The following is a 72,089-nucleotide window of genomic DNA, read 5'->3' as shown; positions in this document are numbered from 1 at the left end:
TCCCTATCCTTCTTGTACTTTACGGCACTCATATAGTTAAACTCTGCAGCTGCAGACGCTGACAGCCGTTGCTTGTCTCCCTCCCCCCCTTGTGTCTTGGTTAAGGGAGGGGAATGGGTGGAATGGGTGATACGCTTGTGAGACTCAGTGAGGAATGTGGCAAGTGAAGAGTCGCGGTTGCTCAGCTATGTAATATTTATTTGTCGTCGAGCGGGCGGCTATAGTCAGAGCTGCTGCTAAAATTAAAAAAAAAGTGGGATCTTTGCTGGACAATTTGCTGGACAATTCCTAGTTTAGAACATCTGTGTAATATTGTGTATACTGTAATATTGAAATAAGCTGATAGTGATTATGGAGTGATGGATTGTACAGAGGTTATTGACATTGGAGTAGGGGAAGTGTAAAGGCAGGTGAGATTTGTTGGAATTATAAGCAATGTGGAATAAAAATGTTAATCAGTAGGAGTAGTTGGTTGAATTTTGTGTGACAATTTTGCGTAATGTTATTTTAAACTACATGTTTCTATGGACAGTTTTATGAGCTGTTAAATACATAATGTTCTCAACTGTCTTATTTAATTTGTCAGTTTTACTTTCCAAAGTTGTATACTTAAGTGTATTTTAGACACTGTTAACGTTGTGTTACTGCATTTAATTTGGATTTTTGTTTGGTAATTTATTTAATTAGTATAGGTATAGGTTTAGTATCTTATTTTTGCAAAGGATAATGCTTCTTTGATTCATTTTATCATCTATGGTATATGTAATTTTTAAGACACTCACAGCTTAAATGGATGAAACCACCGTTTAGCCTATATTCCCTCTTTCCAGAGACACAAGCTCTATACAGCAGACCGCCAAACTCCCGAATGGAGTGCAAGGGAATGCGGTAAATCCACGGACACAAAATCAGCCAAACTCCTTCCATGGCTAAAACAGGCGAAATAAATCCTTCCAAGTAGCAATCCCCCCCAAACACGAGACCAAGCTCCGTCTTGGGGGTAAAACAGGAATCTGTTTAATGAGGGCTACCTTCCCGGTATTTATGCAGGTCTCCCACCTGGTGGACACTCCCCTAGGGGACCAGATGGAAGACTGAGACATATATTGCACAGAAGCCAATCACAGTGGCCCAGGTGTAAACACTCCCCTTTACACAAGTAAATCCCTCCCCTCTATCCTGGAGATAATTGGGAAGAAATCCAATTGTAACGGACCGTTTCAGCATAAAAGGGAATAAAATCCGTTTAGGCGATAATCCCCTTTTCTCAGAAAGGCACAGCTACTGCAGAACATCAAAACTCCCGAATTGGATATAGGTGAATACATCAAACTCCCGAACTGCATACCAGGGAATAAGATAGCACTCCAAACTGGAACCTCACGAATAGCTGCTAGCAGACGAATAGGAAAAGCATACATCAGCTTACACTCCTAGCAACAGCATACAGTGAATCCCCCCAAGGACGAGACAAGGCTCCGTGTTGAGGGTCAAGCAGTGGTCTCTTTATTCAGGGCTACCTGCCCCTGTATTTATGCAGGTCTCCCACCTGGTGGACACTCCCCTAGGGGACCAGATGGAAGACTGTAACAAAAGACAGACATTTAGCATTTCAGGACAAACAGAGGAAAAAACATCCCCACAATGCATTCTGGTTTCCTGGAGATAATTGGTGAAGTAATCCAATTATCTCCTAGGACAAAGACAAACCTCCATTACACATGTGGGGACCTAAATACAGAATATGCTTTAAAATATATACAGTCACTTGTTACACATTAAATATGGACATGTTACATATCCCCAGATAGCTCAGGTCTGGGTGCACATTATTAGGTGAATGGCACCCAGACTACACGAATACAGTTTAATCGCCATGGAGCCAAAGTCTTTAATCACACGAATAGGCTCCATGGCAAGCTATCTGGGTTACCACAGTTCACATAAGAATACCGAATGAACGGCTGTTCGGCTACATCCCCACGAACAGGAACCAGGAGACGGACGGCTCAGCGGTGTTCGTGCAAATAAGTGTCCGTTTATAGTTCCATAAGTTAGGTGCCGATAACCGCTGGCCGTACGGTACTTGTAAAATGGCCGCCGCCACGTGTTCGGTCGACAAACAAAGACCACCCTGGATTAGTCAATTAAGCTGCGGTTAACCGCAGCTTCACGGAGGTAAATTGAGGGCACACTCCAGCTCCCGGGTGGCCTGGCAATCGGTAGTTTGTTCGGTAGATAAAATCTACCGAACACCCCGGCAGAAAAGGCACGAATAAGCCTTTCTGCAGGGCAAATAAGTATTTTACAGTCTGGCCCATAGTCCAAAGGCAGCAGGCGGGCAACCAGGCTCCTCCAACACAATGTGGCGAGATTGGTTTCGTCACATCTCTCCCCCTTTCCAAAAAGACTAACAGGGTACCTGACCTCCTGCCGGTCAGTGCCCTTGTTAGTCCAGCAACCCACCCACAAAGCAGAAAAAACAGTACAGCCCACCCACAATAAATGGTTACTACACCTGGGTAGAGGAGAATCTTGTCCATGTCCAGGTGCCTCACCACGGCTGTGTGGGGGACCGGTAAGCTGCCTTGGTGGGTAGCTGAGTGGGCAGAGACCAGCGGTACTCTGTCCTGGTGCCAGCACTACCACCGGAGTAGTCTGGTTGGAGCCTGGTTGCTGGAGACGGACTGTCTCCCCCTTGGATACACAGCTCTGTCGTGGGGGGGTAGGACCGACCGTCCCTACCACCTGTGTGGTGAGTGCAGAGACCACGGTCCCATCTGCACCGGTGGGGGGTTTACAGTCTCCCCCTGGTACATTAAACTGCCGCTGAGGAGAGGGGGTAACAAGCTCCTCTCCCGATAGAACACTCTGCCCATTGATGATCCGCCGCTGGGGAGAGGTGGTAACAATCTCCTCTCCCATACCTACTTCTAGTCTTGGCGGAGGGAGACCGACTGTCTCTCCTCCCAATACAGAGTCCTGCTGCTGGGGAAAGGAGACTGGGCTCTCTATTCCCTGCTGGATACTCTGCCGCTGGGGACTGGAGACTGGGCTCCCAATTCCCGGCAAATAACACTGCCGCTGGAGAATGGAGACTGGGCTCCCAATTCCCGGCACGTCACACTGCCGCTGGGGAATGGAGACTGGGCTCCCAATTCCCGAAAAATCACGCTGCCACTGGGGAGGGAGGACGCTGCTCTCCTCTCCCTGCACTTCACATTGCCCTCCTGGCATATCACTCTGCTGCTGGGGGGCAGGAACAACTACCTCTGCCCCCTGTAACACAGCCTGCCGCTGGGGAGGGAGGAGGCTGCTCTCCTCTCCCTGCACTTCACATTGCCCTCCTGGCATATCACTCTGCTGCTGGGGGGCAGGAACAACTACCTCTGCCCCCTGTAACTCAGCCTGCCGCTGGGGAGGGAGGACGCTGCTCTCCTCTCCCTGCACTTCACACTGCCTTCCCGGCATATCACTCTGCTGCTGGGGGGCAGGAACAACTACCTCTGCCCCCTGTAACTCAGCCTGCCGCTGGGGAGGGAGGACGCTGCTTTCCTCTCCCTGCACTTCACACTGCCTTCCCGGCATATCACTCTGCTGCTGGGGGGCAGGAACAACTACCTCTGCCCCCTGTAACTCAGCCTGCCACTGGGGAATGGAGACTGGGCTCCCAATTCCCTGCAATTCACGCTGCCGCTGGGGACTGGAGATTGAGCTCTCTCTGTCCCGTAACTGTAATTTCCGGTGGAGGTCCACCCAACGTGGCAGCTGACCATCACCCTCTGCCCGGTATAGCAGAGTCTTGAACACTAGACCCCTCACGAACTTCACAGATTTCTCAGCTGGATTAGGTCCGTAGAAGTTCAGCCGCAACCACATCATACGGTCAAATTCCTCTACAGAGTATCTGTACTCTACTGCTGGTTCCATGCTGGTGCTGTCAGGGTCGCTGTACTCAGACATGCGTTGCCCTCAAATTGTAAAATCCAGAGCAATGGTGTCTTCTGTAGCTGTCCTTCTGGCTGTAGGAACGATCCCGCCGCTTGCCACCAATTGTAACGGACCGTTTCAGCATAAAAGGGGAAAAATCCGTTTAGGCGATAATCCCCTTTTCACAAAAAGGCACAGCTACTGTAAAAGCACCAAAACTCACGAATTCGGATATAGGTGAATACATCAAACTCCCGAACTGCATACCAGGGAATAAGATAGCACTCCAAACTGGAACCTCACGAATAGCTGCTAGCAGACGAATAGGAAAAGCATACATCAGCTTACACTCCTAGCAGTCAATCCCCAACAGCATACAGTGAATCCCCCCAAGGACGAGACAAGGCTCCGTGTTGAGGGTCAAGCCGTGGTCTCTTTATTCAGGGCTACCTGCCCCTGTATTTATGCAGGTCTCCCACCTGGTGGACACTACCCTAGGGGACCAGATGGAAGACTGTAACAAAAGACAGACATTTAGCATTTCAGGACAAACAGAGGAAAAAACATCCCCACAATGCATTCTGGTTTCCTGGAGATAATTGGTGAAGTAATCCAATTATCTCCTAGGACAAAGACTATGCTTTAAAATATATACAGTCACTTGTTACACATTAAATATGGACATGTTACATATCCCCAGATAGCTCAGATCTGGGTGCTCATTATTAGGTGAATGGCACCCAGACTACACGAATACAGTTTAATCACCATGGAGCCAAAGTCTTTAATCACACGAATAGGCTCCATGGCAAGCAATCTGGGTTACCACAGTTCACATAAGAATACCGAATGAACGGCTGTTCGGCTACATCCCCACGAACAGGAACCAGGAGACGGACGGCTCAGCGGTGTTCGTGCAAATAAGTGTCCGTTTATAGTTCCATAAGTTAGGTGCCGAACACCGCTGGCCGTACGGTACTTGTAAAATGGCCGCCACCACGTGTTCGGTCGACGAACAAAGACCACCCTGGATTAGTCAATTAAGCTGCGGTTAACCGCAGCTTCACGGAGGTAAATTGAGGGCACACTCCAGCTCCCGGGTGGCCTGGCAATCGGTAGTTTGTTCGGTATATAAAATCTACCAAACACCCCGGCAGAAAAGGCACGAATAAGCCTTTCTGCAGGGCAAATAAGTATTTTACAGTCTGGCCCATAGTCCAAAGGCAGCAGGCGGGCAACCAGGCTCCTCCAACACAATGTGGCGAGATTGGTTTCAATTATCTCCAGGGATAGAGGCAAACCGCCATTTTACACGATTCAGTAAAAACACATAAACAATATAACTATACAAATACCGAATACATTGGATTTGTGCAACGTATGCCCAGATAGCCTGGATCTGAGTGCATATTACTACCGAATAGCGCTCAGATCCAATGCGCACAGTTCAAACGCCATGGAGTCAAAGTCTTTCACATGCCTTTCGGTATATGATTGACTCCATGGGATGGCTATCTGGGTTAAGTCCATTCATATCATCCAAATTCCCAAACAAGCCGGTGTTCGTATGCCTCGACGAAAAAGAAGGGCGATCGGTAGTTTCAGCGGTGTTCGGTAGGTAAAGTGTCCGTTTATAGTTCCATGAGATCTTCGTCGAACACCGCTGGTCTTTCACGTGTTTAAAATGGCCACCGCCTCGTGGTCGGCATACGAACGTCGACCACCCTGCATACGGTTAGAATGAAGAGGTGTCTGTGGTTAACCACAACGGTCTAATTGGGGCCAAGAGGTTAACCAGCAGCACACTTCTCTCCTGGGAGGCCGTCCGTTCGGCAGTTTTGTTCGGTATAATTCTGTAACAAACGAACAGGGGCATACGGACAGGCAATTCCACAAAGGGAGGCAAAACAGACGAAGCAGCAATACCAGTTTACACAGATGGATCTGTCACAGTAATGTTGAAAGTACGTTCCAGCCACCACCCTAAAATGGTGCCTGGCATGAAGGGAAGGAGGTTGGGCCAGCCCCTGTGACCTCCACCCAATTACCTTTATCTACAGCCACGCCTACACCTTACATAACGTCACTTCCGCCCTTACTATGCCCTCACCTCCTGTCTCTTCCTTTCCCACACATGTCATGGCCATCACTTCCTCTTCCACCCCTGCCATCACTTCCTTTCCCACCCCCTGTCATGGCTGCCTCCATCATGAGGGAAGGTCTGTGCCTCTACGCAACAAAAAGGGGCATTTAAGTACAACATGTCCTTGCCTGCAGGGAAACGCCAGCACCTAAGACCAGAGGAGGGGTTGTCTTGGATGTTATGGAATTATCCCCTCACAACAACTATTCTAGACCGCTTCTAGCAGTTACCCTCACATTCAACGGTGAGACCGTACATACCAAGGCTCTACTAGACTCAGGTACAGCTGGCAACTTGCAAGCAGGTGCAGCTGGCAACTTTATAGACCAGTCCTTCGCTGAGTCCCACGCCATGTCCTTGGTAAGCAAGGCCTAACCAATAGCACTTAATGGCAGGCCACTCACAAACCCTAAGGTGACTCATGAAACTCAGGAGGTGCAACTCACCGCAGGAGCCCTACATCGGGAGAGCATTTCCTTTTACGTGTTGAGTTCCCCTTCATGTCCCATAGTCCTTGGGTTTCTGTGGTTGAGAAAGCACAACCCCGTTATAGATTGGGTCACTTTGGACATATTGTCTTGGGGTTCTACCTGACTATTACAGTGTCTTATACCTATGCACCTAGTTTGTTCACTTTACCTGCCCTCGGCACCTCCTCTCTCTACCTCAGTGCCTCCACATTACATTGATTTGCTAAGATGGACTATGCCACCTAAAGATCGGGTATATCCCCTCTCTGAGCATGAGAATAAGGTCATGGAAGAATATATTGAGGAGTCCCTAAAGAAAGGGTTTATCAGGCGATACTCATCTCTGGCAGTTACTGACTTTTTCTTTGTATCGAAGAAAGAGGGTGATCACAGACCCTGAATAGACTATAGGAGTCTGAGCAAGATAACGGTGTGGAATGTTTATCCAATTTCGCTTATCACTGAACTGTTGACCGCTTAAAAGGTTCCAAGTGGTTTACTTAACTGGATCTCAAAGGGGGAGGGAGGGTATAACCTGGTCAGGATAAGAGAACAAGATGTGTGGAAAACCGCTTTCAACACTCGCAGTGGCCACTATCAATATTTAGTTATGCCCTTCGGCCTGTGTAACGCCCCTGCTGTCTTCCAGGATTTTATCAACTATGTCCTCCGAGATTACATGCAAGTATGTGCTGTAGTATATCTGGATGACATATTGGTATACTCACCTGATTTGGAAACCCAACATAAGCATGTCAGATCAGTACTAAAGAAACTGCTAGAAAATGGTCTGTATTGTAAACTACAGAAGTGCCTTTTTGATCAGACCTCTGTGCAGTTCTTGGGGTACATCATATCTGAGAAGGGTTTCCGTATTGACCCTAAGAAAATGGAAGCCATCAAGAATTGTCTGCTGCCACAGGAGCTTAAGGCCATACAAAGATTTGTGGGTTTTATTAACTACTACAGAAAATTCATAAAGAATTTCTACTCTGTAGTAGCCCCAATAACCAGGATGACCAAACAAGGAGTTAATCCCTGTGTTTGGAGTTCTGAAGCCCTTGAGGCTTTTGAAACACTTAAAGAAGCATTTTCGTCAGCTCCTTTAGAATATGTGTGCTCCTGGCACAAGTAGCTATTTTTGTTTTCCAATTTATATCAGGAAGATTAAAGTCACCCATGATGATAACTTCCCCCTTCATTGTCATTTTAGCTATTTCTTCAACTAGTAGATTATCTAACTCTTCAATTTGTCCTGGGGGCCTATAAATCACACCTACACGAGTTACTGTGTGATTACCAAATTCTAACGTAACCCAAACTGACTCTATGTTCGCCTCACTAACCTTTATTAGGCTAGATTTTATGCTATTCTTTACATACAGGGCCACCCCTCCCCCTTTCTTGCCTTCCCTGTCTTTTCTATATAAAGAGTACCCTGGTATTGCTATGTCCCAGTCATTTTTCTCATTATACCATGTCTCAGTAACAGCGACTAAATCTACACTATCAGTTGCCATTATTGCCACAAGTTCATGGATCTTATTCCCTAAACTGCGAGCATTTGTAGACATGACTCTAAGCTTATCATTTTTTAACACACTTGCTACAGGCACCTTCTGTCCTTGTTTTGGGGGACAATTGGATTGATGTTTTATCACCCTTTTGCCCCCCCCCCCTCCTAGTTTAAATACATCCTAGCAAAACCTCTGAACTGCTCACTGAGAACATTTGTTCCCTTTTGAGAAAGATGCAAACCATCTTTTTTGTACAGTTTATTTCCATTCCAAACAGAGCTACCATGAGCAATAAAGCCAAATCCTTGCTCCCGACACCATTCACCAAGCCACAAGTTAAAGTCCCTAATACGCATCCGCCTGTCATTCTGAGTGTTATGCACAGGCAGAACTTCAGAGAATGACAGTGTGGAAGCAACCTGCCGTATATCATTGGCAAAAACACTAAAAACGTCCTTAACCCCTGAAACCTCATTGCAAGCCAAGTCATTTGGCCCTAAATGGACAAGTACATCCAATTCCCCTTCCTGCTTTGCTTGCTTAACAATATTACCGATACGTCTCCTGTCTCTTTGAGCAGTAGCTCCGGGAAGACACCTCACAAGACCACCATTGTCCATCTCCACACCTCTTATGATGGAATCCCCCACCAACAACTGCTTTCTATTAGGCCTCACCAAGCCTCTCTGCACAACACCACTAGCCTCAGTGCCTCTCTGCACAACACCACTAGCCTCAATGCCTCTCTTCACAACACCACTAGCCTCAGTGCCTCTCTTCACAACACCACTAGCCTCAGTGCCTCTCTTCACAACACCACTAGCCTCAGTGCCTCTCTGCACAACACCACTAGCCTCAGTGCCTCTCTGCACAACACCACTAGCCTCAGTGCCTCTCTGCACAACACCACTAGCCTCAGTGCCTCTCTGCACAACACCACTAGCCTCAGTGCCTCTCTGCACAACACCACTAGCCTCAGTGCCTCTCTGCACAACACCACTAGCCTCAGTGCCTCTCTGCACAACACCACTAGCCTCAGTGCCTCTCTGCACAACACCACTAGCCTCAGTGCCTCTCTGCACAACACCACTAGCCTCAGTGCCTCTCTGCACAACACCACTAGCCTCAGTGCCTCTCTGCACAACACCACTAGCCTCAGTGCCTCTCTGCACAACACCACTAGCCTCAGTGCCTCTCTGCACAACACCACTAGCCTCAGTGCCTCTCTGCACAACACCACTAGCCTCAGTGCCTCTCTGCATGACACCACTAGCCTCAGTGCCTCTCTGCACAACACCACTAGCCTCAGTGCCTCTCTCCACGACACCACTACACTCTGAAAGTGCAGAAAATGAATTATGTAGAGCAACAGACTGTGCAATATGCCTTTTATCCACAACTCCAAGTCTACCAGATCCTACAGTAATCCATCTGCCATTCCTAGTATGTCTCTGCGGCAGTGGCTTTGCACATATTCTAAACTCCCTACTGGGATTGTCTCTAAAACAAGTCGTTGAGGAGCCAAATCGTAAAGAGGCCATACTAGATTTAGTGTTAACAAATGGAGATTTGGTATCAGATATTACTGTAGGAGAAAGTTTAGGATCCAGTGATCATCAGTCAGTGTGGTTTAATATAAGAACAGTGACTGAGTCACACCACACAAAAACAAAAGTTTTAGACTTTAGAAAAACAGACTTTTCCAAAATTAGAATATGTGTAAAAGAGTCATTATCAGACTGGAGCAATTTAAATGGAGTCCAAAAGAAATGGGATTATTTAAAAGTTGCACTACTGAAGGCAACAGAAAATTGCATTAGGCTTGTCAGTAAAAGCAAAAAATTCAAGAAACCACTGTGGTACTCCACAGATGTAGCCAAAATAGTAAAAAACTAAAAGTTAGCATTTAGTAATTATAAAAAAACCCAGAGTGAGGAAGACAGAATGACCTATAAGATTAGGCAGAAAGAGGCTAAGCAAGTTATAAGAGCTTCCAAATCACACACAGAAGAGAAAATAGCACAGTCAGTAAAAAAGGGGGACAAAACCTTTTTTAGATACATAAATGAGAAAAGAAAAGTAAAACAAGGATTAGTTAGATTAAAAACAAAAGAAGGAAGGTATGTAGATGAGGATAAAGGTCTAGCTGACTGCCTCAATGAATATTTTTGTTCGGTATTTACAGATGAAAATGAAGGAAAGGGACCTCAGTTAAGAAAAAGGATAAATGAGTCATTTATTACACGTGAGTTTACAGAGGAAGAGGTTCTATTTCAACTGTCAAAAGTAAAGACAAATAAGTCAATGGGACCTGATGGAATACACCCAAAGCTATTAAAAGAGCTTAGTGGTGTACTAGCAAAACCATTAACAGATTTATTTAACCAATCATTGATAACAGGAGTAGTCCCAGAAGATTGGAAGTTAGCGAATGTTGCCCATTCACAAGAAAGGTAATAGGGAGGAGTCGGGCAACTATAGGCCAGTAAGCCTAACTTCAGTAGTGGGGAAAGTGATGGAAACCAGGTTAAAGGATAGGATTGTTGAACATCTAAAAACACACGGATTTCAAGATCAGAGACAACATGGGTTTACTTCAGGGAGATCATGCCAAACTAATCTTATTGATTTTTTTGATTGGGTAACTAAAATTATAGATCAGGGTGGTGCAGTAGACATTGCTTACCTCGATTTCAGTAAGGCTTTTGACACTGTTGCACATAGAAGGCTTATCAACAAACTACAATCTTTGAGTTTGGATTCCAATATTGTTGAATGGGTAAGGCAGTGGCTGAGTGACAGGCAACAGAGGGTTGTAGTCAATGGAGTATATTCGAAGCTTGGGCTTGTCACCAGTGGGGTACCTCAGGGATCTGTACTTGGACCCATTCTCTTTAATATTTTTATTAGTGATATTGCAGAAGGTCTTGATGGTAAGGTGTGTCTTTTTGCGGATGATACTAAGATATGTAACAGGGTTGATGTTCCAGGAGGGATAAGCCAAATGGAAAATGATTTAGGTAGACTAGAAAAATGGTCAGAGTTGTGGCAACTGACATTTAATGTGGACAAGTGCAAGATAATGCATCTTGGACGTAAAAACCCAAGGGCAGAGTACAGAATATTTGATAGAGTCCTAACCTCAACATCTGAGGAAAGGGATTTAGGGGTGATTATTTCTGATGACTTAAAGGTAGGCAGACAATGTAATAGAGCAGCAGGAAATGCTAGCAGAATGCTTGGTTGTATAGGGAGAGGTATTAGCAGTAGAAAGAGGGAAGTGCTCATGCCATTGTACAGAACACTGGTGAGACCTCACTTGGAGTACTGTACACAGTACTGGAGACCCTATCTTCAGAAGGATATTGATACCTTAGAGAGAGTTCAAAGAAGGGCTACTAAACTGGTTCATGGATTGCAGGATAAAACTTACCAGGAAAGGTTAAAGGATCTTAACATGTATAGCATGGAGGAAAGACGAGACAGGGGGGATATGATAGAAACATTTAAATACATAAAGGGAATCAACACAGTAAAGGAGGAGACTATATTTAAAAGAAGAAAAACTACCACAACAAGAGGACATAGTCTTAAATTAGAGGGACAAAGGTTTAAAAATAATATCAGGAAGTATTACTTTACTGAGAGGGTAGTGGATGCATGGAATAGCCTTCCAGCTGAAGTGGTAGAGGTTAACACAGTAAAGGAGTTTAAGCATGCGTGGGATAGGCATAAGGCTATCCTAACTATAAGATAAGGCCAGGGACTAATGAAAGTATTTAGAAAACTGGGCAGACTAGATGGGCCGAATGGTTCTTATCTGCCGTCACATTCTATGTTTCTATGTTTCTATGTTTCCTGTTCTGCACCACCCTGACCCTTCGCTGCCCTTTATTGTCGAGGTTGATTCGTCTGAGTCAGGTGTTGGTGCAATAATTTCTCAGAGAAAAACCCACAACGATCCTCTTCACCCATGTTGTTTTTTTCTCTAAGAAACTGTCTGATGCAGAGAAAAACTATGTGGGGAACAGGGAATTGCTGGCAATAGTTTTGGCATTTAAAGAGTGGAGACACCTACTGGAGGGCTCCAAACAAACTATACTGGTGATTATAGACCATAAGAATCTCTCCTACATAGCCAAGTCCAGACGTCTGTCTTCTCGCCAGGCTAGGTGGTCCTTATTTCTGTCTCGCTTTCAGTATACCATAACATACAGACCTGGTGTAACTGCACCCCCAGGCATAAAAGGGTTTAAAAGCCATTTAACCCCTTAAGGACCAACCTTCTGGAATAAAAGGGAATCATTACATGTCACACATGTCATGTGTCCTTAAGGGGTTAAAGGATATTACCTTCCAGAGACACAGGCAGCTACTGTAGTAACCCAGACAGCCTGCCATGGAGCCTGTTCGTATAATTAAAGACTTTGGCTCCATGGCAATTAAACTGTATTTGTGTGATCTGGGTGCCATTCACCTAATAATGTGCACCCAGACCTGAGCTATCTGGGGATATGTTACATGTCTGTGTTTTATGTATAAAATGTGTCTGTATGTATTTTAAAGTGATAGTCTGTTTCTGTGTCACCATGTGCATAATGGAGTCTGGCCTTTGTCTTAGGAGATAATTGAATTACTTCATTAATTATCTCCAGGGCAGGGAGGAGGAAACCAAGATGCATGGTGGGAAAGTATTGTGGCTGTGTGTACGAAAGTGATACATGTCTGTCTGCTGTTTCAGTCTTCCATCTGGTCCCCTAGGGGAGTGTCCACCAGGTGGGAGACCTGCATAAATACAGGGGCAGGTAGCCCTGAATAAACAGACCACTGCATGACCCTCAACACGGAGCCTTGTCTCGTTCTTGGGGGGATTCACTGTATGCTGATAGGGACTGACTGCCAGGAGTGTAAGCCGCTTGGGAGCTTTTCCTGTTCGTCTGCTAGCAGCTATTGGTGAGGTTCCAGCTGGAGTGCTACCTTATTCCCTTGTATGCAGTTCGGGAGTTTGGTGCATTCATTTATATCCGAATTTGTGAGTTTTGGTGCTTTTACAGTAGCTGTGCCTTTTTGTGAAAAGGGGATTATCGCCTAAACGGATTTTTTCCCCTTTTATGCTGAAACGGTCCGTAACACTGTTCTCTGCAAATCAATCTGCCGCTGGGGATCTGGGCCGACCGCCACCTGGAGTTTTTCCCAGCACAACTCTATAATATCGTCCCAGCTAAAGGGTTCTGGATCTGGGTCTGTTGCTCTGCTTTCCTGCCGTGCCTTCTCAATGGAGTGGAACAGATGTTGGTAGTCCTGTTCCAACTCCATCTCTCGGGTCACTGGGTGGGCCAGGTCTTGCTCCACTTCGTGAGGGTCATCCCAGTTATACATACTCTCTCTCCACTCAAAAAGTTCATGGAACCGGGTCTGTGTAGGGCTCCCAAAATCAGACTCCGAAAAAGACTCCCATAGCAAGCCAGGTGTAACGGACCGTTTCAGCATATGAGGGAATAAATTCCGTTTAGGTGATAATCCCCTTTTTACAGAAAGGCACAGCTACTGCAGAACATCAAAACTCATGAATTGGATATAGGCGAATACATCAAACTCCCGAACTGTATACCAGGGAATAAGATAGCACTCTCAGCTGGAACCTCACGAATAGCTGCTAGCAGATGAATAGGAAAAGCAGACATCAGCTTACACTCCTAGCAACCAATCTCCAACAGCATACAGTGAATCCCCCCAAGAACGAGACAAGGCTCCGTGTTGAAGGTCAAGCAGTGGTCTGAGGTGCTGGGGCACCCAGCCTGGTTTTTATTACATGAGTACACATACAGGCCACACCCCGGGGGAGGCATAAAATACCCAATGACATAGATGTTACCTCCCACACATCCCCTCCCCTTAGTGTGACACATAATCCCATTATGCATACAGTTTAAAATATACTTTTACACAACTTTCATAACTTTAAAACCATACATCGCATCCACATACAAATCACATATTCAGACTCCGCATACTTTAAACATAAACACTCTCAAAAATCATACCAATCCCTTCAGTAAATAAAAAGTTACACGGAAGTCCTTTTATGACCGACCGCAAGCACCTTTCCTTGCCCAAAACAGTTCCATGGATTTGGGCTGTGCGGTCGGTCACTTTCTAGCATAAAAACGGCTAAGTCCCATTCGAAGTGTGGCTGGTATTCGAAGTGTCGAAGTGGAGTTGATGTTAAGGGTTGGCGGTGTTCGAAGTTAAAATGGCCGCCGCCACGTGGTCCTTTGTCCGATGCCGACCACTTCGACAGCTTCGACAGCTTCGACAACTTCGACAGCTTCGACAACTTCGACAGCTTCGACAGCTTCGACAGCTTCGACTGTGTCCGAAGTGTCATATACAAAAGTACCAATCCTTCCCCAAAGTATTTAAAGAGCTAGGGACAGTATAATACAATCCACCTGCCCAAAAGTAGTTCTTAAAGGGTCAGTACATTATGGTAGAAGTCCATAAGCCCCAATTCAGTCCCTTAAAGGGCAATATCTCCCAGGGACCATAATCACTGGGCAGGAGGCTAGCAACCAGGCTTCTCCAGTTCTCAGTGGCGAGGTTGGTTTCGTCACACCAGGGCCATCAAACTCCTCTCTTTCTGGCTTGTCATGCTCGGCTGTCCAGGGTATGTACTGAGCTGCATACCACCAGAGCGCCTGGTAGGCATCCTCCAGTCACAGCTCCTGCCCTACCCGGAGCTCCAGTTCTTTTACACACTCTTCCAGGGGCTGCTCTCCCAGGAAGGGCATCCGCAGGGCTAGTCGCGTCTACCATCACTGCTCCTCACTGGGGAGGCTCTCGCCCCGCTGAGACTCCACATTACCCAGTACCTGGTACCATATGTCCTTACGGGCTGCATCTCGGTCATCCATGACACCCTCATCGTACGACACTGCTGGTTCCATCCTGGTGCTGGCAGGGTCGTTGTACTCAGACATGCATTGCCCTCAATTTGTAAATCCCAGGGAATGGTGTCTCCTTGTAGCCGTCCTCCTGGGATGTGGGTATGATCCCGCCGCTTGCCACCAATTGTAACGGTACCCCCAGGCATAAAAGGGGTTAAAAGCCGTTTAAAGGGAATGTACGAGGACAGGAGGGCGGGATGACGGAAGGCACATGAAGACGTGCACGCTCACGCCGTGAGGGGAGGAAGCGGCCTCATGGAGGGGAAAAAGCCGATCGCCTAACGGGATCCTGAGAGTGAGGGAGAGCGGAGAGAACGGCGGACACAACACAGCACCGTAGGATTATCAGCTCCGTCTGTATTGTATGCTGGCTCTGCATGTGTACCATAAGCTGGCTCGGCTTGGGCACGGAATACGGAGCGGCAGAGGCGGACGCGGGTCAGTCTAACACCCTGAAGCTCGCCCAAGAAGAAAGTGGGAGCTAGAAACGCTGAAAAATCGTTATTGGTGGGGCAACAGCCGATAGCTGAATGAAGGTCTGATTGCGAATTCGATGCAGTCTTTTTCGTGCAGGACACCAAGCAACCATAACGGTCAGTAACTTTATTCATATAAGTACTCTGATTTATATTTCATGGTGACCAAAAGTAAAATAGGCAAAGAAAGTTACATATTACAAAAAAAAAAAAGTAAATGAAATCTGAGGTGGACAAGTGAGCGGGAAGAGGAGAGAGGGAACACAGAGGAAGGAGGAAAGAAAGGGGTAAGAGGAAAACATGGCGTAAAAAAAACGCAAGAAAATAAAATGATATTAAAATCTGACAAAAAAGGACAAAAAAATGGAAAAAGACTATCTAACAGTCAAGAAAGCACAGATAACTCTGTTTTAGAGCTTTCTCTCTCAGCAGCCACGGTCCCAATCAAAATATCATCAGAAAACTAAAGGCTTCAGAACTAAAGGCTTGCTTGGAAGAGGTTTCAAATGATATAAAGAAGGAGCTTAAGGAGAAATTCGCAGATATTAAGACAGACCTTGCTATGCTGGATAATAGAATTCAAAAAATGGAAAATATAGAAGAATCGAGAGAATTTCAAATGAAAGAGCTGAAAGACTCACACAATAAAACATTAATAAAACTCAAAGAAATGGAAGATAAGGTCTGTGTAATAGAAGACAGATCAAGAAGAGCTAACTTGAGAGTTAGAAATATCCCTGAAGAAATTGCGGACAATCAACTAAGGGATTTTTTAGGAGAGTTCCTAGAACATCTAGGAATACAGAAGACACAACAAGATTCACAGATCATCAGAGCTCATAGATTGTCCCAAAAGAAACAGGGTCAGAAATACCCTAGAGATGTGATTATAGCGTTCCAGTCATATGAACTAAGAACTCAGATATTTTTCACTGCAAAAAACACATCTATAGCGGAAGAAAAATTTAAATCTCTGAAAGTCCTAAACGATCTGTCAGCTACCACAAGGACAAGAAGACTAGCGTTTGGCCCTATCTTTCCTGCTCTGAGAAAACATAACTTGAAGTTTAGATGGAACCCACAATCAACCTTGTTTATTCTCTTTAACCCCTTAAGGACCAAACTTCTGGAATAAAAGGGAATCATGACGTGTCAGACACGTCATGTGTCCTTAAGGGGTTAAGGACACATGGACACCTTTTGGCACATTTGAACAAGCAGCAGAATGGTTAAACACTAACGATCTAGCATAGAGACTTTTTTTTTTCCCCTCCCTATGGGAAATAGGTTTTTTACAAACTTAACTGCACTCATGCTTAAAGTAGAGGTTAAAATATACTTTTGTAAAAGGTTAAAAAAAAAAAAAGGTTTCTGTGCGCAGATAGATTGTCACTAAGCTCAAACACGGGGAAAATTTTTTCGTTAAAACAAGGATTAGAAAACCACAACAGTTGGAAAGAGGGGGAAAAGGAGATGACAATAGAAGTAATCTATAGGGATAATGGGATTCTTTATATTATGTTTTATTTTTATTTTTTTATTTTTTCTTAACACTACACAGTATCAGAGATGAAGGGTAGCAACCAGAAAACAATGGAGTGTAAAAAATGGATATGGAAGTAATTACGCTATAGTAAGTCACTAAAGGAACAAGGAGACACTGCACATGGTTTAAGAATTTATAAGGTCTCAAATTAAAGATGAGAAATAATATAGAATTTCAACAGGGAAATGCACTCTCACTAGATATGAGAGCCTGAAGATAATTTTTATTTTATTTTATTTATTTTATTTTTTTGTACACTTTACATAGTGATATGAAATATATGAAATATGAAATAGAGGGAATTAAATGTAAAGGAAAGGGAAATGAGGGAAAGCTCAAATGCACAATTGACACTCAAGTATACAAAGGGGCTATACACTAATGGACGGTTATATATATATGCAAACAAGGTGTAATTTTTTTTTTTTTTTTTCCTTTTTCCCTTACGAATAACAGGATTCTCACAAACTAAACTTTAAAAGATAAGAGCCAGCTCACTTCTAAATCAGAGGATAAAATATATTAGAGCAAAAGGTTAAAAACATTTTTTTTCTCTGTGCACAAGTATATTGTCACAAAGCTGGAACATGGGTAACTCCATGTTAAAAAAAATAGAGAGAGAAAAAAAAAAAGGAAAATCATAAAGTTGGGAAAGAGGGGAAACAAGATAATAGTGGTAGTAAAATAGAGGAAAAGAAAATGTGATCCTTTAAATTCTGTCTTCTGAATGTATAAAAATGGTGTTTATAGAAATGTGAGATGTAAGGGAAAATCTAATATATAAAAATGATCAAATACTAATAAGCATGAAACAGTTAAGACTGGTGATATGGAAAGTTAAAAAAAAAAGAAACACAAAATAGGGGATATATTTATAAGTAATGAGTATGTACATAATGTTTTTTTTTTTTTTTCTGTTTTCTCCTCTCACCCTCTCTCTCGTTCTCCACAAAGAGAGATTATGAAGAAAATAATTGAGGCGATTTGGAGCAGTCCCCACTAAGGGAAGCTGCGTTCCCCCCTTAGGGTCCCTGAAAGGTACCCAGACCTTGGATTACAAGAGGTTATCCAAGAGTAGGTTTTAGGATGAAAGATTATGTTGTGAGTGTATGTCTGAAGTATGTAACACGGAAATGGGTTTTGCTCTCAGTAGGGTTAACAAGAAGAAAGGGATATGGTTAGATTGATCTCTATTAACGCGCAAGGTTTAAACTCTCATGTGAAAAGAGGGTTTTTATATGATACTTTGATTAGAGAGAACATCAAGGTGGGATTCGTCCAAGAAACTCACTGGCTACTCAATGACAAACGGCTATGGCACTACAAAAAGTTCCCTCTTCTTTACGTGGCCTCCCTATTGGGGAAGAAAAAATGTGGTGTAGCAATTATTTTTTCCGAAAGAGGTGAACTTTGAGTGCCAATATCAGTTTTTAGACCCTGAGGGAAGATTCATTATTCTGGTCGGGCTGTTAAATGGGACAATATACACATTGGCAAATGTGTATTTGCCAAATGTACGTCCAACTAAGTTGCTGACAAAGATTTTAAGGATAATAGAACAGGTGAAAAAAGGGAAACTGATAATAGCAGGAGATTTTAATTGCATACTGGATCCTATAATGGATAAGCAGCTGGGCCCCAATCAAATAATGGATAAAAAGTTAATAAAACAAGCTGCAGAAATGAATAGAGTGCTCAAAAAATATGAGGTATATGATTGCTGGAGGCTAGTCCACCCAAATGACAAAGAGGTAACTCATCGATCTATTCCTCATAAATCAGCAGCAAGAATCGATATGATTATGGGAGATATTAACATCTCTAAGGCCATACATTCAATAACAATTAAAAAAAATACCTGGTCTGATCATGATTTAGTAATCGCTGATGTACTAGATGTGATTAATAAGTGTCCACCAATATGGAGACTGGATGATATGCTATTAGAAAAAAAGACGAATATAGAACATATAGCTAAACTTATGGACTTATTTTTTAGAGAAAACTCAATGGAGGAAATATCTAAAGAATGCTTATGGTGCTCATAAGAGGCTACTGGATAAAGCTAGCCAGCCAGCAAAAAAATAGCAATCCTAAATTATCAGACCTTTACATCGAGTTCTATAACCTATCTAGTTTAAACAAGAATAGCATTTCTATGGAAAGAACAGAAAAAATTAAGATTTGTCAAAATAAAATAAATAAACAGATTGAGGATAGAATACAACGGAATTTAAAGAAACTACAAATTAAATTTTACTATAAGAACAATAAAGTAGACACCATGTTAACAAATAGATTGAAAAAACAAAACATGGAAAGGAAAATCTCTAAACTAATTGAGAATGGTAAAAATATTATAAATCCTGAAGATATTGCAGAGACGTTTAAAGGTTTCTATGAAAAACTATATAACCTAAAATTAAACCCACCATCAAAAGCTCTGGAAAGATACTTTTCAAATATAAAGCTGCCAAAAATTTCGCAGGAACAAAGAAATGAACTAAATAAGACCTTCACCACGATAGAAGTAGAACGGGTAATAAATAAGCTGGTAAATAAAAAAGCCCCAGGGCCGGATGGATATTCCAACCAGTTCTATAAAACTTTTAAAACACAGATCATCCCTGTTCTAACAGATACATTCAATGAAATTTCTATAAAAGGACATGCATCGACGGATTTCTTAAGAGCGCACATTAGCCCAATTTTAAAGCCAGATAAACCCACAACAGATATCGCCAACTATCGTCCAATATCGCTTATAAATGTAGACGTTAAACTATACTCGGCTATATTGGCGGATAGGTTACAAAGGGTGCTTCCATCTATTATCAATATAGACCAGATAGGCTTCGTGAAAGGGAGACACTCAAGTAACAATACCCGGAGAATATTAGAGATACTAGATTGGGCAAAGTCAACGGACACGCCCCTGCTAACCCTGTCGGTTGATGCTGAGAAAGCCTTCGACAGGGTTGGCTGGGACTTTCTAAAGAGAACTATGACGCATTTCGGTTTTGAAGGCTGGTTCATGGGAGCAATGGGAGCACTCTATTCGAATCCATCTGCTAGAATAGTGGGAAGAGACATTCGATCAGAATGGTTTAAGATACAAAATGGAACCCGACAGGGTTGTCCGCTCTCCCCTTTATTATATGTTTTATCCATTGAACCTCTAGCCTGCAAAATAAGACAAACCCCATTAATAAAATGAGTATGTATTCCCAAGGACGATTTAAAAATATGTCTATATGCAGACGACATACTATTGACCATCACTGAACCCAAAATATCCTTACCCACACTAATGCTAGAGTTTGAACAGTATAGTGATGTGTCGAACTATAAACTAAATATAAGCAAAACAATGTCTTTAGCAGTAAATAGAAAAGAGGGCGAGCTACAATATTTAAGACAGACATATGCGTTCAATTGGGTAGTTAAAGAAATCTCATATCTGGGCATTTGGCTGACAGCCGATGTGACCCACATAATGGAAAATAACTTTTTTAAAATGTTGAAAGAAACAAACAAACAAACTTTTAAAAGACTGGAGATCAATTGAGATATCATGGTGGGGAAGGATCAATACAATCAAAGCTTATATTGTTCCAAAATGGATATACCTATTTCGCATGATCCCTCTCAAAATACCAGTGTACTGGCTGAACATGATACAAAGCAGTTTTACAAACTTTATCTGGAGAGGTAAAAAACCCAGAATAAAAGCTACTACGTTGGCCAAAAAAGCCCAGTCTGGGGGGATGAGCTATCCCTTGATATCTCAAACATATCAAGCAATTATGACGACACACGCTTCCAATCTACAAATTGTAGATATCAATGACCAGGCGTGGTACAAACTAGAAACACATAGGGAGGGGATAGACAATCTAGAAATACTGCTATGGAATAATATCGGAAAAAATAAAAACTTTCCAAATCTGAGATCCACGATTCTCTCTCAGACACTGAGCGAATGGTATAGACTAAAAAGAAAGCTGGGGTTTAACAACAAGATACCAGACACTGTATCCCTCAAAACATTAGAACTCATAATGCCAGATATGAACTTGATAAATTGGCATAAAAATAAAAATATTCAAATTAAAGACCTATATGTAGATAAGTATCTAAAAGAGTATGTGGAAATATCTGACATGCTATCTCTACCTCCTAGAGAATTATTTAATTATTTTCGAGTTAAAAGCTTTTTGAAAGAATATGTATTAATTACCGAAGGCGTTATGGGTACTCTGATTGAGAAGGTCCTCTCAATCGAATCTGCTAAAAATAAATACTCTCCAACAATGGAATTACTAAAAGATATAGATGGACCAGATATTCCTACAGCTTTTATAAAATGGGAAAGAGATTTGGGTATAGAGATTCAATATAAACAATGGTGTCACGCTTACTCAAGAGTAAAAAAATTCATACACTGTTTAAATATATTAGAAAATTTCATCAAACTAAGCTATAGATGGTATATGGTCCCAAGTAGACTCAATAAAATTTCCCAGAGTAATCCCCCCAATTGCTGGAGATGCTTCCACATGGATGGCTCTATGATGCATATCTGGTGGAACTGTCCCAGAATAAGATCCTTGTGGGAACTCTCATTCAAACTAATATGCAAGGTGGGAGATACTTGCCTGAGTAATAAACCTGAAATAGCATTATTACATTTGTATGGAACGAAATTAGACAAAAAAGTAGAGATTATGGTAATTCATTGCCTTTCGGCGACTAAATTATTGATTGCTAGAGCGTGGAAACAAACATTAGTACCAAACATGCAACAATTGAAAAACCAAATAATTTCACAAATTGAGATGGAAATGGGTGGGATCTCACCAAATTTGCAGTTTAAAAATAAAACTAAGGATCTCTATCTGAGTCTTATCACGGATATTAAAAGAGCCATAGTTAATTAAAAAAGGGAAAGAGAGGAAAATTTGAGAGAAGGATAAAGGAGGTGGGATGATGTGCCCGTAAAGAGTGAACTTGAGCGTATAAACTACCTTTTTCTATATGTATGAGACATATGAGGAAACCCAAATCCCACATGAATGCATGGTATGAATGTTATAGATGTAAGAGTAACAGTGAGAGTGTAAGTGCAAGAGCAGGAGGGGATACAAAGACCCAATAAGAATGTTACAAGGCTGAGGCATTCTAGAGTCTATCAGCGCAATAAAGGATAATAATTTCTGAAGATCTATTGCTGAACAAACGTAACTGTCCGACAGACTTAGCTTAGCCGGGAATATTATGGTAATACTGTATTGTGATATAGGGCCTAATAACTATTGGCTAAAAATTTTAAACCTCAGTAAAGATGTATGAGACGTATTCCACAACAACTGCTGTTTGTTTGTTTGTAAACGGTTCCATGGATGAACCAATACATGTCTATTTGTATTTAATGTATCAAAAAAAAAAGGAAAACATTTTTTCAATAAAAATTAAATAAAAAAAAAAAAAAAAAGAATAAATTCTATTCCCAGACGTAGGTGACAGAGGAGATTAAATAATTAAATTTTACTTTCTATACCAACAGATTCTCATTGTATTTTTGAGTTCATCTATAGTGTTATAAGCTGTCATATTAGGAATTATTACAGAAAATGGAGACGCATAGTCTGAAGAAAACTCAAGAAAACTGTGTGATCTGACAGAAGATTTGAGTTAGGGCAAACATAGAGATAACGTAAATGACGTCAAAAATAGCCACCAGGAAAAGTTAACTCTTTCCTGGATAGGTATGCTTAGTGGGACAAGACTGCCCCCTTGAGTTCAAATAATAAATTTATGATTAGAAGATAACCACGCCTACAGTGTTTTGATTGGTCATAAACCACTGACGTACTGAGCAAAATTTCCCTTTAAAAAGTAAGACAAAGGAAAGTTTAGAAAGTCAGATTGAGAGTCAGATTGGGATGCAGATTCAAATTCGGAGAGATGCAGAGAGCAGGCTCAGAGAAAGAGACCCATGACACTTAGCTACCTGGGAATATCTGATGAGAAAATATCTACATAACTGGTAAATATACTAGCATTTAATTAATTAATTAAAATTAATAGCATGATATATGACTGAATAATTCACGATCAGATTTCGATTTAGAAATCTTAGCTAAATAAGAAATACATAATTAAGCTTTTTATTCTGCAGATAAAAACAATAATAATGTATTTATGTGGTTAATCACATATTAGAATATCATGATATTATCCAGCTGTGTTGATTTGCTATAAATAAGATTAAATATCTGTTTAGACAAATTAATAAAATATCAGCTAATATAACATAGTAGATTTCTCTCATTGGATAAAATCAAGGAAATGGTTGATGACTGGTTAAATGTTATTTTATTTAAAATTACATAGGAGTAGATCTTAAATCCCTAGAGGAGGTCTAGCCAGCATTGAAAGGGTTACTTCTGCCAGAAAGTTTTTACTGCAGCTCTAAGGAATGCTCTGTCTCTGTAAAACTTTGTTTCCTTCTCTGTAAAGAAAGTCGTAAATTGTCTTGACAGCTTGTAGATTCAATGCTGTGTTAACCAGGAAACGTATTGCTACTTTGTATTGCATATTGTTTTTATACTGCATATTAATTATTATTGCCATATTGTATTGCATATTCATGTTATACTCGAATTCCATTGATTATTATCATGCATGTTACTCATCATTATTATTTTAAAATGTCACAATAAATTATCTATTTTTATAACAATTTGTGATTTTAATTAATTATATGGTTTACATTTCACTTTTAACGATAACGATTAGGGATCCGAGAATTGAAAATCGTGGGCAATTTCTCATCTGTTTACAATTATTATCCCATAAATATCCCCACAGGTTTCTATCCTGTGTGGGTTCTCTGATGTGTAACAAGATTTGAGTGCCCGCTAAAACTTTTCCCACATTCAGAACATGAGAAAGGTTTCTCTCCTGTGTGAGTTCTCTGGTGTTTAACTAGAGTTGTGTTATGTCTAAACCATCTCCCACATTCAGAACATGAGAAAGGTTTCTCTCCTGTGTGGGTTCTCTGATGTTTAACAAGATGTGCGTGCCCACGAAAACATTTTCCACATTCAGAACATGAGAAAGGTTTCTCTCCTGTGTGAGTTCTCTGATGTGAAACAAGATTTGATTGCCAGGTAAAAGATTTCTCACATTCAGAACATGAGAAAGGTTTCTCTCCTGTGTGAGTTCTCTGATGCTTAACTAGAGCTGAGTTATAGCTAAAACATTTCCCACATTCAGAACATGAGAAAGGTTTCTCTCCTGTGTGAGTTCTCTGATGTCTAACTAGATCTGAGTTATGGCTAAAACATTTTCCACATTCAGAACATGAGAAAGGTTTCTCTCCTGTGTGTGTTCTCTGGTGTAAAACAAGGGAAGCATGCCTGTTAAAACATTTCCCACATTCAGCACATGAGAAAGGTTTCTCTCCTGTGTGAGTTCTCTGATGATTAACTAGAGCTGAGTTATGGATAAAACATTTCCCACATTCAGAACATGAGAAAGGTTTTTCTCCTGTGTGAGTTCTCTTGTGTAAAACAAGGTGAGCATGCCTGTTAAAACATTTTCCACATTCAGAACATGAGAAAGGTTTCTCTCCTGTGTGTGTTCTCTGGTGTAAAACAAGGGAAGCATGCCTGTTAAAACATTTCCCACATTCAGCACATGAGAAAGGTTTCTCTCCTGTGTGAGTTCTCTGATGATTAACTAGAGCTGAGTTATAGCTAAAACATTTCCCACATTCAGAACATGAGAAAGATTTTTCTCCTGTGTGAGTTCTCTGGTGAGAAACAAGCTGAGCATGCCAGCTAAAACATTTCCCACATTCAGCACATGAGAAAGGTTTCTCTCCTGTGTGAGTTCTCTGATGTTGAACAAGATCTGAGTGCGCGCTAAAACATTTCCCACATTCAGCACATGAGAAAGGTTTCTCTCCTGTGTGAGTTCTCTGATGCTTAACTAGAGCTGAGTTATAGCTAAAACATTTCCCACATTCAGAACATGAGAAAGGTTTCTCTCCTGTGTGAGTTCTCTGATGCTTAACTAGAGCTGAGTTATGGCTAAAACATTTTCCACATTCAGAACATGAGAAAGGTTTCTCTCCTGTGTGTGTTCTCTGGTGTAAAACAAGGGAAGCATGCCTGTTAAAACATTTCCCACATTCAGCACATGAGAAAGGTTTCTCTCCTGTGTGAGTTATCTGATGATTAACTAGAGCTGAGTTATGGCTAAAACATTTCCCACATTCAGAACATGAGAAAGGTTTCTCTCCTGTGTGAGTTCTCTGGTGAAAAACAAGGTGAGCATGCCAGTTAAAACATTTCCCACATTCAGCACATGAGAAAGGTTTCTCTCCTGTGTGAGTTCTCTGATGATGAGCAAGGCCTGAGTGCGCGCTAAAACATTTCCCACATTCAGCACATGAGAAAGGTTTCTCTCCTGTGTGAGTTCTCTGATGATGAGCAAGACCTGAGTGCGTGCTAAAACATTTCCCACATTCAGCACATGAGAAAGGTTTCTCTCCTGTGTGAGTTCTCTGATGTATAACAATGTGTGACTGCCAGCGAAAACATTTTCCGCATTCAGAACATGAGAAAGGTTTTGTGTTTATGTTTACTATCCCCTTTGTAGACATATAGGGTTCTGAGAGATTGCTTGAGTTTGGAGAGCTGGAATCCTTGGTTGTCTTATTAAAAGATTTCTTCATAATCTTGCTTAGTATATTTCTGTTGTTGTCCTGTCCTTTAGAAAGACTTCTGCTGCTGGAAATATCTGAAAAAAAAATGTACTGGGAGTTATGAAAAAAAATAATCTATAACTGATGTATGGTTTACCATACTTAAAACATGACTTTATTTTCATGAAACATCAGAAATATGACTATGTAACATTATGGTGATTAAGTAATACCTTAAAAAATATTTGTGTGCTCTAATTCCCATTATAATATAACAATTGCAAATACAAACTTACTTTTATTCACTTGGCAAAATGTAAAATGACACTATGCCTAACGAACAATGTAAAAATCATAATGTTGCCTACTCTGTTACCAGACAAGCCAAGAGAGCACTTTTCAGAGAAAAGATTTTCCCAATCAAGGGGAACATTCACTACATATGAGCCAGAGGGAGACTTAGTTTATGTTGATACAGGAACTCCACACAGTGGACCGGCCACTATCTCCTTTCCTCGCTGGCAATTCACCTGTACTACACGGATTCGAGCGATATTTGCACAACTTGGACACTCAAATCCGGGCTACCCGGGGATATAATTCTTGTGGGGGTTCTTATCAAACTTGTATACTGTAACAACCTCCTGCCATGTTGCCTGGGAACCTCTACCTTTTGTTTTCCTGCCATTGATACCGGAGAAACTGACGGAAGCCAAGCAAGCACAGAGAGATGGACACAGGTTTCTTCAGGAAGGAAGAGATTCTTTATTCGGTTCACCGATCGGGACTCAGAGGGACTAATGTCACCAAAATACAACAAGTTCTGAGCCCCGAACAATAGTGTAGGCTCCTTATATAGCCATGTAACTCCTCCCATAATAAGCTCCACCCACACATTCTCTTAACCAATCAAAACGAATAAGAACTAACTTCCTGTTCGACCGCATGGCTTGCCCAGCACAATGGAGGAGGGGAATACTACATCCGGTATTCTCGCACATGATCCGTACACTACTGACTGTATCTTTGCCACGTGCAACCAACCAACCGATACACCAGTATATGCATGTACACATGTCACGTGGTAATCTCGGCCTACTAAATTTATTTTTACCGAGATTCCACCACACCATCATCCACATTGCCCTGTACCTAAGAACAAAGACTTTGTCCCTTTAACTGTTTTGTGCAAAGGATTGGTACATTTGATATGACACTTCGGATACAGCCGAAGTAGTCGAAGTGGCCACCATTAGACAATCGAACGCGTGGTGGCGGCGGCCATTTTAATTCAGTCGAACGAGGTCAGCGGTGTGTGCCATCAAATCCCTGGAACGGAAATCGGCCACACAATTGAACGAACACTGCTGACCTGTACCTTCCCCTATCCTTCAACACTGCGGCTGGAGACTAAGTCCCGTTCGAAGATTCGAATGCACGTTCGAATGGGACTTTGTCATCTTTTTAATGTAAAATAGACCTCTACTTAACTAACGAACACTGCTGAAGCTTAACCCCATTTTCACTTCAACACTTCGACTATTCAAACGCCGCCTTCGGATGGGACTTTGTTATTTTTCAGGGCAGAAATAGACCGACCGCACAGCCTGAATCTGTGGAACTGTTTTGGGCATACAAAGACACTTTTTAATATTGCTGGAACCCCTGAACGGATTTGCACGAATTTTGAATATGTTTGTCCCCAAGTTTTATTCCTGTATGATGAAAAATCTGAAAGTTATAAAAATGCATAAAAAGTATAAGATTTAGCTTGGAGATAATTGAGTAGATACAGTAAGAAACTCAATTATCTCCCTAGCAGAGGGAAGGGAATCTTCCCTAGCAGAGGGAAGGGAATGTAACCATTGTCTGATTGGTTAATGTCTAATTGTCTGTGGGTGTCTCCCTTGCATGAGAGCACCTGTCATTAAAACCTCAGTTCTATTTTACCCTTCAAAACGTAGCTTTGTCTCGTTATTGAAAGGGAACCTGCTCAGCTAATCACTAGCTCTTTTAAGAGCTCTACCTCTCCCTCTCTACTTGGATCCAGCTGATAGAAAGAAGGCTACTCCATTACTACACAGCATCTTGCCGGGAAGAAGGATGTCTCCAACGGCTGATAACCCCCTCTCCACTGGGGTAGCCGTTACATATACATTTTATGGTGTTTTGTGGTTTTGTATTGTACCTCGAATGCCTGGGAGAAAAAGCAAGCACACTTATCTCACAGACGTAGAGGCGCCTGGGCATGCTTACAGTAAAACTGAATGGAAACCCCATTTCGGGGGTCTTTGTATATAACCAGGCAACTTGCCCTAATAAAACAAACATTCTGATTTACCCTTCATCAAGTCTTGGCTGATGTTTGGGAACACAAGAGCCATCTCTCATGGCCATTGGAGGTAACTAAAAGACCTCCATTTGTTTAAAAATACATATGGATAAAGGAGAGAGCGCAGGTAACTTGTTTTTCTTTGGTTTTTACTATATATTGGGGCTGATGTGTACTGTAGTCATTGCAGCCGCCCAGTAGTGATGGGAGTTGAGCGCAGGACTTTCCTTTCTGCATTTGTATCCATTTTTTGTATTACTCAGCCTTGTTACAATGCAGCCGCCCATCCCATGTGTTCCCTATTAAGGGTTAATAATGTATAGGGGTGTATATAAAAATACCCCTTTCTGTCTCATTAGAGATTTTTGCCAGAGGCTCAAGGAAGCAAGGTAAATGGTTAGAGTTAGGACCCACCTAGGGGGGTCTGCCTTGATGTTGGCAGGTGGGCTCATCCTCTCATGGCCATTGGAGGTAACTAAAAGACCTCCATTTGTTTAAAAATACATAGGGATAAAGGAGAGAGCGCAGGTAACTTGTTTTTCTTTGGTTTTTACTATATATTGGGGCTGATGTGTACTGTAGTCATTGCAGCCGCCCAGTAGTGATGGGAGTTGAGCGCAGGACTTTTCTTTCTGCATATAAATACAAAGCAGAGGAACCATAGTGTAACCTGTATACATAAATATAACAGTGATACAATAAAAATGGAACACTCACACTTTACAGAGCCTTTAGAGAAAAGCTCTGAACTGTAAAGGCAGGTCATCCACAATAGGGATAGTTGCAGTGGTGTATCACTGGAACCTTGGAGTTTCAGAGTAAAAACTGGAACCAGGAACCAAATCAACGATGTAAAAAGGTTTTTATTCCAAGTTGTAGTTGAAACATAAAATAAAATAGCACAACGCATTTCGACCTTGAGAGATCTTCCTGTCAGGATCGGGACAGGGATCCAACACGCAGAGTACAAACAGTAGCCAGATACGTATACCGGACCTTAGAATGGCCGGACTAACGTAAGTAGTACAGTATAGAATGGTCAAAGACAAGCCGAGGTCGAGGGTAACAGAAGACAGGTAAGCGAGAGACAAGCCGAATCAAGGGTAACAGAGATAAGCAGAGTAAGGTAAACAAGCCGGGTCAAAACCAAAAGGGATAATAGAATATACAAGCACTGAGTGACTAGAACAAGCTAGAACCACGACAGGGCAATGAGCTAATGAAAGAAGCTCTGTTAAATACCCTGTTCAGAGCAGTAACCATGCCTCTGAGGCGTCCTGATTGGCCCTGCAGCAATTGAGTGACAGGTCGTTCCGGAGGAGTGTCCTGATGACAACTTCCTGCCTAGATGCTGTAAAAGGCAGTCACTCCCTCGCGGCCGGCCTTGCATGACCGGATAGACCGTGGGAAAGGGAGCCATCAGGCCGTCTGGATGGAGGAACAGCTAAGTCTCTACCTCTTTCGGAGGTAGAGACCGCAGGTACCCTGACACTTCCTCAGGTGCAGTCTACCTAGCAACTGACATAACAGGCTTTATATACCCTAATACTAACTAAACATAACAAACAACAGGTGTAATAATGAACACACATGTGAAAAAACTTTCATATATGGTCCGGACCGGTTGTAATCCGCCTTACCCAACATGGTGGCTCATCTGGTTTCGGCCACATACAGAAGAGAAAATGCTACAACTAAGATGTATGTGTGTCATATCAGATGAGGCGGCAGACTTCAATTGGAGGTTTCCAGCATCTGTATTGTACATGGGCGGTCTTTGTGTTGGCTCTGGTGGAACTTACTTGAATCAGATTATCCATATGTTTATAAAGCATGCGTGTTGCAAATGGGAGGTCTTGTCCAATAGTGAAGGGTTAAACCCAACACATTGTCTGTATCCAAGCTGACTATTTTTGTCACGGACATATACTAATAAACTCTTAAATTACCTCATTTCCTTTAAACATTGTTATTTCAGCATTTGGCTCAAACGCCTAGAACTGTTTTGCGTTTTTCCATTAAGCAAACAATAACTCAGTGCTAAAATGTTATGTTAAAGGGGACACATCTGTTTGTTAGTTTCCTTCTCAGGCTTTTTGATTTGAATGGACATTGTCTCTTCACACGTAATTTGTACTATATAGGCAATGTAAAGGCTGTCATTAAACGAGTAACTTTGAATAAGCTGACTTGATGTGTGTCATCTCCGTGCTTTCAAAGTTCTCCCTTAATATTGAAGACAGAGCAGTGAATATTCCAAGTAGCGGAGATATAGGAGAAAAACACTTCCAGCTTCCCTTTCAGCTGGTGTCAGAAGTGGGATGGAACCAGGAGCACTAAGGGGTAAGGGTCTTGTGTCTATTTGTTGCTGGTCCCTATGCCCCTGGTCTCCACATTGTTGCATCCTTAGGTAGAAAGGGTTGTGAAGTGTTTTTCTCTAGGGGTCTGCGGTAGACTCATGAATAGAAATATATATATATATTTCCTGATCAATCATGGCAGCATTTACTCATGGTTAGCTCCTCCCCCACAGCAGAAAGGACAGGAAATAGAACTTTGAAACTGGTATAAATAGATCCTCCCCCTTCCCATCAGGCAGTCTTTTTTCCTGTCCTTCACAGCAGTTCGGAAGGAGCCTGCTTTTGCAGGACTAGATTTTATTTTATGCTCACCAGGCCATATTTTTGTAGCCCTGCCGGGGTTCAGCCTCTAAGCCCTGAAGACCCAGCAACGCACTATTGTAAAAGTGACTATAGCCTGGGTACCCAGTTTAGTGACCGGGGGTCGGACCCAACCTCTCCCTGAAGGGATAAAAATGGTCCACTGCATGCCAGGGTTCAGCCTCTTATCCTTGAAGACCCAGCAACAGGCCAGCTTGGGTACCCCCTCAGGGGATGAATGTGATATACTGCCTACATAAAACCAGGCCAGGGTTCAACCTCTTATCCCTGAAGACCCAGCAAACAGCATACTGGTAAGAGTTGCCAGCCTGGGCTTCTACTTCAGCAACCAGGGGTCTGACCTATCTCTCTCTCTGAAGTGATGACAGCGGTCCACTGCATACATGAGGCCCAGCTGAGTCTAAGCTTTTACCCCTGAAGACCCCGCAAACAGCACATCTATAAGAGTTGCCGGCCTGTGTACCTCCTTGAGCTATCAGGAGTCTAACCTATCTCTCTCCCTGAGGGGATGACAGCGGTCCACTGCATACATGAGGCCCAGCCAAGTCTAAGCCTTTATCCCTGAAGACCCAGTATACAGCACTTCAAGTGTAATTATGTAAGTGTAATAAGGTGACTAACTGGGTATACCTATTCTATGTATTGCACCTTGTCTGGGGTTTGGTTAAACCTTCTTCCACTGGTGATGATGAAGGGCATATGGGGTACAGATGGAAGCCTATAGTTTAAACAGTTTAGGCTGTCAGTTGTTCAAATCCCCATATTGCCGCTGAAACACAGGTCTACAGCTGTTCAGGTAAGTGTATTAGCAATGTAGATTAAAGCTAGTATGGGTCCTGGGTCTCTGTTCTTTCAGTCCCTCCCAGCTGCTTACATTAGGCTTCCTTCTAACAAATAGGTCACATTTAGGAGGTTTGTGTGGTGAGCATTTAGGTAAGTGTATACATGAAAAGATGCTTGGTGCAAAAGAGTGCTGATAATGCAAGGAGGCATTGTGCAAAAGAGTGCTGATAATGCAATGAGGCATTGTGCAAAAGAGTGCTGATAATGGATATCTTGGCTGTATAAAGTCTGCTGGAATTACCCAGTCCTGAAGACAGAGTAATATCTAAGGTAAGAGAAATTTCTTGGGTTCTATCAAGGCATGTGGCATTGATTGCTGTTATCTGTGCATTATCTCAAAGAAGCAGGCTTTTGCAGACAGTGGAAGAATATACTGCACAGGAGACCACTGGGTCTCAGTATCTGTACATGAACTGCTTTCTGTTACAGCATCAGTATGTTTCCAATATATGCTCTAATGCATGAATCGGTCTGAAGACTCCGTCTCAGTGTGTGTCCAGTATATGCTCTATGTATGAGTTACTATGAGGGCGCTGCCTCAGTATATGTACCCACTATTTGCTCTATGTATGAGTTACTATGAGGGCGCTGCCTCAGTATATGTACCCACTATTTGCTCTATGTATGAGTTACTATGAGGACACGGCCTCAGTATATGTACCCACTATTTGCTCTATGTAAGAGTTACTGTGTGGACACTGCCTCAGTATAAGTATCCACTATATGCTGTATGTATGAGTTATGAGGACATCACCTCAATATAGGTATCCAATATAGGCTCTATGTATGAGTTACAATGAGGGCGCTGCCTCAGTTTATGTATGCACTATATGCTCTATGTATGAATTCTATGAGGACACAGTCTCAGTATGTGTATCCACTTTATTGTCTATGTATGAGTTGATCTGAAGACTCTGCCTCAGTGTGTGTTCTCTATATGCTCTGTGTTGCTGTGAATACACAGCCTCAGTATGTGTCCTCTACATGCTCTATATGTAAGGTGGTGTGAAGACATTGCTTCAGTGTATCTGTTCACTATATGCTTGATGTATTAGTGGATACACAATATAGGTGAATGATATAATACACATCCTCTATATGAGTCCAATCTAATAAAAGTTCTATGTGTGGTTATTGGTCACAACCTCAGTAAATGTGAGTGGTATAATATGTGCATGAAGTTCTGTTAAAACACAGCTTCAATTTATTTCACTCATATAATCAGTGTCGTCGCTAGGGGGGGGCCAGAGGGGGCCATGGCCCCCCTACATCATGTTGTGCCCCCCCTATTCCCTTGGGCTGTAACAGTCTGTGACGGCTCGAGGGAATGCAGGACAGAGCAGCTCAGCTGGAGGCTGTCTGTGACCGGAGAGAGCACTGACAGGCTCCCCGGCAAGGCCCCGCCCCCAAACAAAGCCCTGCCTCCTGCACATAAGCCTCGCCCCCGCCGTTAAGCAGCAGCTGCTGCAAAGGCCAGTAGATGGCTGTCTGACCCCCAGCAACAGGTAGGCTTGGTGTGTGTGTGTGTGTCTCTGCTAGTGAGGAAGCTTGTGTGTGTGTGTGTGTCTCTGCTAGTGAGGAAGCTTGTGTGTGTGTGTCTGCTAGTGAGGAAGCTTGTGTGTGTGTGTGTATGGACTCAGCAGTGTGTGTGTGTGTGTGTGTGTGTGTGTGTATGGACTCAGCAGTCTGTGTGTGTGTGTGTGTGTGTGTATGTACTCAGCAGCAGGGCCACCATCAGGGCATGACAACCATAACGGTTGTCATGGGCCCGGCGGTCCTGGGGGGCCCCGAGGCCCACATTCATTATGTGCACATATATATATCTAGCGATTTTCGCTATATATATGTGCACAGAGGCAGGCCCGGACTGGCCATCAGGCAAACCGGGCAAATGCCCGGTGGGCCGCGATGGCCAAGGGCCGAGACCGCCCTGGGAGATCAAAGGATTTCCCCGGCCATAAACACAAGGCCGACGCTCAGTGAGCGCGGCCCAAACATGTAAGAAAGTCCCTTGATGGGCCCATTGCACATAGAGGCAGAGCGGCGCAGGGAGCAGCTGAATTCATCCTGTAACAGCGCGTCTCTGTGCTCTGTTCCCGCGAGAGTCGGTTACTGAGAGCGTTGCTGCCGGTTACCATGGCAACGCTCTCAGTAACGTCGGAGCTCCCCGGAGGAAGCAGCCAGAGCGGGCACTTCACCTAATAGACCACCATGATACACCTCCTCCCTTGGCAAAAGGTAACAGAAGGGAGGGGGTAACAAATGTAGTGTTTGTTTTTTCAACTCATTATTTAATTTTGAAAATATAATTTAAATGCATTTAATATCCCCCCCAGCACCCCGAATCCCCAGTCCCAATACAATCTCTCTACACACAAAAAAGCCCCATACACACACAAAACACCCCTGTATATACACACTAGAGCCCCATACATACACACACACAAATCACTCCCTGTACATACACACTAGAGACCCATATATACACACACACACAACACCCTTGAACATACACACACAAAACATCCCCTGTACTACACACTAAAGCCACACGTCGTGTACACACACAGTATAGCCTATATTATTATATATGCATGTTACAGTCCATATATATGCATATGAGAGCCCCTAAATACATGTATATGCATACTACAGCCCCTATCAAATATATGCACGCTTCAGCCACTACACACACCATCTAGACACACACTACACCCCATAGTTAAATACATACACTACATTTTCCTGACACACAAACACACTTTACAGCCACTGGAAACACATACACACTACAACCACATAGTATATCACAGACAGCCTGCTTTACACACACTACACCACAAACAACTTCCTCTTCGCCCACAGTAGTCACCAGCTAACGCACTGCAATTGTGTGATTAGATTTGCTTGTGCTGTGTAAAACACAGGGCTTTGTTTTCATACAAGAGCTCTTCAGCATGAGATGCTCTGGAGCAGAGCCGTAGCGTGGGGGGTGCAGGGGGGGCCGGCCGCACCGGGCGCAACATCTGGGGGGGCGCCAGGGGCGTATTAGCTGCGAGGCAAACAAGGCATTTGCCTTGGGCGCCATTTTCCAGGGGTCGGCAAAAAAGCCGCCCCAAATGCCCAAGGCAAATGTCTTGTTAGCCTTGCGGCTAACAGACATGCCGGCGGGCTGCTAGGCTGGGCGGGCGGCATTGGTGGGTGGCCGGCGAGGGAGCACTTCCTCTGAGCTGTCTGCTCAGCTCCCTCGCGCGCCGCAGAGTGAGGCTGGGAGCCGGAATATGACGTCATATTCCGGCTCCCAGCCTCACTCTGCGACGCGCGAGGGAGCTGAGCAGACAGCTCAGGGGAAGTGCTCCCTCGCCGGCCTGCCGCTCGCCAATGCCGCCCACCCAGCAGCCACTGGACCACTAGGGAGGAAGAGAACCCCCTCCCCCCCCAGCATTTCCAAAGGTAAGGATGCTGGGGGGGTACATTTAAAAAAAAATTATGTGTAAAAATGTGAGTGTGTGTGTATGTCTGTTAGTGTGTGTGTATCTGTTAGTGTGTGTCTGTTAGTGTGTGTATGTATGTCTGTTAGAGTGTGTATGTATGTCTGTTAGTGTGTGTATGTATGTCTGTTAGTGTGTGTGTGTATCTGTTAGTGTGTGTGTGTGTATCTGTTAGTGTGTGTGTGTATCTGTTAGTGTGTGTGTCTGTTAGTGTGTGTGTCTGTTAGTGTGTGTGTGTGTCTGCTAGTGTGTATGTATGTCTGTTAGTGTGTGTGTGTGTGTGTGTGTGTATGTATGTCTGTTAGTGTGTGTGTATCTGTTAGTGTGTGTGGCTGTTAGTGTGCGTATGTATGTCTGTTAGTGTGCGTATGTGTCTGTTAGTGTGTGTATGTATGTCTGTTAGTGTGTGTGTATGTGTCTGTTAGTGTGTGTATGTGTCTGTTAGTGTGTGTATGTCTCTGTTAGTGTGTGTATGTGTCTGTTAGTGTGTGTATGTGTCTGTTAGTGTGTGTATGTGTCTGTTAGTGTGTGTGTGTGTGTCTGGCTGTTAGTGTGTGTGTGTGTTAGTGTAGGTGTGTGTGTGTCTGTTAGTGTGTGTGTGTGTCTGTTAGTGTGTGTGTCTGTTAGTGTGCGTGTCTGTGCGTGTGCGTGTCAGTGCGTGTGCGTGTCAGTGCGTGTGTGTGTTTCTGTTAGCTAGTGTATGTGTATCTGTCAGCGAATGTGTGTGTGTGTATTTAGAAGGTGGGGGAAGGGTTGGGTGGGGGTGGCGGGGGAAGAGTTGGGTGGGGGTGACGCGGGCGGGAGGGGGGCGCCTGCGTTTTGTCCGGCCTAGGGCAGCACAAAACCAGGATACACCACTGGGGGGCGCGCTCGCACTCGCAGCTCTCTGCCCCTGCCTGGCTCACTCACTCTCTCTGCAGTGCTGGCTGTGCGAATCCGATCCGAGCCGCCGGGTCGCCGCCCACTGTGGGGTGCCAGGCGTGCGGTGCGTGCGAAGAGAGAGCGAGGGACTATCTGGGGGAGGGACAGTGCAGCGGCCGCCCAGCGCAGCGCTGAGCGCGGGATAGAACCACACCAGACCAGCCCAGGCAGCAGCAAGAAGAAGCTGGCAGCGGCGGCAGGTGACACAGGCCAGAGAGGAGAGAGGGAGCCAGTGGTGACAGACGCTGCAGGAGGAATACCTAGGAGGACCTGGAGGAGAAAACCTAGCCTGCTGACTGCTATGATCGGGTCCGGGACAGCCGGTGAAAAAAAAGGTAGGAGTCAGGACTGACTGGAGTAGTACTGGGCTCAGTGGACTGGCTGTGTAGTGCTAGCAGAGCATCTCCCAAACTGAAGTTTCTTTGGGATGTTCCCGGTCTGCAGGTCAAGACTGGCATGTTGAGCTGACCAGATGGATTGAAGTTTGGTTGGTTCAACAGTGACGAGACAGATTTCGATCCATATGTAGCTGCTCCAGCTCAACATAAGTTGATGTAAGCCAGTGGGTCTAGGCCTAGCAACCTTTAATTTATTTTTAATTTTTTGCTGAAAGAGTAAGGCAATAGGCATGAAGGTGAATAAACATTATGTTAAGAGTAAAGAAATGGTTATACAATGAAGGGGTGCTAAAAGTGCAGCAAGGCAAGAAAGTGATTTTTTTTTTTTTTTTTTTTTTTAGCAGAATACTACACCATATTATATATATATATATATATATAATAGCATGGCCCATTTGTATATTTGTATTCATAGACCTGCTGAAAATGTGGAGAATGTGTAATGCATGTTCGCACTCAATAAAGTGTTGGAAAATAAACTTGTATTTAGATGCATTTTACTTTAATTACATAAGTATTTTCATAACAAACAATACATGTGCTTGGGGGGTAAGGGTTTCTTTAACTAATCTAGTGGAAGAGACTCGAGTGCTAAAATCCACTGGTTAGGGGGCGCAAATTACTTGCCTTGCCCCGGGTGCTGACAACCCACGCTACGCCACTGCTCTGGAGGGACAATAAAGTAACATGTTCACAACCCCTCTCTGTCCCTGCCCCTACGGGGCTGCTCTGCCTTTAAATGCCCGGGCCAAATTTTTTTCCCAGTCCGGCCCTGCACAGAGGGCACCCTGCTACCTGTACATTGCAGAGGGGGGGCCAGCAGCACACTCTGTCCTCCTTTCCAGCTGCTCTGTGTCTAACTTTCCTGCGCCCTGCGGCCGCCAGAGCGTTGCCACAGGTTACTATGGCAACGCTCCGCACAGCACGCAGGCCTGTCTCGCGAGAGTTAGTCAGAGAGGAGCTGGAAAGGAAGACAGTGTGTGCTGCTGGGCCCCCTCTTCAATGTACCGCGGCTGGCTCCCTCCACCATGCCACTGGACCAACAGGGAATGCGATCTCCCCCCTCCCACATACACTATATTCACTAAACACACTCTGCACTCACTACAAACAAACACACTGTGCACTACACACACACACTACATTCACTAAACACATTTTGCTCTACACACACACACTACATTCACTATACACATTTTGCACTGCACACACACTAATTCACTAAACACATTCTGCACTACACATACTCTGCACTACACACACACACTACATTCACTAAACACACTTTGCAGTACACACACACTACATTCACTAAACACACTTTGCACTACACACACACACTACATTCACTAAACACACTTTGCACTACACACACACACACTACATTCAGTATACACACATTTCACTCACTACACACTACATTTACTAAACACGCTCGGTATAACACACACACTACATTTACTAAACACACTTTGCACTACACACAAACACACACACACTGCATTCACTATACACACGTTGCACTCACTACAACACACTACATTTACTAAACACACTTTGCACTCACTACAAACACACTACATTCACTAAACACACTTTTCACTCACTACAAATACACTACGTTCACTACAATCACTATACACACTACACCCACTACAAAAACACACACTCTGCATTCACTATACACACCTACATTCACTACACACACACTCTGCATCTAATGCATGCATACAAACATTACACAAAATGTACAATCTGCATCCACTATACACACTGCATCCATGACACAAATACCGCATCCACTACACACATTCTACATCCACTATACACACTGCATCCATGACACACATTCTACATCCACTATACACACACACACTTCATCCTTGTGGGCGGACTGGGGGCTGACCCCAGGGGCCCAGATCTTGATCTGTGTCAGGGGCCCTAAAATTTCTGATGGCAGCCCTACTTAGCAGTCTGTGTGTGTGTAAGGACTCAGCAGTCTGTGTGTGTGTGTGTGTGCGTATATGGACTCAGCAGTCTGTGTGTGTGTGTATGAACTCAGCAGTCTGTATGTGTGTATGGACTCAGCAGTCTCTGCGTGTGTATGGACTCAGCAATCTGTGTGTTTGTGGGTGTATGGACTCAGCAGTCTCTGCGTGTGTATGGACTCAGCAGTCTGTGGATGTATGGACTCAGCAGTCTGTGTATGTGTGTGTGTGGACTCAGCAGTGTGTATGTGTGTGTGTATGGAATCAGCAGTGTGTGTGTGTGTGTATGGACTCAGCAGTCTGTATGTGTGTATGGACTCAGCAGTCTGTATGTGTGTATGGCCTCAGCAGTCTGTGTGTGTATATGGACTCAGCAGTCTGTATGTCTCTGTGTGTGTATGGACTCAGCAGTCTGTATATCTGTGTGTGTGTGTGTGTGTGTGTGTGTGTGTGTGTGTGTGTGTGTGTAAGGACTCAGCAGTCTGTGTGTGTGTATGAACTCAGCAGTCTGTATGTGTGTAAGGACTCAGCAATCTGTGTGTTTGTGGGTGTATGGACTCAGCAGTCTCTGCGTGTGTATGGACTCAGCAGTCTGTGGATGTATGGACTCAGCAGTCTGTGTATGTGTGTGTATGGACTCAGCAGTCTGTGTGTGTGTGTGTATGGACTCAGCAGTCTGTGTGTGTGTGTGTGTGTGTGTGTGGACTCAGCAGTCTGTGTGTGTGTGTGTGTGTGTGTGTGTGTGTGGACTCAGCAGTCTGTGTGTGTGTGTGTGTGTGTGTGTGGACTCAGCAGTCTATGTGTGTGTATGGAATCAGCAGTGTGTGTGTGTGTGTGTATGGACTCAGCAGTCTGTATGTGTGTATGGACTCAGCAGTCTGTGTGTGTGTGTGTGTGTGTCTGTGTATGGTCTCAGCAGTCTGTGTGTGTGTGTGTGTGTGTGTGTCTGTGTATGGCCTCAGCAGTCTGTGTGTGTATATGGACTCAGCAGTCTGTATGTCTCTGTGTGTGTATGGACTCAGCAGTCTGTATATCTGTGTGTGTATGGACTCAGCAGTCTGTGTGTGTGTGTGTGTGTGTGTGTATGGACTCAGCAGTCTGTGTGTGTGTATGGACTCAGCAGTCTGTGTGTACGTGTATAAATCAGCCTGTGTGCATTCAGCAATGCCTGTGTGCATTCAGAAATCTGCGTGTGTGTGTGTGTGTGTATTCAGTGTACTGTGTGTACGTACTCAGCAGTCTATCAATAATTACAATTTTTATTCCTGTGAGTTGTTGTGTAGGAAGGGCCCCAGTGCACTGCTTTGCCCGGGGGCCCTTAACGCTGTTAAGATGGTACTGCTTGTGTGCGTCAGTGAGCTTCTATTTAGTGAGCATGTGTGTGTCAGCGAGCTTGTCTTTAGTGAGCTTGTGTCTGTCCCTAAACTTCTTTGTAGTGAGCCTTGTGTTTTTACAAGTGAGTTTGTCTGTAGTAAGCTTGTGTGTGAGTCAGAGAGTTTTGTCTGTCAGTGAGCCTATTTGCGCATGTCAGTGAGCTTGTGTGCTTACTGTACAATATATACATATTGACTTATAGAAATGGCATACATTTTTTTCCAGGGCTGCTTTGGATTCTCAGTTTGGCTCTGCCAGTGAGTGCGCTTACCGCTGAATCATCTGTGTGAGCTGCCGCACACTTTAGCCCTATTACACGCGTCTGGGAGCTGCTGTTGACAGGGAATAGTAGTCTAGAGATTGGGACATGGGGTATATGTTCAGCTATCTGTATAATACTATAGTGCTGTTCTCTGTATAATACAGATCTGTGTGTGTATAATATCCCGGGATAGTCAGTGTTCCTGTATAGTGCTGCTCTCTGTCTTGGGATATTATACACAAACAGATCTGTATTATACAAAGAGCAGCAATATACAGGGAGCACTGACTGTCCCAATTTATTATACACACAACCCTGTATTATACAGAGAGCACTGACTGTCCAGGGATATTATACACAGACAGTAATTGATAGCTGTGCTGCAAAACGTCCTTGGAATTTTTTTTCAAATGTTGGCAACTATGGCACTGTATCAAAGGAAATGTGTTTGTTTTTTTAATAATCCCTGGTGAAAAATAATGAATCCTCCACCAGGGGCGGGGCTTAATATGCGGCAGGGGTGGGGTTGAATGTGCCCCCCTCCTTTTGTCCCTGGCCCACCATGTGCCCCCCCTAAAAATTAATCCTAGAGACGCCACTGCATATAATCTTAATATGGGTGCAGGCATAGTGTCACTGTATATAGCAGAGGTAGGCTATGTATGATTACTGTTTAAACAGACTCAGTATATGTAACTGATATATCTGGGCATAAGGTGCTGTTAGTAACTCTCACAATGTATGTGATTCATATAATCTGTATGCAGGTTGGTATTAATATATAACCAATTTATTCACAGCCTTGGTAGATTTAACAATACAAATGATCTAAGGTCTGTTGTCAGGGTATTTATATCGGCAGACATTTTGTGCTATGATAGAAATACAAAGTGTATGTTCTGAAGTCATTGCTAAACAGACCAGACTCCATTTTGTATCTCAAGTTAACAAAGAGACACAAAAATTTCTATCCTTTCTCTTTGACTGACTGCTTTGCCCAAGCTGAATGGAATGTGTATATAAGCAACAAAGAGATAAGACATTGAGAACGGGGGATGGACAGACTGTCTAATCACTAATGGAGTATAATAAATTCTATTCCCAGACTTAGGTGACAGAGGATTAAATAATTAAATTTTACTTTCGATATTGTACAAGGTCCCATTATAGTTTAAGGTGAAACTTAGTTCACAAACTATCAATTTTAGGAATTATAGCAGAATTTGCAGACGCATAGTCTGGACAAAACTGAGAAAAGCTGTGTGATCTGACAAGTGAATATAAAATTATGGCTACATAAAGATAACGTAAATGATGTCAAAAATAGCCACCAGGAAAAGTTAACTCTTTCCTGGATAGGTATGTCTAGTGGAACAAGGCTGCCCTCTTGAGTTCAAATACTAAAATAATTACCTAGAAGGGAACCACACCCCACATTTGTGATTGGCTATCACTTAGAGGAATTTCCCCTTTAAAAAGTTAAGACAAGGGAAGAGTGAGGAGATTCGGAGATTCAAAGATTGAGGAGAGACATTACGACACTCTGGGGATTCAGAGAGGTCCAGGCAGAATCGGGTGATCAGAGTAACCAAGAAACTCTCACACTCCATGCAGAGAAAGAGATCTATGACATTTAGCTACCTGAGGATATCTGATGAGAAAATATCTACTTAACTGGTAAATATACAGACATTTAATTAATTAATTTAAATTAATTAAAATTAATAGCATGATATATGACTGGATAAATCATGTTTGATTTCATATTTAGAAATCTTAATTATTAAAGAATATATATATATATGGTTATAGCATCCCATCTGCAGCTGGGATCAATATAATCATTAATGTATTTGTGTGATAATATCACGTTAGCATATCATGACCATTTATCCAGCTGTATTGATTGGCTCTAAAATAAGAAAATATCTGTTTAGACAAATTAATTAAAATATCAGCTAATATAACATAGTAGATTTCTCTCATTGGATAAAATCAAGGAAATGGTTGAAGACTGGTTAAATGTTATTTATTAAAATTACATAGGAGTAGATCTTAACTACTTAGGAGGTCTAGCCAGCACTGAAAGGGTTATTTCTAACTGCTAGCTAAGTTCCATTGCCCTACACTATAGCTCTGTGTGTGAAACTTCACATTCTTTGTCTCTGTAAAGAAAGTCGTAAATCAGTCTTGACAGCTGGCAGATTCAAGGCTGTATTAACCAGGAAGTAAATGGCCTATTGTACTGCATATACGATTTTATACTGAATATTCATTGATTATTGCCATATTGTATTACATATTCATGTTATGCTCGAATTCCATTGATTATTATCATGCATGTTACTCATCATTATTATTTAAATTGTTAAGAAATAAATATCTATTTTTATAACAATTTGTGATTTCTAATTACCGGTATATGGTTATACATTTCATTTAACACGATAACGATTAGGGATCTGAGAATTGAAAATCGTGGGCAATTTCTCATCTGTTTACATTATTATCCCATAAATATCCCCACACTGTTTTGCGCTGAAATATAATACAGCCCAATTCTAGCAAAAACAAATGTACTGTTGTACTGGGTAAGTAACTATTGCCTACTGTGGATTTTCTATTTCAGTTTTTTAATGAAGTATATAAGGGAACATACTGCTTTGGCTTTGTATTAGATTCCCTCTCCCACAGGTGTTTCAGGATAAGCAATTAACACAGTTTACCACTTCAGGTAGATTGCAGGTGTTTCTGAACCTGTCTGAGTGCCTCTCCCAGGAGAGAAGGAGACCTGATTTTCCAAAATGAAGAATGGTAATGTTTAACAGAATCAATGTTTTTTTCTGTGTGCACATCTATATATTTATACATGATACCATTCTACAAAAGTGTTTCTATTGCCAGGTATCATCTCCTCTCTGTCCAAGTTAGGGAATGTTTTATTCAAGTTTGGTGGCAGGGTTAACCTTTAGATATGTGCTGATTACTGTTGCACAGCTTAGTAGATCATGCTGGTTGCAGGAGCACAAATTGGGCTATTAATTGATCTCATAAGTAGGTAACGCTGAAACAATTACCTGACTTTTTTTTCTGGTATATTTCTTTTCTTTCTAAAATCTAATTTACCTGATTTAAAAGCTGTTAATATTGGCTTTTTCTTTCACCTGGTCATAACTTTACTATCATTTTATTTTCCTGCAAGCTTCTGCTCTGAAAAATTCACTACTCCTGGTCTGGTTTATACTTTTTATTCAGTATTTTATTTTATCCCTTGGGGACCTGAAAGTTTGGCAATCCCGTTATATGGGATTATATATTATATGTCAGGGGTGGCATGCTTTTGGTTCTTAAGGAGTTAATGATCAGAATTTTCTCACAGATTCCCCTGTTGTTAAGGGGTACAATATCATTTCCTTTCTGCGATAAAAGGTATTCTTTTTGGCTCATATGCTCAGGTAACTATGATGCTGTGTATTGTAAGTATTTTAATTGACATTGGAAGGTCTTTCCAGTCCCCAGACCATTCTACCAGGTTTACAATTTCAGGTAAAATTCACCTTCTACCAGAACAATAGAGTAAATACCTGAACAGGTAGTTCCATTATGGTCCTCTCTTCTGATATCCATGGGGATTCTTCTAGGGGTCCTTATATCTGGAATTGCAACCAATGTGTGACTTTAAGTGGTTGATTCATCCTGCATATTATAAGGTAATGCAGCTTGCTGATGACAAACATTTGACTGATTTTTACATGGTCTCTGTACCTAGATCGGTATAAGTTCTGGTCACTCCTAACATTGCATTGATTTAATACTTGTGGATTATATGCTTGGATTGTTTGCAGATAAAACCAACTGCTTATTATCACCATAGGCTCTGCCATAAGTATTTTATCACTATCTGAAGATAAGGTAAGAGTAAGTATGCGGTTGTTAGTTCTCATAAGGATAACTGAATATCTTCTACTATCCTGCTTATTATGTCTGTTGCCACAATGTATCATGTGCCTATTGCATATCTCCTACTCAGGTTGCACAATAGTCTCTAATAAATTTGATTATACTATTTACAATATGTTTATCTTTGAATGTAGGTACTGACTTTGTTGGCCTACATTGCCTACTTATAATTTAGTAGTTGCCACAAATTGTACGGTGCATACCGATATATATATATATATATTTATTTTTTCCTCAACTAATCTATATATAATTATTTTTGCCTTTCCCTAGTAATGTTATTGGTTTATACCTCTCCTGTGACTGATCGTTACTGTATCAATTCATCCACGGTGTGTAGTATTGTTGTGAGTCTGATTTTGCAATTTATATTCATTGTTGCAGTGTTTTTATAAGCGGCTCTTATTTCTCTACTAGGCTCTGCCTCTTTCTGACAGGCAGATATTGATTTGTTCCTGTATCTTCAGGTAAGTAGTTCACTAGGCAAGAGGAAGCGAGTGAATAGTATTTAATAAATACATCCAGAAAGTAGTGGGATTCTCAGTGTAATTCTCCCCCATTAAATAGCACGGTGTGACTGTTCTCATCCAACAGTATCTGCTTGTTCCAGTATGATCTCTGGAAGTTAAGCCTTTGTCAAGGTTCTGATTTGCTGATGCCATCCATTTGGTTTTAAATTTATATCAGAGAAGAACATTATCCTTTCTTGTTGACATAATAGATCTATAATTTCTAGACCGTGTCTGGGTTTCATGGAGGTTCTCTACATTTATTATTATTATTTTTTTTTAATCCATCACTCTCATTTCTTAAGAGAGTTTGTCTAGCCTTGTTCCTTCTCTAGACTAGGCTATCAGGGCCTTAATGCTTAATTTGGCTCTATATTTTTTCGGAATATTTCATACATTTGAATGCCAGGAGGTTGCTGACCTTGCAGCCTCTAGGGTAAATTATCTTGTCTGAGCAGATTTTATGACAATATCCTATTGATGTCTTGTTTGGCTTTTTTTAAAGTCTTCTAAGGTTTATACAGCTCAATAATGGTTTTATAGGATTTAGCTGTTTTTGAACTCTGTCCCTCCCTCGATATATATACTGCTTGGCTATTCCCCATGAGTAAATGCTGCCATGAATAATAATCAGGAAAATAAAATTACGGTAAGTATGAAACAACTTTCCAGAATATGCCTGCGGTAGGCTAGGTCTGCGGTAGACCATATGGGAAAATGTATTTAAACCAAGGTTGTTTATCAGGTCCTCCTCTGCCTTTTGCATTTTTGCTCTCTGTATGTCTTGCATTTCTTATTGTATGTAAATAAATATTTGTTTTGCAATAGGCAAGGAACTGTCTTGGTAAGTGAGAGGTTTCTTGTCCTTGAGTCACAGTGTGGACATGGGAAATTCCCAATCTGTTTCCTACCCTCAACCACACCCTGGGGAGTCATGTTTAAATTATGTTACCAGAGTAGGAGCCTTGGCAGGATTTTTAACCATCCCATTTGTCACTAATTTAGCAGGATGGACGGAGGCTATGAGATCCTCTGACCCATTCCCCCATTGTGGAGCAAACAATGACTTCCACATAAATATGGTTAAGGGATAATGTTTAGAGGATAAAAGGGCATGGCCCTGGTATGGTCTGGACTCCGATTGGGACAGGGACTATATGAAATTGGGAGGAGAAAACTGGTTGCAAGTGGGCCCCCACTGGTACCCAACAACCAATAAAGGCAGGAAGCTTAGGAGTAAGGAGAAGAAAGTAGCTGGTTCTACAGGAAAAGCCCCAGATAACCTTGATTTAGGGAACTCTGATTCAGTACAACATAAGAGCAATGAGATTAAGGATAAAGATTTACAAGTAAAAACTGTTCCCCGAGAGACACCCTTGCCGCCCCCGTATTCCCCCACATATACCTCTTTGCCTATCTCCCCTGAAGATGAGGACGTTTTGTTAGTAGCTATTAATACTGGCATAAGGCATCGCATAACAGTAGAAGAAGAAGATAGTTCTGAAGAAGGAAATGAAGAACAGGCATCAGGGCAAGCCTCAGGAACCAGCCGTAGTACTCATTCTTTGCTTAACGCTCCCCCTATTGAAATTACTGTCACTAACACACCAGGCATGATATTAAAAAGTGGTAAACAGAACAGCTGTGCATGAACAGGAGACATATGGAACAAGGAATCTCCCGAATGTATGCTATCCTCCAGATGTCGGAGGACAAAGGCAGGCCAACATACACAAACAAATGGGAGAGGGAGACCGGGACCCAACTTACAGACCAAGAGTGGGGAAAGATTTTCCTCCTCACGCACAAGTGCTCTATAAGCTCAAAGTTCCAGGAAACTAGTTATAAAATCCTGACACGATGGTACCAGACGTCGGACGACCTCAGGCATATGCAGGTCACCGAAACAAGCGAATGCTGGAGGTGTGGCACCGAACCGGGCACCCACATACACATATGGTGGACATGCCCACGCATCGCACCATACTGGCAGATGATCCATACAAAGATCAAGGAGGTCACAGGTTCGGACCTTCCCCTACAACCCCTGCCGATGCTCCTACACCACACGCCCACACCAGCACACACATACAAAAACTCCCTCACCATGCACTTACTCACAGCTGCGAAAGCCCTCATACCACTACATTGGAAACGTTCATCGGTCCCCACATTCAGGCAATGGGTGGATAAGGTGGAAAATATCTATGATATGGAAATCATGACCGCCTCCCTGCAGGAGCGATCCGACAAGTGCGCCCTTAGGTGGTTCCCTTGGAAAACGCTCGCACCTAAGTTTCTCAAGAGGACAGGCCTTGGGTGTTTCTATTTTGTCCTCTATCCATGTTACCTGTTTCCTTAGCTTGGGAAAAGGGAGTACTTAATGCTATGGCATTGATAGATTCCGGAGCAGCTGAAAGCTTTATTGACCAAGCCTTTGTCACAAACCACTCTATCCCATCTCAGCTAAGGGATACACCCTTGGCCGTAGAGGCCATAGATGGTAGACCATTATCAGACCCTGTCATTTCTCGTGAGACTATACCAGTTAAGTTAACCATTGGTATTTTACACGAGGAGGGTATATCCCTCATGCTTATCTCCTCTCCTTCAGTTCCAATAGTCTTGGGGTATCCCTGGCTTAAAAAGCATAACCCTATTATTGATTGGGAACAAGGTGAGAGTCTCCTGGGGTCAGGGTTGCCAGAAAAGTTGTTTACAGAAAATCTCACCGGTTTGCGTAGTTGACGCACCAAGTAACCCTAACCAGTCCACAGATTTACGGATACCATCTCAGTACCTAGATTTAAAAGCAGTCTTTGATAAAAAGAGGGCTGATACTTTACCCCCACACAGGTCCTTTGACTGTAAGATTAGACTCCAGCCTGGTACTATGCCTCCGAGGGGTACAGTATATCCTCTATCCACTAAGGAGAACTTGGTCTTAGAGGAGTACATACGGGAGAACCTAGACAAGGGATTTATTAGGAGATCCTCTTCTCCAGCCGGGGCCGGTTTCTTTTTTGTAGATAAGAAAGGCGGCACTCTACGGCCTTGCATTGATTATCGGGGTTTGAATAAGATAACAATCAGAAATGCTTATCCTATTCCCTTGATTACTGAGCTATTTGATCGTCTGAAAGGCTCCAAGATTTTTACCAAGTTAGGGGAGCTTATAACTTGGTGAGAATTCAGCAGGGAGACGAATGGAAAACAGCCTTCAATACCCGGTATGGCCACTATGAGTATACGGTAATGCCCTTCGGGCTTTGCAATGCTCCTGCTGTATTCCAGGACCTAATTAATGAGGTTCTTAGGGAGTTTCAACATGAATGTGTTATAGTTTATTTGGATGATATACTAATACACTCTAGAGAACCTGAGACTCACCACAAACAAGTCAGAAGGGTATTGCGCAAGCTTCTACAACATGGTTTGTACTGCAAATTGGAGAAGTGTAGCTTTGACCAATCTCAGATAAACTTTCTTGGTTACGTTATTTCTGGAGACGGGTTTAGGATGGACCCGGTTAAACTCCAATCTATTCTAGATTGGCCATTGCCCAAGGGACTCAAGGCCATTCAGAGGTTTATCGGATTCTCAAATTATTATAGGCGCTTCATTAAGGGGTACTCTTCGATTATTGCTCCTATCACTAATATGACTAAACAGGGTGCTGATACCAAGACCTGGTCTCCTGAGGCGCTTGTTGCTTTCAGAACACTCAAGGAACAGTTCGCCTCAGCACCAATATTAGTTCATCCTGACACATCTTTGCCTTTTTTACTCGAGGTAGACGCCTCAGAGACAGGTATAGGCGCTATCTTGTCCCAAAGGCTAGGTTTGAATAAACCGCTGCACCCATGTGGTTTTTTTTCCAAGAAATTGTCTGGGCCTGAAAGCAGATATGATATTGGTGACAGGGAACTATTAGCAGTCATTATGGCCTTAAAGGAGTGGAGACACTTGTTGGAAGGGACTTTACACCCGGTTACTATTTTGACGGATCACAAGAATTTGTCCTATATAGGGGAAGCCAAGCGCTTGTCCGCCAGGCAGGCTCGTTGGTCTTTGTTCCTTACTCATTTCAACTACGTGCTCACTTATAGACCTGGTTCTAAAAACTCTAAGGCTGATGCATTGTCCCGCCAACATGAACCTTCTACTATGTCTGATATGGTTTTTTCTTCTGTAGTTCCCAAATGTAATATTGTTGCCAACACGAGCGTCAAGATTCACTCCCCCTTGCTTGCTGAGATCAAGAAAGTACAGCATCTGGCCCCCAGACTTGTTCCTGGGGATCGGTACTTCGTTCCTCCTGAACTCCAAATGGAACTGATGCAGTGTTTTCATAACAGTAAATTTGCCGGACACCCTGGCATACGCAAGTCGTGTTCTCTGATTTCTAAAGATTTCTGGTGGCCTTCGTTACGTAAGGATGTTAAGGACTTTGTCGGGGCATGTGATGTCTGTATGAGGACAAAACAACCTCATACGCTTCCATGTGGGCTTTTGCACCCCCTAGAAATTCCCGAGAAACCATGGTCTTGTTTGGCTATGGACTTCATTGTCGATTTGCCGGTTTCTAAAAAACATACTGTTATCCTCACGGTGATTGACAGGTTTACTAAAATGGCTCATTTTGTACCCCTGCCTAAATTGCCCTCTTCTCCCGAATTGGCTGAGATTTTCACGAGGGAGATTTTTCGTTTACAGCGGTGCTCGTTCAAATGTGTGGCTGATATCCGTTCCAGGGATTTTACGGCACACACCGCTGACCGCGTTCGACTGGATTAAAATGGCTGCAAACACGTGTCGAAGTCCAGAAACGGCGGCCACTTCGACGACTTCGGAACCTTGACTGTATTCGAAGTGCCGTTTTTTTTGTTTTGTTTTTTTTTTAAGTTGTCATACTGCTCCAAAGTCTTTAAAGGGCCAGGAACAGCATTTGTCTTTAGGGCCAAGGTAAGGTGGATGCTGGCAATAAATCAATAGGGGGGGGCAGCCAACAAGGGGTTCTGCTACACCGGTTATAGGCTTAGAGCAAGCACTACACCTCCTTATACACCTCATCCTAAGGTAAAAAGGTATTTTCCCCCTATACCTTATGCTCCCCAACATAAAGTTCGATGTAGTGATAGACATTAAAGGAGTTGGAGCAAGAGTGATAAGAATCAAATTCAAGGTAATTTTTCCTGCCCTGCTAACCAAACGTGTCAGGTTTATAATATAACAAGAAATTTCCAGCAGCAGGATGTAAAATTATGTACTATACAGTCGCAATGGTGCATGATTGTAAAACCGAGAAAAACGCTGCTGGAAACTGTTCTGTTCAAATCCATAATACTGGGTTCTGTGCCACTGCTTTCGCTATAGATGTACCTTCGATGCAAACTACCTTTTGGGATACAGGCATTTCCCGGTTTACGAACTCCCGCTTTACGTTTTCCCGCCTTTACGAACGTTTTTCGGATGCCCGCGCCATTTTATTTCCGCCGCCATTTTGTTTCGGCGATCCGTGGATGCGGACCGCGGAGTGTGTTTGGAGGCACTGGAAAAGGAATTTGAGGCCAACAGAGTGAACAGGAGTGAAAGGTAAGTTTAAATTCTGTATAATTAGCTTTGTCTTTATTTTCAATTTGAGTATTTTTCTGTTTAGAGCAGGATGTAACAGAAACTGAATGGATGGCACAGTGTACAGTACATGAGTGATAGTATGTGATGTACTGTACTATAATTGTATTAACACCTGCATAGAATTTTGATAGAGTTTATGAAACACTATGTAAAGGTACAGATCTGGAGTTCCATTTCTAATTTATGTATGTCTATGTATGTAATTTGTCTTAGATATTAATATGAAGTTTCTTGTATATTCCCTATTTTTTAATAAATAAAACAACTTTTTCCAGATAAAAATAAAAATAAAATATGATTAGGGTTTCCATATTTGATGTGTGAAGATACTGTATAACAGTGCATCTAATTGTTCATCCAAATAACCTTTCTTCTTCATTTTAATGTACCTGTATGCTTTTTCTAATTGTATGTTTTTTGTGTGTGCGCCTGAGATTGATGTGAGTGTGTTTAGGAGAGTGAACAGGAGTGAAAGGTAAAAAACGTGTTTGTGTGTGTGCCTGAGATTGATGTGAGTGTGCTTAACAGAGTGAACAGGAGTGAAAGGTAAGTTGAAAAACATGTTTGTGTGTGTGTGTGCCTGAGATTGATGTGCATGTACTTGGGACTTCTTGCATTTTCCCTAATCCCCCCCCCTCCTCTTCCCTTCCTGTAGACAGACAAATAAAAGTTGTGAAATGTCAGGTGTCTGTAATTTTAACTATTTATCCATATAAAGTGTGTGTGTGTGACATTGTGCCATATTTTGGCAGGTAGCATTGCAAGGAGCAGGAGGAGGGCTGAAGAGTCTGAAGAAAGGGGAGAAGGAGTAGAGCTTGAAGGCTCTAAAAATACTGGGAAAAAAAATGAGCGCTAAAAAATAAAAGGAGTAGAGATTGAAAGTTCTAAAAATAAAAGAAGGAAAAGGAAAGTGATAAAGGAGAGAGTGACGTTGAGAAAGAAGAAGGAGGAAGGCTTAAGAGAGGTTTGAAATTAAAGAAGGAAAAGGAAAGTGATAAAGGAGAGAGTGACGTTGAGAAAGAAGAAGGAGGAAGGCTTAAGAGAGGTGTGAAATTGTAGATTATACTAGCTTTAGTGTAACTATAATCTTAATTTTATTAATGACAGGAGGCGAATATTTGCTTAAGTCTCTCTTTACTAGAACTCCACAGCAGCACATTAACAGAGAGATAAACACCAAAGACAAAAACATAAGGTATCTATATAAGGCTCCTCCTAAGCCACCATTTCCTCTTTCACGCTGCGACAACGTAACGTACACAACAATGACAATAACTAAATAAAGAAAAATTCACAACATAACGATGAATGTCATCTGGAAAAACTTCGGATAATGGATGAACTTGATCTTTATCCCGCCAAACGGCCGATCCTATGAACTGAAGTCGAACCATTAAACTGAAACGAAATAAACAGAATCGAAAACACTGATTAGTGAACGAAATGTACTGATAAAACATAAATCCCACGATCCAGTACTGATAGAATAAAGACACAAAATCCATACTAATGACCGTCAATACAGTATAACATGCACTTCCCACAACATCACCCCAGACTAACCAACCTAGCCCAGATAATCAGACAAATCAACAGAAATACAATCAATGCAATCCATCCAAAACAAGGGGGGGAAGAAATCAAATTGGGTGGGAAATATTCGCCTCCTGTCATTAATAAAATTAAGATTATAGTTACACTAAAGCTAGTATAATCTACAATTTTATAGCATGACAGGAGGCTTCATATTTGCAGTTTTAACGCTCCGACAGCAAAGCAAAAGAAGCATGTTCCGACGGTCTAAAGTAAAATAGGCGAAAAAACTCTACACGGGACCCGTCCGCCGAACGCAAAATGTCCTGAAGGGAAGCGCTCGCCAAAAAAGCTCCGGAAGCTGCGGCGCCCCTAACCAAAAGCGCTCCGAAGGTCGCATCCACGCCCGCCAGAGCCAAAAGACATCTTATCCATCGCGCCAGTGCCTTCGCTACACGAAGCTTAGGCGAGTCCTAGAAGTAAGGGCATGATACAACCGTCGAATCCGACTTGGTACGTCTAAGCACCTTGACGGAGACCCCCTCTGGAGAAAAACGAGAAAGCGCCGACATCGAAGGCCCGGACATCCGAAACACATCTGAACAAGACCAGACACAAGAGGGCAAATTTCGCTGAAAGCTGGCGAAGAGAAAGGTCCTGGTTATCAGGCCAATTCCGAAAGAACGCCAAAACCAAACGCACGTCCCAGAGGGAAAAATACTTGGGCGCCGGAGGGCGCACCAGTCTCATTCCACGCAGGAGCCTGCAGACTAGCGGATCCTGGCCGATGGGGAAAAACCCGAAGCGGGACAAGTGCCGTCGAGATAGCTGATCTAACCACGATAACCAAGCGATATGACCGACCCAGGTCAAAGACAAGAGAAAAGAAATTCAGCACGCTAGATACAGGGCCCGTAAAGGGATCGGTATCCCGTTCCAAGCACCAGCGAAACCAGGAGCTCCATGTTGAGAGATAACACCTCTAGTGCTCGAAACCGAGTGGTTGATGTATTGCACCGCCGAACCATTGTCCATCCGAAGGAGCACGCATCAGTCCGACAGATGCTTCGCCAGGCTCCGAATTGCCAACGAACCTGCAATCAACCCCAGGCAATTGATGCGGGATTCCGATCTATTGTCTGACCACGGGCCCCCCGTGGACCTCGTCGTGCACGAGGCACCCCAGTCCCAAAGACTCGGATCCGACTCCTACACGAGATCCAGGGTCATCCCGAATATCGCCTTGCTGTTCCAGGCGGATATATGCGGGAGGCACCAGCTCAATCCGGCCTGCACGTCCGAGGCCAAGGAGATCATCTGGTCCTAAGAGGGTCTCTTGCGTAGAGAGTGCGCCTTCAGCCGCTGCATGGCCCTGTAATGTAGTGGGCCCGGGTAGAACGCCTGTATCGAGGCCAAGAGGAGACCCACCACGCGAGCCAACCTCCGGAGGGGAGTTCGGTCTTGTCGAAAACACGTCTGATCTCCTTCCGAATGGCCGTTATCTTCGCCACAGGCAGGCGGAGAATGCCGTCTTGCGCAACGACTACGAAACCCAAGAATTCCACCGTCTGCGCAGGCTCCAAGGCCGATTTCTTCAGAATGACCACGAACCCCCGGCATTCCAACAAGGAAAACGCAGAGCGCGTCCGAAATCTGAGCCCGGCGGGGTCCTCGCAAAGATAAGCAAGTCGTCCAGATAGACGATGCAGCGTACGGCCTCTGCTCTGAATAGGGTGACCACCGGTTTCAGGAGCTTGGTGAAGCACCAAGGGGCCGAGCTGAGGCCGAAGGGGAGGCATGGGAATTGGTACGGAGAGTCTCTCCATACGAATCAGAGGGGACTGCGACAGGCCCCGTTCACCGGGATGGAGAGGTAAGCGTCTTCTAGGTCCAGTCTCGCGACCCAGTCTACTGGCCAGAGAAGGCATCGAAGAAGGTGAATGCCCTCCATCTCGAAGTGGTTGTATACCACGAAGGCGTTCATTTCTCCTAAATTGATCACTGGACGGAATTCTACAGACTTCTCCCTTACCAGGAGAAAATCGAGCTGACGAAACCCCCCAAATCCGGGGCCTGTAGGACCGCGCCTTTGGCTAGCGTTGCTCGAACTTCCACCTCCAACAAGGGCTGTTGGCCTCTTGTGATGACGGGGATCCTCGGGCGTCCAACCTGTGTAGGGGAAGAGTGGAAGTCTGTGACATAACTCCGCACTGTCCCAAGGACCCATACGTCCGAAGGTAACCGTGGGCGGAAGACCCTCCCGATCGAAGACTTCGCTTTATCCCGGGAGGTAAACAGAATAACCTGTTTCTGCAGTTCCTCAACGAAAGGCTCCCTGAACAGCAGACCTTTAGCCAGGGGACCCACATCTTCGGCTCCCAAATCCGACAGCTTGTTGTCCATATGGAAGAGTGCCGTCTTCCTGGGTTCCGTGCAAAGGGCCACAGTGGCATTGCCCAGCAGGCAAATTGAACGAAGTGCCCATTCCCTCATGGTGGCTGGGTCCAGAGCCCTACCTTCTGTGAAGGCCTCGTCTGTTAGGGCCAACATCCGGGGTAACCGCCACCCTGTCCGGCAGTACCGGTCTGGGGCATTCCGCCCGCAGCTTCTTGCAGGCCTCACTTCCAAGGGGTCTACGGACCCAGTAGCGCACAAATTGTGCCAAGTGGTCGGGCAGTGACTAGTCCGAGGACCTGGGGCGTCAGATAGATTGAGGCTCTAACAGAGGTTCTCCAGTAGTGCCCAAAAGGGTATCGTCCCCCAACATTGTCGTGGGGGCCCTAGTCGGTGGCGCGTCTTCCTCTTCCCAGCGTCCACCGGGACCCTCGCCAAGGTCCGCAACCCAAACATCTTCTCCATCTGAGGGAGGCTGGTCTGCCCGCCACACATCCAGCACGGCCAAGGTGGGGGGGGGGGGTAAGGAGGCCTCCTCCCCTGCGCCCGATAGGCGGTGGCGCCTGGCCGGCGAGGTTGTCAACCTCAAACCACATCACTTCGCCGGAGTCTTGCCCATCCGGGAGCGTGGTTCAGGGTCTTCACCCTTTCAATAGCGCGTTCGCGCACTTGCCTGCTCTCGCACCTGAGAGTCTGACTCATCCGAGTCTTCTGCCAACTGAGGGGTTCCACACACACCCCTGTCCGTATGTGGTTGAGGGAGGGCCCTAGCCAGGGCTTTTTCAACAGATGCGGTCACAGCCGCATTAAGTAAAGCCTGCAAATTCTGCTCCTGTGCAGAGGCGTCCATAAAGTCTGAGTCTATGATACTTGATACCTACGAAGCTAGAAAACAGGTATCATTAGCAGGCAAAAGGGGCAGCACCCCTAGTGTTGGCAGAGGCAAGTAATAATGCATGCAGGCTCAACAAACCGTTATCCAGGGTATGGAGCCACCAGTCCAATAGCATGCATAGTATGGCACAGACAAAGCAGGCCAATCATGGGGCACAGACAAAGCAGGCCAATCAAGGGGCACAGACAAAGCAGGCCAATCAAGGGGCACAGACAAAGCAGGCCAATCAAGGGGCACAGACAAAGCAGGCCAATCAAGGGGCACAGACAAAGCAGGCCAATTATAAAGGCACAGACAAGGCAGGCCAGTATAAGGGTACGGGCGGTACCGACCCAGAGGTATAATGCAGGCGGAAACCTAGATCCTTTTAGACATGTAGTAGAATCTTGACTATTAGGGTGCAGGGTAGAGACGAAGCTGGGTCCTTATAGGCAAGGTTCTTCAAGATAGCGAAACACTTTAGTTTTTATATGGTTGTGCCTAATCCATTAGGCCACAAAATACGAGTGCCATGCTCAACCACCCAGATGGGGCCTGAACCCACAATCCCTGGCTTTTGACGCCAGTGCTACCTCCATCAGGCAACCGAGGCTTGATTAGAGCAGTCCTAGTTCAATAAGTGGGTAAGGACACCAGGCAGGGACACCTGCAGGAGGCACGCAGTGCCATGTGGAAGTCAGGAGAACCAGTAAACCGTAAAACCATGTCCATAGAAAAACATGCAGGGCAAGCACACATGCAAAGAATCGAAAACTAAAGTCTATTGCTTAGTTACTTGGGAAGGTGAGGGGGATTGAATCTGCGACCCTCATATATGGGGCATAATTTATGATGCAAGGGCTCACAGAGCTGCCTCACATGGACAGAAAAGAAAGCTGTCACCAAAAAATACGCACCCCCAAACAGCCCAGGAGATGGGGAAACACACCGGACCAGCTAGTCACTGTACCTTTAATAAGGCAGTGACGCGCGCATCTAACACAGTGGAGAGCCGCGCACCCACTGCCCGACCACGCGGTCGCGGGGAAGGTGACCGGGAGCGGAGGCTCCCGCGGCAAATGAGTAGATCCCTGCTCCGTCCCCACTCTGATAACAGTGTTAGCGAGTGAGCGGGGACGCGGGCAGGGTAAAGAACAAAACGGGGATTCCCGCTCGGCGGACGAAGCCGGCGGGCGGGAATCAAAGGCAACACACGAGGGACCGCAGGAGTCTTTCTCCGCGGTCCCGGCGGTCGGCACGGGGAGCGGTCGGATGACCGCTTCTCGGCGACCACCACAGCCAATAAGCCAGAGGAAACAGAACAAACAATAAAGCCAACAGGGTAAAACAAAACTCCCAAGGAGAAAACAGGCACAAAGAAATAAACACATGGCAAACTGTCAGTAATCTGTATAACTAAACACATGGCAAACTGTCAGTAATCTGTATAACTAAACACATGGCAAACTGTCAGTAATCTGTATAACTAAACACATGGCAAACTGTCAGTAATCTGTATAACTAAACACATGGCAAACTGTCAGTAATCTGTATAACTAAACACATGGCAAACTGTCAGTAATCTGTATAACTAAACCCATGGCAAACTACCAATAATCTGTATAAATAAACACATGGCAAACTGTCAGTAATCTGTATAAATAAACACATGAAAAAAAAAAAAAAAAAAAACTATCAGTATTGTAAAGGAAACATTCACCAAAGATAATAAAAGAGCCAGAAAGGCACATAAATCTCACAACCAAGCATAGTTCATAACAATCATAAATAAATCACACTAAATCCCAAAGCCACCCACAAGAAGCAGGAGGCAGAGGTACTCTGACCTGTACTGATGCAGAGCAGCAAAGAAAGAGGAAATGGTGGCTTAGGAGGAGCCTTATATAGATACCTTATGTTTTTGTCTTTGGTGTTTATCTCTCTGTTAATGTGCTGCTGTGGAGTTCTAGTAAAGAGAGACTTAAGCAAATATGAAGCCTCCTGTCATGCTATTAAATTAAAGAAGGAAAAGGAAAGTGATAAAGGAGAGAGGGACGTAGAGAAAGAAGGAGGAAGGCTTAAGAGAGGTGTGAAATTAAAGAAGGAAAAATAAAGTGATAAAGGAGAGAGGGACGTTGAGAAAGAAGGAGGAAGGCTTAAGAGAAGTTTGAAATTAAAGAAGGAAAAGGAAAGTGATAAAGGAGAGAGGGACGTTGAGAAAGGAGAAAGTGAAGGAGGACTCATAATGCCACCAAAAAGAAAGGAGGTTACAGTCGGTGCTTGTAATGAAAATATAAAAAGACGAAAAGCCATAACATTAGAAACAAAATTGAACATCATAACAGACCATGATGCTGGAAATACCACTAAAGAAGTAGCTACCAAATATTCACTAAGTAAATCAACTGTGAGTACAATTTTGAAAGACAGAGAAAAATATTTAAAGGAAGTAAAAAATGCGCAATCCCTGCATTCTACTTGGATACGAACCAAGGAAAATAAAAGCCTTATTCCTCACATGGAAAAACTTTTAACAGCATGGATAAGTGATCAAACTGGACGGCTCCATATGCCTGTTACCTATGCTACCATTTGTGCTAAAGCTTTATCACTTTTTGAGATGCTGAAACAAAGAAAAGGAGGCAACGTTGAAGAAACATTTTCTGCAAGCAGTGGGTGGTTTGATCGGTACAAAAAAAGAGCTGGTTGGCATAACATAAAAATCCTTGGAGAATCAGCAAGTGCTGATACAGAAGCGGCTAAATTATTTCCTGCTAAGTTGGCAGAAATATTGGAAGAGGGAAATTACTCGCCATCACAGGTTTTCAATGCGGATGAAACCGGTCTCTTTTGGAAGCGCATGCCATCAAGAAGCTACATTGCAAAAGAAGAATCATCAATGCCCGGTTTTAAACCAGCGAAAGATCGACTAACTTTATTGCTTGGTGGGAATGCAGCTAGAGACTGACTGTAAGTTAAAACCCATGATGGTGCATCGTGCAGAAAACCCTAGGGCACTTAAAGGAATTGTGAAAAGCACACTGCCAGTCATATGGAAAGCCAATAAAAAAGGTTGGGTTACTGCTTCGCTGTTTGAAGACTGGTTCTCACATTATTTTGTACCTGAAGTGAAAAAATATTGTGAAGATAAATCAATACCTTTTCAAGTTATTCTGCTTGTAGATAATGCACCCGGTCATCCACCCTCTCTTCAACATCACCACCCTAACGTCAAAATCATTTTCTTGCCACCAAATACAACTTCCATTTTGCAACCAATGGACCAAGGAGTTATCGCCACATTTAAAGCACTGTACCTTCGGCAAACATTTGAAATGTTGATTAAAGCAACGGATAATGAGACAGGTCCAAGTCTTAAAGATTTTTGGAGAAAATCATTTAATATTTTAGATGCAATAAAAATTACAGCATATGCCTGGAACAAAATTTCAGAGACAACCATGAAAGGTGTTTGGAAAAAGCTCTGCCCTCAGTTGTTTGGTACTAATGTTGAACGGTTTGAAGAACCAGCAGAAATTGTACAGCAGAACACAGAAGCAATTGTTACTCTTGCCAACAGATTGGACCTGGACATCTCTGTAACTGACATAAATGACCTTCTTGAAGCGCACAAGGAAGAACTTACAAATGAAGACCTCTTAGATATGGAAGAACAAGAGGAAGTTGAAGAGGTAGAAGATGTTACAGCACCTGAAACTCCTGTTCATTCTTTCACTTTGAAAGGCCTCGAGGAAGCATTTCAACACATGGAAAAGGCAATTAATATTTTTGAGTCGCAAGATTCTAACTTTGAGAGAAGTACCAAAGTTGCTAGAGATCTAAGAAATGCCTATACCTGCTATAAAGAAATTTACAACGAAAAGAAAAGAATGTGTTGGAAGCAAACCACTATCACAGCTTGTCTACAGAAAGCTGCTGTGACTAGCTCTGTCTCAAACGAACCAGAAACAAGTGAGGTGCAGCCTTCAACAAGTACCAAACAACTGAGGGAGGACTGTGCGGTGCCCCATTCATCAAGTGCAACATGTCTCTTCATTGAGGACGATGATGATTGAGGATATTTTGATGAAGAATTCAATATGGTATGTATTTCTTTAATGTTCCTACAACATATATGTATTTTTTATGCCTATATTTTGTATTTGTACTTAATAATTTGTTTTCTATAGTTAAATTTCTTGGTCAGGAACGGAACCTATTCTTATTACATTGCGGTCTATGGGAAATTAGTTCTCACTTTATGAACTCTCACTTTATGAACTAGGCTTCGGAACCAATTAGTTTGTAAAGTCGGGAACTACCTGTATATGGCAAACTTGGTATAGGGCCAATAATAAGACAACTAATAATGCGAGTTTAATTCAAGGATCCAATGACAATTACACCATAACCTGGCAAGAAGGACGTTATCCATACACTAGTTGCCACCCATGTTCTCAATGGCGAATTATTGAAAGTAAGTTCGCAAATCCAGGATGACTTGGCTCATCACTGGTATGATATATTCACAGATTGGTCCCCCACAGGTGCTCAAATTGTTAGATCGTTCTTTTATCCATTGGTGATAGTTGTATTTGTATTGTTACTGTTACGGAACTCACTGCAGACAGTTACAACAGTGCTTTTCTTTATGTTACAACCCAAGACCGTGTTTCAATACTATGATTTTATATACAAACTCCCGAACTGGTTGCCTGTTGCTTATTCATTTAATTCTGCAGGAATACATCTCCCTGATCGGCATATTTAGCATGTAGAGAAACGCACAAATACGTTGTTCGAATACCGGGGTGGCCGCCATTTCGGGACATTTCCACGTGCTCGTGGCCATCTTAACTCCTGAACAGCGGTGTTTTGCCATCGAGTGTCTGGAACTAAAAATCGGACACTCGAGTAGGCGAACACCGCTGAGACCTCCATAACACCGAGTATTCGTGCCAAAACTACCGAACGCCGTGCCGTTTCGGTAGAAAGACTATGCGACAGATGGGGAGTCCGACGAATATCCAGATTCTCGTGGATGGCAAGCTTTTCGTGTCCTTTTTACGCAAGGACCGACCGCAAGGCCAAAACTCCTGGACCTATTTTCGGCAAGTTTGCCTGTGCGGTCGGTAAAAACTTTGAAGCTCCATAACTCCCGAACCCAGCAACCGATTCGGATGATTTTTTCAGATATTGTTCTCTCACATCAGGGCTATCTGGGGATACTGGACTTATGAATGTACCCCAGATATTTTGGGAAAAATGTATCCGTGTTAATTTTGTTAAAGGTTATCTGAGGGGAGGAGATGTGTGGGATGTACCCTGTATGACATTGGTTCCTATGTTAATTATGTAGGTGTCACTCTTGCATGGGCAACACTGCATAAAAGGAGAATGCATGCCAGTAAAAGCCAGTTCTTGTTTGACCTTCAAATCGCAGCCTTGACTCGTTTTGTGGGCAGAAGGGTATCCTAGCTGTACTATAGCTAGTGGGATTGTTCTACATTTACAGGATTCATATGGTCTACTAAGGAAAGCAGCTTCTCCCCCTCTCAGCGACAGGAATCCAGACTATCCAAGCTGTCCAGCTTTCAGCTAGCCTGAGGGTAACCGTAACAGTTACTTATGAGACTGTACAATTGTTATCTTACCTGTACCCTGAAGAATAAGATTCAAAGGTTGATTACTACTGCCGAGGACAAACAGCTGGATACTCTCCTCCGTGCTAGGTATCGTCCTCAGGGAACCGTGGTGAAGAACTAACTAAAGTCCCACAGAATTGACGAGCAATCCTGAACATACCTCATGGACTTCGCCCTATGTATGTAGATGTGATCAATAGATTGATCAAAGAGGGGATTGAAGAGTTAAACCCAACACATTGTCTGTATTCATGCTGACTATTTTGTCACAAGACATACTTTTGACAAAGAGTTCATCACACTATCGCTTCATTGCTTCACTACTTCAGCACGACTCTCCACCTGGTTTACGGTTCCCGGTGCTGACGATCAAGCTAGCCAACTATATTTTTTGGCGGGTTCATCGGTGTGCTCCCCGAGCTTGGCGTGCAGTGTGGCAGGTAGGGTAAGCTAGCACCGGGAGACCCCAGACTATACCCTTAGCCTGACCACATTTGCCAGACAGGTTTAAGAGCTCCTTGTTCCTTCTGCCTTTTTATACTTCGTTCATTTTTATTTTTATACACCTATATCCGGGTGTTTGATAGTCTTAAATATTTACTAACTCCAGTGGACGGGCCCCTCACTGGAGTTTTATTTAACCTGTTTGGGATAAAAAAAAATTATATATGGGTTTATGTATTTGATGTCATATTATTGTGATTTTGTGGCTAGGTCTATTGATGCATTTGCTTAGAAGGCTACTGAGTGATATCGTAGCCGACTGAATTACATATTGTCATTTCTGATTTACATTTAGCTACCTTTATATTTTGTTATGTATTGTTAGAATCTTTCAATTTTTTATAAAATGCATCTTTTGGTTTACCATACCTTAGTACACGTTTTTTTTTATTATAGGTGGACTTAGGATATCGCAGTTAGAATATATATATTGTATTAACCCTTTCACTGCTGGAGTAGTTGGTTTTATTATGTCATTCATATAATTGGAGTGCTCACACTACCATACCTTTCAATTTCCAGAAGGCCAAATAGAAGATGTACAGAACAGCTACAAGTACCTGGGGGTACCACAAATGCATGGCAACCATGAGGAAGAGGCAAGGAGGATAGCAACATCCAAGTAACTCCCAAGAGTCAGACAGATCCAAGCCATCAACATATATGCCCTACTAGTCATCAGGCACCCATCTGGAATAATAACCTGTCCAAGAGAAGAACTGGTCACCATGGATGCCAAGACCCAGAAACTATTCACTATGAATGGAGGATTCCACCCAAAATCCAGCACCCAGAGACTGTACACCAGCCCGGAAGGAAGGCGGTCGAGGACTGATGAGTGTCAAGGCCACAGTCCTGGATGAAACACAAAGCATCTGTGGCGAAAATAACCTTGCCACTGGGTTTTGGAGGGGCCTGTTTGCTAGCCTTTTGCTCCAGGATTATGGCCCATGTGTTAAACCTTTGTTTCTCCCTGTAAAAAGGCTTGATCGTGCCTTTTTAATATGTGGTTCGGTAAATGGGATTTACTGAACAAACTACCGAACAACCGGACCACACGCAAGTGGAGTGTGCAGCCAATTTACCTCCCAGGATGGTGGGTAACTGCAAGCTAATAGACGAATGGCTGGGTGGTCGCCGTTCGTATAGTCAAACACGTAGCGGCGGCCATCTTGTTTAGTTGAATGCGGTCAGCGGGGTTTTGCCATCGAGCTCATGGAACTAAAATCATCCTCCCTCCCCAGCGGCAGTGTACCTTGCAGGGACCCCTAACCCCGATGGTGCAGATGGGACCGCGGTCTCTGCACCGGACTTACAGGGATGCTGGCCGGCCGGTCCAGATTCCCAACCAACCCTGCAGGAATACCAGGAGGAGGAGGTAAGCGATCCCTTTTCTCCACATCAGATTCACAACCAGGGCCTGGGGGTAGGATTCCCTGACCCCATCCCAGCGCATGAGCTGGCATCTGGGCAGAGCGCAGTCGACCTCTGCCCTACCATATCCTCTGGTCCAGAGCCTGATTCCCTACAGGCTACCCCAGCGGAAGCGCTGGCATCCGGGCAGAGCGCCGCTGACCTCTGCCCTACCTGTCCCTTTGTTACAGGGCAGGATTCCCTGACCCCATCCCAGCGCATGAGCTGGCATCTGGGCAGAGCGCAGTCGACCTCCGCCCTGCCATATCCTCTGGTCCAGAGCCTGATTCCCTACAGGCTACCCCAGTGGAAGCGCTGGCATCCGGGCAGAGCGCCGCTGACCTCTGCCCTACCTGTCCCTTTGTTAACCCCCCAGCTAAAGAGCTGGCACCAGGGCACAGTATCGCTGATTTCTGCCCACAAAGTAAGCTCCACTTCAAGCCAGGGAACAACACAGAGACCGAGAGTGCCAGATATCAACACAACCTTGGTGGACACACTGGACAGAGACAGACTACCAACTTCATCAGGTCCAGTATTTGGTTGTGGGTGGGCTGCCAGTCTAACTCAGGTACCGACCGGTGTGAGGTCAGGCAAGGCAAACCTCTCCATGGGGTGTTCCACAGGCAGATAGTGGATGTGGCTCACATGACAAAGTCCTACCAGTGGTTGGAAAAAGCAGGACTGAAAGACAGCACTGAGGCACTAATCCTAGCAGCACAGGAACTAGCACTCAGCACCAAATCAATAGAAGCTGGAGTCTACCACAGCAGGCAAGACCCAAAGTACAGACTGTGCAAAGAGGCTTTTAAGACAGTCCAACACCTAGTAGCCAGATGCAAGATGTTAGCAGGAACAGCATACACTGAGAGACAGAACCAAGTTGATGGGATTGTGCACCGAAACATCTGCACAGAATATGGATTGGACCAGCCTAAGTCCAGATGGGAGATACGAAAAAGAGTAGGTGAGAATGACTGGGCTACAATCCTGTGGGACTTCAAGATCCAGACAGACGAGCAAGTGCTGACCAACCAAACTGACATTGTGGTCGTAGACAAGGAACGTAAGACTGCAGTCATGGTGGATGTTGCAATACCCAGTGACTATTGCATCAGGAAAAAGGAACATGAGATGGTAGAGAAATACCAAGGACTGAAAGACGAGCTAGAAAGGATGTGGAAGGTGAAAACAGTAGTAGTCCCAGTTGTGATAGCTGTGCCTCCCAAGTTGGGGGAGTGGCTTCAACAGATTCCATGTGGGACATCTAAAATTATTGTCCAGAAGATACTGTGCAGAACCCTCAAACTCTCAGGCCTCAAAATATTTTTTTTTCTATTATATATATATATATATATATTATAAAACCAAGAGGGTTGCACTCACCTAAACCTGCATATAAAAGCATCATGCTGGGGCCAATTCATACAAAATACACAATTCATCACATAGGTCTGCTTACATATTGTCAGGGTACCTGTGGTCTCTACCTCCGAAAGAGGTAGAGACTTAGCTGTTCCTCCATCCAGACGGTCTGATGGCTCCCTTCCCCGCGGTCTATCCGGTCATGCTAGGCCGGCCGCGAGGGAGTGACTGCCATTTACAGCATCTAGGCAGGAAGTAGTCATCAGGACACTCCCCCGGAACAACCTGTCAGTCAATGGCTGCAGGACCAATCAGGACGCCTTGGAGGCGTGGTTACTGCTCTGAACAGGGTATTTAACAGAGCTTCTTTCATTAGCTCATTGCCCTGTCGTGGTTCTAGCTTGTTCTAGTCACTCAGTGCTTGTGTATTCTATTATCCCTTTTGGTTTTGACCCGGCTTGTTTACCTTACTCTGCTTATCTCTGTTACCCTTGATTCGGCTTGTCTCTCGCTTACCTGTCTTCTGTTACCCTCGACCTCGGCTTGTCTTTGACCATTCTATACTGTACTACTTACGTTAGTCCGGCCATTCTAAGGTCCGGTATACGTATCTGGCTACTGTTTGTACTCTGCGTGTTGGATCCCTGTCCCGATCCTGACATTACGACAGGGCCAATGGATCCTGCAAGTACAAACAGTCAGCTGGCTGCTCCTGATCCTAGGTTTGAAGCCATGGATCACAGAATGGATCAGATGGCGCTTGCGCTACAGGCTCTATTAGCTTGTGCCAATAACCCACCAGAGGAGATACGTAATACCCCTGTTTCTCCTGTCTGTTCAGGTCTAGAGGTAACCACAGTGGGCGCTTCTTCTCGCATTACCCCCCCAGTACGCTATGGTGGGGCTCCTGAGAAGTGTCGTGGTTTTTTAAACCAAATTAGTATCCACTTTGAATTGCAACCTCGCTCTTATCCTACAGATAGGGCAAAAGTAGGATTTATTATCACCCTACTCATTGAGAAAGCTCTGAGATGGGCCAACCCACTATGGGAGAACGATAACACATTAGTTTATAACTATAACGCATTTGTAGCTGCTTTTAGAAGAACATTTGACCCTCCAGGTAGAAAGGTTAATGCAGCCAGATTACTGTTGCGCCTGAGACAGGAGAACCGAACACTGGTGGATTATGCACTAGAGTTCAGGTCTCTGGCGGCAGAAATCAAGTGGAATGAGCAGGCGTATATGGATGTATTTTTGAATGGCCTATCTGATGTAATCCTTGATGAGGTTGCTACCAGAGAACTCCCTGTGAATTTAGAGGATTTAATTTCGTTCATCTCTCGTATAGATGAACGTCTAAGAGAGAGACAGAACACTCGAGAGAGGAACCAGAGACCTTCTTTTAGGTTAGCTCCTGCTTTTCCAAGTCCTGACTCCACGATATCTTTGCTTACTGAACCTATGCAGATAGGGTATACCCGCCTCTCTGAGGAGGAAAGACAGCACAGGAGAAGAGAGGGTTTGTGTATGTATTGTGGAGCCAAGGGTAATTTACTCTCGAACTGTTCTAACCGCCCAGGAAACGCTCGCACCTAAGTCCCTCTAGAGGACAGGCCTTGGGTGTTTCTATTTTGTCCTCTACTCCTAATTATAAGGATCACAGGCTTCTGCTACCAGTTTCCTTAACTTGGGGGAAGGAAGTAGTAAGGGCTATGGCATTGATAGATTCCGGTGCTGCTGAGAATTTTATCGACCAAGCCTTTGCTAGTAAGAACAATTTTCCATCCCAGCTAAGGGAGACACCTTTGGCCGTTGAGGCCATAGATGGTAGACCACTACTAGACCCTGTTATCTTTCGTGAGACCGTACCCATTGATTTAAATGTTGGTATCCTACACGTGGAGAATTTATCTCTTCTGCTCATTTCGTCTCCTTCCGTTCCCATAGTTCTGGGGTACCCATGGTTGAAAAAACATAACCCTATTATCGATTGGGAGTTAGGAGAGATACTCTCGTGGGGCCAGGGCTGCCAGGATCGGTGTTTGTGCAAGGTTTCTCCATTAGCTAATATTAACATACCGGAGAATCCTACTCAGTCCACAGAAAGACAAATACCAGACCTTTACCTAGACTTAAGGGCAGTGTTTGACAAGAAGAATGCCGATTCTTTGCCTCCACACAGGTCATTTGACTGTAAGATTAAGCTGTTACCCGGCACTATGCCTCCGAGGGGCCATGTATATCCTTTGTCTGTTCAGGAAAACTCGGTTCTAGAGGAGTATATTCGGGAGAATTTAGAAAAGGGATTCATCAGGAGATCTTCTTCTCCGGCCGGGGCTGGGTTCTTTTTCATTAAGAAGAAGGATGGCACGCTGAGACCTTGTATCGATTACCGAGGCTTGAATAAAATAACTGTCAGAAATGCCTATCCTATCCCACTGATTACCGAGTTATTTGATCGTCTTAAGGGCTCCAAAATCTTCACCAAGTTAGATCTCAGAGGGGCTTACAATTTGGTGAGAATCCAGCAAGGTCACGAGTGGATGACGGCATTCAATACCCGGTATGGCCATTACGAATACACTGTTATGCCATTTGGACTATGCAATGCTCCTGCAGTATTTCAAGAGTTGATTAATGAGGTACTTAGGGAGTTTCAGCATGATTGTGTTATTGTTTACCTGGACGACATACTAATACACTCTAAGGAGATTGAGACTCACCATAGACAGGTCAGAAAGGTATTACACAAGCTGCTGCAACATGGTCTATATTGCAAATTGGAAAAGTGCAGTTTTGATCAGTCTCAGGTAGACTTTCTTGGATACGTGATTTCTGGGGAGGGTTTTAAAATGGATCCTGTAAAACTCCAATCTATTTTAGACTGGCCCTTGCCCAAAGGACTCAAGGCTATCCAAAGGTTTATTGGTTTTTCCAACTACTATAGGCGCTTCATTAAAGGATACTCCTCTATCATTGCGCCTATTACCAATATGACCAAACAAGGGGCTGATACTAAGTTCTGGTCTAAGGAAGCTCTTGGTGCTTTCAAGACTCTCAAGGAACTTTTTGCCTCGGCTCCCATTCTAGTCCATCCTGATACGACTCTGCCTTTCTTGCTCGAGGTCGATGCTTCTGAAACAGGAGTTGGGGCTGTTCTGTCTCAAAGGTTAGGGGTGGATAAACCGTTACACCCTTGTGGTTTTTTCTCTAAGAAATTTTCTGGGCCTGAGAGCAGATATGACATCGGGGAAAGGGAACTGTTAGCAGTCATTAAAGCCTTAAAGGAGTGGAGACATTTGTTGGAGGGGACCCTACACCCTATTACGATTTTGACGGACCACAAAAACTTGTCCTATATTGGGGAGGCTAAGCGCTTATCCTCTAGACAAGCTCGTTGGTCCTTATTCCTGACTCACTTCAATTATGTACTGACTTACAGACCTGGTTCTAAAAACTCTAAAGCCGATGCATTATCTTGCCAATATGAACCTTCTACTGTACCTGAACCAGTTCTTTCTTCTATAGTTCTGAAATGCAATATCATTGCTAATACGAATCTCAGGATTCATTCTCCATTAGTTGCAACATCTAGCACCTAAACAGACTCCTGCGGGCCGTCATTTCGTTCCTCCTGCTCTTCAACTGGAACTTTTACAGTGTTTACATAATAGCAAGATGGCGGGACATCCTGGTATTCGCAAAACTTACGCGTTGATCTCTAAGGACTTCTGGTGGCCTGCTTTGCGGAGGGATATTGAGGAGTTCATCGCTGCATGTGAAGTTTGTACTAAAACCAAACAACCCCATACGCTTCCATGTGGATTCCTGCACCCCTTGGAGGTTCCAGAAAAACCATGGTCCTGTTTGGCCATGGACTTTATTGTCGATCTACCTATCTCTAAAAGACAGACTGTTATCCTCACCGTGGTTGACAGGTTTACTAAGATGGCACACTTCATTCCCCTGCCTAAACTCCCGTCTTCTCCCGAATTGGCAGAGATATTCGCTAAGGAGATTTTTCGCCTACATGGGATACCCTCTCAAATTGTATCGGACAGAGGCTCCCAATTTGTTTCCCGCTTTTGGAGGTCCTTCTGCTCTCAACTTGGTATTAAATTAAACTTTTCTTCTGCCTATCATCCTCAGTCTAACGGAGCTGCTGAACGTACCAACCAGAAAATCGAACAATATTTACGATGCTTTGTTTCTGAACACCAGGATGATTGGGTCGGTTTGATTCCTTGGGCGGAGTTTGCACACAACAATCTCGTTTGCGATTCTACTCATTCAAGCCCCTTCTTCATGAATTATGGTTTTCATCCGTCTATTCTTCCTTCGGATTCCCCTTCCCAGGGGGTGCCGTCGGTTGATGTTCATGTTGCCAATTTGAGGAAGTTGTGGGATCAAACTCGACAAATCCTTGTGCACAACTCTATGTTGGTCAAGAAACACGCTGATAAACGTAGAAGGGCGGCTCCGGTCTTTGTTCCAGGTGATAGGGTATGGCTGAGCACGAGGAACATCCGTTTAAAAGTGCCCTCCATGAAGTTCGCTCCTCGTTATATTGGACCCTACAGGGTGCTGACCCGTATCAATCCAGTTGCGTATCGTTTAGCTCTTCCTAATACCTTACGCATCCCGAACTCGTTTCATTGCTGAAACCACTCATATGTAACAGATTTTCCTCCACAATAGCCCCTCCTCGCCCCGTTCAGGTGGAGGGTCAGGAGGAGTATGAGGTTAACTCTATTATCCCTTTTGGTTTTGACCCGGCTTGTTTACCTTACTCTGCTTATCTCTGTTACCCTTGATTCGGCTTGTCTCTCGCTTACCTGTCTTCTGTTACCCTCGACCTTGGCTTGTCTTTGACCATTCTATACTGTACTACTTACGTTAGTCCGGCCATTCTAAGGTCCGGTATACGTATCTGGCTACTGTTTGTACTCTGCGTGTTGGATCCCTGTCCCGATCCTGACACATATACTGTAACTAAGCCCCCATTGTTTTTGCCTAGATTAGGAGTGTTTTTTTTTTTTTTTTTTTTTTTACTATTGCATTATGTAAGCCTTGAAGTTGGTGTTTAGTGAATGAGTGAGTGTGCTGGATCTTTTATGTTTATATGTTATATGTTTATATATTATAATAAACATAAACTAAAAAAGAAGGCACTGAACTTACCAAATAGAGATTGACAGCTGCTGTTTCTGTTTTAGGGAAAGTATTTTCCAATGAGCTCAGTTCTAAAAAATAAAAATAAATTGTAATGTTATTTTATGTACCTTGCATTCAGTTATCAAAACTATTCAGTGACACAATACAACACAACACAAACTAATGCAAGCCCTCCTCACACATAATACCTCTACTGGCCGTTTGATGGATCTCAGCTTACCTTCTATGGGGACTTCTCTATGTTCCCCACATACATCAATGAGCCCTGTGCACCCATGACCATGATGCCAGTTCACTTGCTGTCCTTCCATGCAATACTTTTGCATTCCGAGAACACCCATCAGACTTGCTCTGACCCAGTCGTCTAGCCATCACTATTTGACCCTTGTCAAAGTCACTCAGATCTTTTTGCTTGGCCCTTTTTACGCTTCTTACACAAATTCAGGAACTGACTGTTCCCTTGCTGCCTAATTTATCTCACCCCATGACAGGTGCCATTGTAACGATACAATCAGTGATATTAATTTCACTTATTATATAAACCTCGTTCAGCCATGCTATCCATCATTAGGCATTCACATATCATTTGTTATATAATCAGTTAGTATCCAGCTAGTTTTACCCATTTATTATACTGTGCTGCATCCCTATGTGTCATTTATACTAAGTGGTCGTTGATTGTTGCTGACTTTACAAGTTTAGATTACTACAGCATACGTCAAACTAAACCTCTCTAACCCAATAGTAAATAATGTTATCCAACTTACTTATCGTCTGCTACGCACTTTACATCTAACCGCGCTCACCTGTGTGGCAGAAGTAGCCACAAAAGACTATAAAAAAGACTTTTTCCTATGCCATACAATACACAGAGCTGGGTACAATACACAGACTGCCATACAATACACAGAGCTGGATACAATACAGAGACTGCCATACAATACACAGAGCTGGATACAATACAGAGACTGCCATACAATACACAGAGCTGGATACAATACAGGGACTGCCATACAATACACAGAGCTGGGTACAATACAGAGACTGACATTCAATACACAGAGCTGGTTACAATACCGAGACTGCCATACAATACACAGAGCTGGATACAATACAGAGACTGCCATACAATACACAGAGCTGGATACAATACAGGGACTGCCATACAATACACAGAGCTGGGTACAATACAGAGACTGTCATACAATACACAGAGCTGGATACAATACAGAGACGGACATTCAATACACAGAGCTGGGTACAATACAGAGACTGCCATACAATACACAGAGCTGGATACAATACAGAGACTGCCATACAATACAGAGACTGACATTCAATACACAGAGCTGGGTACAATACAGAGACTGACATACAATACACAGAGCTGGATACAATACAGAGACAGCCTAAATCTGTGAAACTATTGTTACAAACGGCCATATGTAACTGGCCGTGGGGGGGGGGGGCATGTGGCATCCCTGCCTCGTGCCGTTTGAGATGGGATACCGGATCAGATAATTGGCCATTGATGCGCCGTTGCGCCGTTGGTTTAGAGTATAAGGCCCCCAGCCATTTCATCCAGTTAAGGCCGAAGCACATGTATTGGAGTCTGTCTCATCAGGGTCCAGTCTACCCTGTCAAATGCCTTTTCGGCATCAATTAACAGGAGTAGACTGGTATCATTGGAGCACTTTGCATGGTGGAGCAGGTTTAGAATTTTAGTTGTGTAAGGTTTCGCCTCCCTACCAGGCACAAATCCTGGCTGGTCCGGGTGCACCAGGTCAGGGAGAATAGGGCGCAGGCGGTTTGCCAGCATTTTGGTGAATAATTTTAGGTCTATGTTTATTATGGATATAGGCCTGTAACTACCACACTTGGTAAAATCCTTCACTGGTTTGGGTAGAAGTGTAATTGTGGCATTGAGGGCCTGGGGCGAGGTCTGTCTGTTTGAGTAGGTAGTTAAATGTGTTGAGGAAGTGTTGGGCAAGTGGTGCTGGGAAAAGTTTGTAGTAATTTGCCGTCATGTCATCCGGACCTGGGCTCTTCCCCCATCGGCAGCTGTTTAATCACCGCATAGTACTCCTATAGGGTGATGGGCTGGTCTAGAAACTGCCTGACATTGGCGGGCACGGTGGTAGATACTCTTTGTGTGAGGAATTTCTGCCGAGGAGGGTGGTGCTGTACGCATATTGTAAAGGGAGGAATAGAACTTGTGGAAGGCTTTGGTAATGTCTGACATGAGGTGTAATTGTTTGCCAGTTGTGTCTTGTATGGAGGCTATGAATGTGGCTTCTCTTTGCATTTTCAGCGCGTGTGCCAGTAGGCGGCTGCCTTAAGCCTAGTAGAGGCTTTTCGTGAGGGCCAGTTTACATTTAGTTTGTACGTTCAGGTGGATATTGAGCTCTGTTCTCTTCTCTACTAGCGTTTTATATGTCACTAATCTTAAGTCAGTTTTGTGGTCTGACCAAGTTATCGGTGCATATGAACAGGAAGTGATTAGGTTGAGGAATCTATGGGGGGAGAACATGTCAATCCTTGAATAGGAACCTGTCGAGTGTGAGTAGTATGAGTAGTCCCTCTGTGAGGGGTGGCATGTCCTCCAGCAGTTATATAGGTGATGGGAGTCCACTAGTTGTCATGCTTGTGACCTAGTGGAGGATTGGTAGGAGTGTGCTGTGAAGTTGGTGTCTAGTGCGCTATCCATTGATATGTTGAAATCCCCTCCCCGAACCGTGAGGCCTTCCGCGATGGCCTCCAGTTTTTTGAGGATCTTCCGGAGTGCAGGAAGTTGTTTCTTGTTGGGTAGGTATATGTTAGCAAAGGTGGTCATAGTGTTACCTACTCTTCCCTTCAGGAACACAAAGCGGCCACCGTCATCTGCGCTTTGGTCTACATATGTAAATGGGAGGTGGGAGTTTAGTAGAATTGCTACCCCCCTGGATTTTGATCCAGGAAAGTTGCTGAAGTAACCCTTTGGGTAGTGTTTGTTCTTTATCGACGGGGCGGAGTCTGTATGAAAATGAGTTTCTTGGATAAACA

At 43.7% G+C, this 72,089-nt stretch overlaps 1 protein-coding gene across 1 annotated transcript; it reads right to left on the bottom strand.

Annotated features, from left to right (window-relative positions):
• Positions 1-23,906: 23,906 nt before the first annotated feature.
• On the bottom strand, positions 23,907-43,683 carry LOC134568470 (oocyte zinc finger protein XlCOF7.1-like). The gene is made up of 2 exons (XM_063427078.1): positions 43,620-43,683; positions 23,907-25,840 (listed from the first exon to the last, which is right to left on the bottom strand). The coding sequence occupies exons 1-2, from the start codon at positions 43,660-43,662 to the stop codon at positions 23,907-23,909; spliced, it is 1,977 nt and encodes a 658-aa protein (XP_063283148.1). The 5' UTR covers positions 43,663-43,683.
• Between the last annotated feature and the right edge of the window lie 28,406 nt (positions 43,684-72,089).

This window comes from Pelobates fuscus, chromosome 7, assembly GCF_036172605.1.
Source record: "Pelobates fuscus isolate aPelFus1 chromosome 7, aPelFus1.pri, whole genome shotgun sequence".
Lineage (NCBI taxonomy): Eukaryota > Metazoa > Chordata > Amphibia > Anura > Pelobatidae > Pelobates > Pelobates fuscus.
This window is presented reverse-complemented; position numbering and strand designations above follow the sequence as displayed.

Bases quoted from the DNA above. Each gene is read 5' to 3' on its own strand.
- LOC134568470 (XM_063427078.1), bottom strand. From the start codon at position 43,662: ATGGATATCAGAAGAGAGGACCATAATGGAACTACCTGTTCAG. The intron at 25,841-43,619 runs GTATTTACTCTA...TTTTTTTTTCAG, and splicing joins TAATGGAACTACCTGTTCAG to ATATTTCCAGCAGCAGAAGT.